This window comes from Pongo abelii, chromosome 21 (genome assembly GCF_028885655.2).
Source record: "Pongo abelii isolate AG06213 chromosome 21, NHGRI_mPonAbe1-v2.0_pri, whole genome shotgun sequence".
NCBI classification, from domain to species: Eukaryota; Metazoa; Chordata; class Mammalia; order Primates; family Hominidae; genus Pongo; species Pongo abelii.
This window is the reverse complement of record NC_072006.2, coordinates 47,908,892-47,979,475: the sequence shown is the minus strand read 5'-3', so window position 1 is coordinate 47,979,475 and position 70,584 is coordinate 47,908,892. Positions and strand designations below refer to the sequence as shown.

The 70,584-nt window shown below is 49.4% G+C and overlaps 3 protein-coding genes across 4 annotated transcripts; 2 read left to right on the top strand and 1 right to left on the bottom strand.

Annotated features, from left to right (window-relative positions):
• Positions 1-8,949: 8,949 nt before the first annotated feature.
• GTSF1L (gametocyte specific factor 1 like) lies at positions 8,950-10,969 on the top strand. The gene has a single exon (XM_054541793.2). The coding sequence runs from the start codon at positions 10,436-10,438 to the stop codon at positions 10,880-10,882; it is 447 nt and encodes a 148-aa protein (XP_054397768.1). The 5' UTR covers positions 8,950-10,435; the 3' UTR covers positions 10,883-10,969.
• Positions 10,970-20,677: 9,708 nt separating this feature from the next.
• MYBL2 (MYB proto-oncogene like 2) lies at positions 20,678-70,155 on the bottom strand. 2 transcript variants are annotated; one of them, XM_024238599.2, is made up of 14 exons: positions 69,900-70,155; positions 63,257-63,350; positions 56,029-56,100; positions 54,999-55,091; positions 50,826-51,046; positions 45,796-45,994; positions 37,943-38,230; positions 34,784-35,197; positions 31,820-31,959; positions 27,108-27,207; positions 25,568-25,681; positions 24,067-24,171; positions 21,829-21,978; positions 20,678-21,209 (listed from the first exon to the last, which is right to left on the bottom strand). In XM_024238599.2, the coding sequence occupies exons 1-14, from the start codon at positions 69,917-69,919 to the stop codon at positions 21,081-21,083; spliced, it is 2,139 nt and encodes a 712-aa protein (XP_024094367.1). In that variant the 5' UTR covers positions 69,920-70,155; the 3' UTR covers positions 20,678-21,080. The 2 variants fall into 2 exon arrangements, with proteins under 2 accessions (XP_024094367.1, XP_024094368.1); XM_024238600.2 differs by having other exon boundaries at positions 45,796-45,958.
• Positions 42,807-45,296, top strand: LOC112130310 (large ribosomal subunit protein eL30-like). Its single transcript, XM_063720690.1, has 2 exons — positions 42,807-42,855; positions 44,930-45,296. Exons 1-2 carry the CDS (start codon positions 42,807-42,809, stop codon positions 45,283-45,285), a joined length of 405 nt encoding a protein of 134 aa, XP_063576760.1. The 3' UTR covers positions 45,286-45,296.
• Positions 70,156-70,584: the final 429 nt, after the last annotated feature.

The following is a 70,584-nucleotide window of genomic DNA, read 5'->3' as shown; positions in this document are numbered from 1 at the left end:
CTTTTAATTGCATGCAGATAAAGGGGCAGTTTATGCAGAAATTTCTAAGGAAAGGGTGGTAACTTTGGGGTCATTGCCTTGAAAAGAGGCCATAACACTGGGTGTTGCCATGGCAACAGTAAACTGACTTAACACACTGGTGGCTGTGTCTGATTGAAAGCTGCTTTCACCCTAGCCCTGTTTTAGCTAGTCCTCAATCTAGACCAGTGTTTGAGCCCCACCTCTGGAGTCAAGTCTCACCTCCTGTCAACCCCAGAAATAGCTTTTAACAAACGACTCTCTTGAGGGTTGGGGTGTAAATGCCCCAGCTCCCCCACCCCTTGGGTGGAGTAGTTCTGAGTTGTGTGTTTTGTATCACTTCCCATAGTTTCCCCTAAAGGTCTCAGATAGCCACTGAAGTAGACAGCTGAATCACGTAGGGGATTTTTCACACTTTGACCTTTTACTAGTTTCCATGTTTTTCTAAATATAATTTTTGCTTGATTTTTCTTGTTACAGAAAAATATGCCCATTAAAACTTTAGAAAATACAAAAAAAGGCTGGGCGCAGTGGCTCACGCCTGTAATCCCAACACTTTGGGAGGCTAAGGGGGTCGGATCACCTGAGGTTGGGAGTTTGAGACCAGCCTGACCAACATGGAGAAACCCCGTCTCTACTAAAAATACAAAAAAGTAGCCAGGTGTGGTGGCATATGCCTGTAATCCCAGCTACTCAGGAGGCTGAGGCAGGAGAATCGCTTGAACCCAGGAGGCAGAGGTTGCAGTGAGCTGAGATCGCGCCATTGCACTCCTGCCTGGGCAACAAGAGTAGAACTCTGTCTCAAAAAAAAAGAAAAAAAGAAAAGAAAAGAAAATACAAAAAATTGTTATAATTTTTGGCTCTTATTAGTTTTAAATATATTTGGTATGTGAGTACATCTATATAAATACTTGGTATGTGAGTACATCTATATAAATACTTGGTATGTGAGTACATCTATAAATGTATCTTCCTTACTCTTTCTCCTACTTAGCCTTACCTGCACTTCCCGAATGAACTACTTATATCCGAAATCTCGTCTTAGAGTCTACTTCTGGAAGAATTCTAGCATAATACCAGTAGGACTCCACAAAACTGGCAAGCTCAAAGCAGCAGGTGGCAGAGAAGCAAATGCCACCAGGTATCACTGAGGACTAAAGCTCAGCGCTAATGTTGCCCCTGCTGAAGAGGCAGGAGGGCTGGCCCATCCCATGGTGCCACAGGCTGTGGCCACATCTCATGCCCTCCTGCGCTGATGCTGGAATGAGGTGTGGGTTGTTCCTGAGGTCCAGCTAACTTTGGGCTGCTAGAACAAAGAGGAAAACCCTTGGGCGCATCAGTAAAGTCACTACACAGCTTCACTCCTCGGTTGGGTCCCTCAGATAACCAAGTCTCCAAGAGCAAAAGGACAGAGAATCCAGCCTGAACTGAGACAGCCTCAGCATCAGACAGAAGCCACACGGACACACTCCACTCCAGCAGAGAAGCAGCTCAGCACTCACAGATGGGCCCAGAGATGAAAAGGAAGAGGTCAACTGGGCACTGTGGCTCAGGCCTGTAATCCCAGCTACTCAAGAGGCTAAGGCAGAAGCCAAGAGTTCAAGACAAGACGGGCAACATAGTGAGACCTTGTCTCTGAAACAAATTTTAAAATCTTAGCCAGGTGTGGTGGCAGGAGGATTGGTTGAGCCCAGGAGTTCCAGGCTACAGTGAGATACAGTTGCACCACTGCACTCCAACCTAGGTGACTAAGCAAGACCCCTGTCTCTAATTTTTTTAAAAAAGGAGGAAGTTGGCCGGGCACGGTGGCTTACGCCTGTAATCCCAGCACTTTGGGAGGCCGAAGCGGGCAGATCACAAGGTCAGGAGTTTGAGACCAGCCTGGCCAACATGGTGAAACCCCATCTCTACTAAAGATACAAAAAATTAGCTGGGCATGGTGGTGCACACCTGTGATCCCAGGTACTCGGGAGGCTGAGGCAGGTGAATCACTTGAACCCGGGAGGCAGAGGTTACAGTGAGCTGAGATCGAGCCATTGCACTCCAGGCTGGGCGACAGGGCAAGACTCTGTCTCAAAAAAAAAGGACAAGGTTGGCCGGGCACGGTGGCTCATGCCTGGAATCCCAGCACTTTGGGAGGCCAAGGCAGGTGGATCACCTGAGGTCAGGATTCGAGACCAGCCTGGACAACATGGTGAAACCCCATCTCTACTAAAAATACAAAAATTAGCTGGGTGTGGTGGTGGGCACCTGTAAACCCAGTTACTCGGGAGGCTGAGGAAGGAGAATCGCTTGAACCCGGGAGGCAGAGGCTGTAGTGAGCCGAGATTGCGCCACTGCACTCTAGCCTTGGTGAGGCAGAGTGAGATTATACCTGAGAAATGAGTACTGATGACCCTTAACAAATAGTTACTCCCCAAGAAATAGGAGAAAACCTTAAAACAGAGTTTCCTCAACTAGTTCCACAGGAAACTAGCTGGTAGAGGCGGCGATAGGTGCTAAGGAGAAAAGGCTGCACCTGGGAGACACTGAGTGAAGCAAAGGTTCACGGCTGGCTTTTCCTTAAGGCCTTCTTGGATCTGTGCTGATGTCCACTGAGATTCCCCAGGAGAAGGTACAGTGTGACAATCCCCAGAGCAGCTTATAGGACTCACATTCCAAGCAATGCCAGCTTGGAAAAACAAGCGTCATTTAATAAATAGGTATAAACAGGGAAGACATTTAATTCAAACATCTGTAAGAAAGTGACCAAAACTGATGACATTTTAGGCCACCAAAAACACCTCACAGGCACTAACAAGCCATCGTTTTCTCAGGCCACATTATCTATCCACCATGCAATAAAAACAGAAATTAAAAACAAAAGGATAGACAACAACAACAAAAAAATGAAATCACTTGGAAATTTATGCCTAAATAACTTGAATCAAAGAAAGGAACAAAACTGCAGTTATGGGCCATTCAGAACATCATGACAATTGGAACTCCACGTAGCGATACTTAGGGAATGAAACCGAAGTACTCCCCATAGCTCCAAATGTTTCTGTTATTCAACAAGGAAGACTGAAGGCAAATGAAGCATCCAACTTAAGGAGCTAGAAAATAAGCAACACGATAAACCCAGGGAGAGAAGCAGAAATACAGATAAAAACTAATGAAATAGAAAACATAAAAATCCACAGAACTGATAAATCAAAGACTCGGTTTCTTGTAAACAGCCGTAGGACACCCAGCCTTGTGGAAGCCCAATAAAGGGAGGGGGCACACGGCTGGGCGCGGTGGCTCACGCCTGTAATCCCAGCACTTTGGGAGGCCGAGACGGGTGGATCATCTGAGGTCAGGACTTTGAAACCAGCCTGGCCGACATGGCAAAACCCCGTCTCTACTAAAAATACAAAAGTCAGCCAGGCGTGGTGGCAGGCGCCTGTAATCCCAGGTACTCAGGAGGCTGAGATGGGAGAATCTCTGGAATCCGGGAAGTGGAGGTTGCAGTGAGCCAAGATCGCACCACTGCACTCCAGCCTGGGTGACAGAGCGAGACTCCGTCTCAAAAGAAACGGTTGGCGGAGGGTGGGGGGTGGTGGCGGAGGGGAGGAGGGAGTAGGAAGCAACTGAGCAAAAGAGAACCCAAAAACACATTAGAGAAGTCAAGGAAATGTAATCAAAGACACAGAGGAGAGGTTTCAGATTAGAAGAGTATTAAATGCATGCAGTGTGCTAGTCAGCTGGGAGAGTTCAGTAGAGAACACATGTGTCTTCCTCAGCTCGGGCTGCCCTAAGGAAATACTACAGACTGGGTGGCTTAAACAACAGAAATTTCTTTCTCACAGTTCTGGAGGCTGCAAGTCCAAGATCAAGGTGCCAGCAGGGAAAGGTAAGGCCTTTCTTCTTGGCTTGCTGATATCAGCCTTTTTTGCTCTGTGCACACCTGGCCTTTCCTCTGTGCAGGAGTAGAGAGAGCTCTAGTGTCTCCTCCTCTTCTCCTAGGGACACCAGTCCTATCAGATCAGGGCCTCATCCTTACAACCTCATTTAAGCTTAATTGCATCCTTCAAGGCCCTGTCTCCAAAATCAGTCACACTGAGGGTTAAGGCTTGTGAAAGGAAAAATAAATCTTGGGACCCCAAAATCACTAAGCTAAAGGGAAAAGTCAAGCTGGGAACTGGTCAGGGCAAATCTGCCTCATTCTATTCAAAGTCTTCCCTCTGCTCACTGAGATAAATGCCTATCTGATTGCTTCCTTTGGAAGGACTAATCCAAAATGCAGAAGAATGCAACTGTTTGTCTTTTATCTGCCTACGACCTGGAAGCCCCCTCCCTACCTTTGTTGTTGTCCCACCTTTGTTTCCAGTTGTCCCGCCTTTCCGGATGGAATTAATGTACATCTTACATATACTGATTGACGTCTCATGTCTCCCTAAAATGTATAAAACCAAGCTGAGCCCCGACCAGCTTGGGCACATGTCGTCAGGACCTCCTGAGGCTGTGTCACGGGGACATCCTTAATTTTGGCAAAAGAAACTTTCTAAATCGACTGAGACTCATCTCAGATATTTGGGGGTCACAGGCTTCAACATATGAATTTGAGAGGGACGCAATTCAATCCACAACAGCATACTTTTCTAGAAAAATGAGAACTGCCAAGAGAAGTAAAAAACCATGGAATCAACTTTAAAACTGACAGAGGACTATTTCCCAAAAGGGTGTGGGTCAGAGAGTTTAGCAGACAAGTTCTCTCAGACTTTCAAAGAATGTTTGTAGGCTGTTTAAACCATCCAGGAAACAAAAAAGAGAATGTGCTCTGATTCAGTTTACAAATCTAGCATAGCTGTGACGTGGAACCCGACAAAGACAACCAAACTTCACCCAGTCGGGCATTTTAACCAGAGCCCAAGCGATTCCTGGCCACATTATAGTTTGAGAAATGCTACATGGTGCTACATTCATTGTCACTACATGAAGAGAGTTTTCTAAATAAGGTCCTTGAGTCAAAGGAGTTGGCAGGTGCCCAGACGGCTGAGACCAGAGGAGCCCTTGGGTAAGGGGTGGCCCACAGAGACGTCCAGTGTGGAGAAGCCCTGGGCCAGAGCCCAAAAGCCCATGGGAGCTACCTGTGCTGTCCACACCTGTCTCCTGGACATGGCAGGGAGATTCAAGGAGCCAGAAATGGAGCGGCCGCCCATACTAACGCCACATACACACAGCTTGAGTTTAGCATGCTTAGGATCTCCTTTAACCTGAAGGAGGTGCCTTGGGCAGAGGGCACAGTGTTGACACTAACGGCTACAGGGTATGAGGAGGCAGTCAGCTTGGTGTACAACCTAACAACTGAACTGTCTGGAGAGGTAGTGAGCTCCCCATCGCTGTCTGACCATCCTCCAGGGATGTTCTGGGGGTCATGCCGGCCCTGGGAGAGAAGCTGGCCTTGATGACGTCAGACTCTCTCCTCGCCTGGAGACTTCAGATTCATGATGACTAATCCTCCGTTGGCAGCATCCCACCCCATAATGATAATTGCTGACTCAGCTAACCAGGACATGCCATTTCTCATTTTCAGAAAACACTGTTTCTGCACGCTCTGTGACCTTCTCCTCTCCACGCCTGTGTTACCATCTGTTGGCAGCATCTCTCAGGATGAAGATCAGCAGGGAGGGGAGTGAGAGGAAAGCAGGTCCAATCTTACTTGCAGCGCTGGTCACACATGCACAGACAGGGTTGAAAAGTTTCTCACAGACAGATGTGTGTACATCCCTAGCTCCTCTTGGTTTGCCATGGTGAGCAACCTCTCAGGTCCCAGGCTCAGAGCAGGTGCCAGGAGGAGGCTGCAGGCTTGAGGACCATTCAAGATGTCCATTAGAAGCACAAACAGCCAGGTGCAGTGGCTCACGCCTGTAATCCCAGCACTTTGGGAGACCGAGGCGGGCAAATCACGAGGTCAGGAGTTCGAGACCAGCCTGGCCAACACGGTGAAACCCCATCTCTACTAAAAATACAAAAAATTAGCTGGGCATAGTGGCAGGCGCCTGTAATCCCAGCTACTCAGGAGGCTGAGACAGGAGAATTGCTTGAACCCGAGAGGCAGAGGTTGCAGTCAGCCAAGATCACACCACTGCACTCCAGCCCTGGCAACAGAGTGAGACTCCATCTCAAAAAAAAAAAAAAGAAGCACAAACAACCCTAGCCTTCCCTCTCCCCATAATGGACTGAATCTCAGCCTGCCACACTAATAGGTGCGTGGCCACAAAGAAACCTGCAACAACAATGTCTTACTCCTTATTAAGTGGATTTCAATGATGGATACAGTGCTTTCATTGCGATCTCCATATGCAGAATTGCAAAGCCTCTCTCAGCCAGGCACATGTAACCTAGGCTTTGTGAAACCCTTGCAAATAATTTTTCAAGGACAATAAACCACAAATGATCAAAGACAACCAGAATTACAGAAGCCTGAAGACTCCAGCCGGGGCCACCTCTGGTCGGGAGCATGAAAAAGACAGTGATTAAAAAGTCACTGTCAGCCGGGCATGGTGGCTCACGCCTTTAATTCCCAGACCTTTGGGAGGCCAAAGTGCGAGGATCACTTGAGCACAGGAGTTCAAGACTAGCCTGAGCAACATAGAGAGACCCTATCTCTACAACAAATAAAAAAATTAGCCGAGTATCATGGTTTGCGCCTGTGAGTCCCAGCAGTCAGGAAGCTGAGGTGGGAGGATCACTTGAGCTCAGGAGTTTGAGATGGAGTGAGCCCAAATCTTGCCACTGCACTCCAGCCTGGGTGACAGAGAGGGACTGTATCCCAAAAAGAAAAAAAGAAGATTGCTATCAGCATCATCGGCAGACACTGCACCAGGCTTGGGGGTGTGGAAGAGCAGATACTGAACTCCCTGTTAACTCCCAGTAAGGACAACACTATAGTTCCTTTTAAAAAATATTATTTTAGGCCGGACGTAGTGGCTCATACCTGTAATCCCCGCACTTTGGGAGGCCGAGGTGGGCAAATCACGAGGTCAGGAGATGGAGACCATCCTGGCTAACACGGTGAAACCCCATCTCTACTAAAAATACAAAAAATTAGCCAGGCGTGGTGGCAGGTGCCTGTAGTCTCAGCTACTCAGGAAGCTGAGGCAGGAGAATGGTGTGAACCCAGGAGGCAGAGCTTGCAGTGAGCGGAGATTGCACCACGGTACTCCAGCCCGGGCGACAGTGCGAGACTCCATCTCAAAAAAAAAAATTATTTTAATATATTTTTTGAGACAGGGTCTCACTCTGCTGCCCAGGCTGGAGTGCAGTAACACAATTTAGGCTCACTGTAGCCTCAACTTCCCAAGCGATCCTCCCACCTCATCCTCCCGAGTAGCTGGAACTACAGGCATGCACCACCACAGCAGGCTAATTTTTGTATTTTTTGTAGAGATGCGGTTTTGCCATGTTGCCCAGGCTGGTCTCGAACTCGTGGGCTCAAGCAATCTGCCCACCTCAGCCTCCCAAAGTGCTGGGATTACAGGAGTGAGCCACTGCACCCCACCATATTTCCTTTAATAGTGGGCTGTGGGCTTGAAGAAAATGGGCTCTGTGTTACATGCATGATATGGAAGGTACAGTTTACCAAGGACACTCAGCAGAGAAAACCAGGTGCTATCCCTAGGGTGAGTGGATTGGGGTATAGGGAACACAACTTCTTGGCCTCACATTCCTCATAGGAGCCAGCTTGGTTTGAGGCACTAGAATTCCACTGGTCTGGGGTAAGAGCCAGATCTCAAGATCTCAAGAAGCCCCAGGAGAGCACTGAGCAAGCCATTGATCCCCCACTCTGAGCTAGGACTTTGGGTTTTCTCCCATGGGGAAGAATATGCTCCGTGTGTGGAGAAAAGAGAAATGAATGCTGATGACGAGAAGGGCAGACTGTGGAAGCCCTCAGGACTCCCCAAAGTTCCTATTCTCCTCCTTCTGGGCATGTGGAAAGACCGTACCTCCTTGCTCTTTGAAGTCAGGTAGGACTTACTTTGAACAATGAAACAGTAGCGGAAGTGATGTTCATCATTTCCTGGTGGAAGCTTGCACATGACTCCCCACATCCCCTTCCTTCTTCTAGAAGGAAGCAAGTGTTGCTATGGAGGCTCCATCAGCCTGGCTCCATTAACCACAAGGAGCAGATCCCCACTACCCCTCCCCAACCCAGAGACCTGCTTTAGACATGAAAGTGACTCATAAGCTTTCGTTATTTTAAGCTACTGAAGTTTTGGCACTGTATGTTATTGCAGCCTAACCATGCCTATCCTGACTGGCACACCCAGAATAAATGGCGTAGTCATGAAAGATGCCTTTTTTTAGAATCCTTTGTCTAATCTTTTGTCTGTACCTGGGTTCCCATTACAATTTCTTACTATGACATCAGTGAGTGTCATGTTGCTAAATTGTCTGCATATCATATGATAGTAACAAGACATCCCACATGTATGACCAGTTGCAATTATGTAACAATGTAGACAAAGCCAATCACTTCAAGCCTCAAAAAAGGCTGACACCATAGCCAGGATGTGGAGAGACAGAAAAAGTGTCATTTACAATGACAAAAAAAAAGAAAAAGAAAAAACCATAAAGCATCATAGATTAAATTTTTTTAACGTGCAAAAAATAGAAAGAAAACTACGAAGCCTACCTGAAAAGACACCATCAATAGAGCTTAGTAAATACCAGGAACCACACACACACACAGCTTCCCCAAGGTCACGTGGCTGGTAAGTGGCAGGAGGTAGAATATGAATACAGTCAGCTTCCTTAACCACCACCAAGAATAGGATGGGTGAGCTTTTTCTATAATGGGCCAGACAGAAAACATTAGAGGTTTCTGGGTCATCTGGATTCTGTTGCAACTACTCAAATCTAGCTCAAAAGCAGCCAATGGACAATATATAAACAAATGGGTGTGGCTGTGCTTCAATAAAACTTTATTTACAAAAGCAGATAGCCACCTGGATTTGAATCATGGGCCCATAGTTTGTTGACACATGATCTAGAATAACAAATCCTTGAAGATAGTCAAGGCTTTCGGGGGGAAAACTAATAACAAGCAGAGACTTGCTCTATCAGATATCAGCACATAAAATAAAGCTACAAAAATTATTTGGAATTGCATTATATTTATGTATTAATTTAGGGTGACTATGTAATTTATATAAGTTAGTTTACAGAGAATATTCATTTATGATTTTGAGTCGTCCTATTCAGGAATATGGTATTTCTCTACTGTCACTCAGATCTTGAGAAACAATTTAACAGGGTGGGGGGTGGGAAGGAGCTCCAGGCCAATTTTTAGAAGAAATCCTACCTAACACCAGACAGGTAAATAGAATGTCAGAGGACCAAAACCACTAACACCCTGAGATATGTGTCAATTGCATCCATTCAGACTTTGGTCCAGTTCCGTGAGGGACAACAGCAGGGTCGACCTAAGATGGGGCGTTTTATAGGAAATGTTTCCCATGTTAAGCTGGAACACCAAAAGGCTTCACCTTCTGGGATATATGGATAGATTTAAACCCTTCCCCCACCCCCAAGGAGACTAGGCTGCTGTGGGCCTCAGCAGAGCAGAAGGGTAAAGAAAGACAGCCCTGAGAATCACATCCAAAAACCAGCCCTGGCCAAGCGCAGGGGCTCACACCTATCATCCTAGCATCTTGGGAGGCTGAGGCGGGTGGATCACCTGAGGTCAGGAGTTCAAGACCAGCCTGGCCAACATGGTGAAACCCGTCTCTACTAAAAATACAAAAAATTAGCCAGGCGTGATGGCGGGCACCTGTAATTCCAGCTACTTGGGAGCCTGTGGCAGGAGAATCACTTGAACCTGGGAGGCGGAGGTTGCAGTGGGCCGAGATCGCACCACTGCACTCCAGCCCGGTGACAGAGCGAGACTCTGTCTCAAAAAAAAACAAAAAACAAAAAACAAGTACATACAGTTGAAAGACTTAAGTCACAACATACATCCAGGAACAATTTTAGATGGCAGCATTCCCCAAAGCCATCCACCCCTCCCAAGCAGTGCACAATAGCCTCTTCCTGATGACTTAGGCTGCCCATTGTGACCACCGGTGACTGCAGCTTGACATCATAGTATATCCCTGAGTCAAGCGGCTGTGGGTTTTTGGCTCTTGCATCTGCTATATATAGTTCTGTCTCGGGTGCCATTTGCTAACTCTGTTCTCTGTGTAGCTGCTTTTGGCAGCTCCTCATCTCTCTTCTAATCCACCACTCATGGTCCTAGAGAACAGACCACAAGTTAAGACCGTCACCTACAGAATCCCAAGGGCCAAAACTGGGCAGAGGACAACTCCATCCTTCTTACAAAAGGGCTTCTCCACAAGAAGCATTTCCGTTAGACTCTGAGCAGTGAGATACCCTGCTTCAAGAAGAATTTCTCATGGAGCCAGAAGCCTTTGAAATTTGCCCTTACGATCCTCACCACCGAATCCCACTCAGCAGATTCCAGTACCACCTGGCATCATGCAGGAGAAAGAACCCCAAGAAAGCCAAAAAGATGGCCACCTGCAAATACAACGCCTGCCACGTGGTCCCCATCAAAAAGCTGGAGGAACATGAGGCTGTTTGTGTCAACAGGAGCGCTGTGGAGGAAGAGGACACCGAGAACCCTCTGAAAGTCAGTCTTCCTAGTTCAGAGCAGAACGATGACACCCAGCAGGTCTCACCTTGCCTTCCCAGCCCCGATATCTGGAATGTCGATGGCGCTAATTGCCAGCATGTGTTTGTCCTTAAGACTTTTTTTCCTCAAAAGCTTGTTTGTGAAAATGACACAAAAGAGTCAGCAAGAAAGACCAGTCCCCAGAAGATCCTCAGACCAGGACAGTAAACTGCCAGCTGAGGAAGGAGCACACGCCTCGTAAATTCATGGGAGAACATGCAATGCGTCAGAATAAAAGACATGCAAAGTAAACTACCCTGGGCTACCTTTTTTTAACCTGGCAGATTGATAAATATCAGAAGGCTTAAAATACTCTGCTGGCAAAGGTAGGGCAAAATGGGCACTTTCATAACATTGGTGAGAATGTCAGTTGGTACAACCTCCACAGAGGGCAATTTGACAATAGCTATAAACATTATCAATGCACACAGGCTTTGATTGAGCAATTCCACTTCCAGGCTTCATTCTGTAAATATAATCACACATGTGGAAAATGAGCTAAGTACTAGCTTATTCATTGCACCATTATTTGCAGCAGCAAAAAAGTTAGAAATTAGCCAGGTGTGTTGAATCACAGCTGTAGCCTGTTAGTCTGGGGGCTGAGGAGAGAGGATCACTTGAGTTCAGCCTGGGCAACATAGTGAGATCTTGTCTTAAGCAACAAAAAAAAAAAGTCAAAAATGACCTAAATATCCATTAAAAGGGCCTGATTAAAAATGTTATACTGCAGCCATACAACAAAATATTATGCCGCCTTGAAAAAAAGTGAGGAAGCTCTTTGTGTGCTGATATAGAAAGGTTGAGACACACTGTTGAGCTCAGAGGTCAGCAAACTTTTTCTGTAAAAGGCCAGATGGTAAATATCTTAGCCTTTGCCAGCCACGCAGTCTGTGTTGCAACTACTCGGCCCTGCCACTGCAACACAAGAGCAGCCACATATAATATGTAAACAAATGAACAGAGGTTCCAATAAAATGACTTACAGCCACAGGTGGCAGGCTGGACTTAATGGTGGGCCATGATTTGCCAACCCCCAGTTTAACTGATAAAAACCAAGTCCAGGCCGGGCCCGGTGGCTCATGCCTGTAATCTCAGCACTTTGGGAGGCGGAGGCAGGCCAGTCACCTGAGGTGTAGAGTTCAAGGCCAGCCTGGCCAACATGGCAAAACCCCATCTCTACTAAAAATACAAAACTTAGCCGGGCATGTGACGGGCACCTGTAATCCCAGCTACTCAGGAGGCTGAGGCAGGAGAATAGCTTGAAAACCCAGTAGGTGGAGGCTGCAGTTAGCCGAGATCACACCATTGCAATCCAGCCTGGGTGACAGAGCGAGCCTTCGTCTCAAAAAAAAAGGAAAAAGAAAAGAAAAAACAAGTTCAGAACAGTCTATACAGTATGCCACCATTTGAGGAGAGTTGCGGGAGAAGACACGAATATGCATGTGCTTGTTTTTGCATAAAATTTCTCTTTAAGGATACTCTAGAATGGAGATCTGCCCACAAAGCCTGAAATGTTTTTTCAACCTGTTGCCTAATAGAAAAATTTGCTTGCCTCTTCACTAGAAACTAATATTGTCTGCCTCCAGGGAAGACAAGAGAGAGCTCTTCTTTACTATTGACTCTTCAGAATCTTTTACATGGGAATATATATGAATATGTTATCTGGTCAAAAATTAAACTATATTTTTTTTAAACAGCAGGTAGAAGACTTAAGTCTTTTGAAAGATTTTCAGGAGGAAATCTTAACTGTTAAGTTTTTTTTGTTTTTTTGTTTGTTGAGACAGAGTCCTCGCTCCGTCGCCCAGGCTGGTGTGCAGTGGCACAATCATAGCTCACTGTGGCCTCAACCTCTTAGGTTCAAGCAATCCTCTCGCCAAAGCCCACCAACTAGCTGGGACCACAGGCGTGCACCACCATAACTGGCTAGTTCCATTTTTTTGTAGAGATAGGGTCTCACTATGTTGCCTAGGCTCACTGCTTTTTTTTTTTTTTTTTTTTTTTTAAAGTAATCATAACTTTGCCACCTGGCTGGCCCCTTCAACTGCTTACACGAAGTATTAAACAAAGACTTCTTGGGGGAAAAAAAAGTTCTGGATGACAGTGATTAATGAAGTGCACGAACTAGAGAAATCACATACAGGAAATAGGGGGAAAAAGTTATGTGGAGAATATATGTTTATAAACCATAGGCCAATAGGACCAGGAAAACTTACTCTTCCTGAAACTCCCTGAATTGGGCCATAAGGGAGTGAGCCTGGTGGAAGCGCTACCCACAGGGGCTCTGTCAAGACAGAGCAAAATAGAGCTGATGTCTGTCACTATGTAGTGGCAGCCTGGAGCATTCTGTTGAGTATTCTGAAGGTATCCTCCAAGCTCCCAAAGGGCAGCTGGCCAACAGGCAGTGGGGAAAGGAAGCCACACCAACCCTGGGCAACAGGCAAGCTTTGCAGGTTCATGCTGAGGGTTCCTGGCAAAGAGAGTGCTGTGGAAAAGCTGTGTCTTGGGGCAGAGGGTGCTCTGGCTGGCAGAGGAAGAAGAGAGAGGAACTATATTCAGGTCAGGTGCCTTGCTGAAATAATTCCATTAAGTCCAGGCCACAACACTGAGGAGCAAGCATTTTTATTTCCAATATACAGATATGAAAAGTGGGTTTCAGAAAAGCTAAATGACAGCCAGGTGTGGTGGCTCACACCTGTAATTCCAGCACTTGAGGAGGCCAAGGTGGGCAGATCACCTAAGGTCAGGAGTTCGAGGCCAACATGGCGAAACCCAGTCTCTACTAAAAATACAAAAAAATTAGCTGGGCATGGTGGTGTGTGCCTGTAATCCCAGCTCCTTGGGAGGCTGAGGCAAGAGAATCACTTGAACCCAGGAGGCGGAGATTGTAGTGAGCCAAGATTGTACCACTGCGCCCCAGCCTGGGCAATAGAGCAGAACTCCGCCTCAAAAAAAAAAAAAAAAAAAAAAACCTAAATAATGTGCCTTGGTTCACAAAGTTAGTGCATGGCAAGTAGCCTAATTGCCTAATTGAATCCATCCCCAGCAATTCCACTCCTAGATATGTATAAACCAGATGTGCACGAGAGTTCACTAAAACATGAGGATGAGATGTGCATAACAGCACTATATATTTTTTTAATTTAAAAGTAAACTTTAATTTTGAAAATGCAAACTTGAAGAGGGCAGACAGATCACACACAAGGCTACCACTTCACACTTGGAGGGTGGCACAGCAGCCGGGCAAAGGTGCTCCTCACTTCCCAGACGGTGTGGCAGCCAGGGAGAGGTGCTTCTTACTTCCCAGACTGTGGGGTGGCCCGGCAGAGGTGCTAACAGCACTATGTGTAATAGTCAGTCTGGAAGCAATCCACACATCCTTTGAGATAATGGGTAAATTGTGGAAGTCACACAATGAAAAACCAATATTGTAAATTTCAAAATTGAGAAGAGTAGACTTTAAATGGTCTCACCACAAAAAAATAAGTATGCGAGGTGAGATATGTTAATTAGCTTGGTTTAATCATTCTACTGTATATGTATAAACACATCAAAACATCACATCATACCCCATAAACATATACAATTATTTGTCAATTAAAATTAAATTGGCCAGGTGTGGTGGCTCATGCCTCTAATTCATCCCAGCCCCACTTTGGGAGGCTGAGGCGGGAGGATCACTTGAGCCCATGAGTTCAAGACCAGCCTAGGCAACATAGTGAGACCATGTCTCTATAAAAACATTATAAAAAAATTAGCCAAGCATGGTGGTGCACCTGCAGGCTCAGTTATTCGGGACGCCTGAGGTGAGAGGATCCCTTGAGCCCAGGATTTCAAGGCTGCAGTGAGACGAAATCACATCACTACACTTCAGCCTAGATGACAGAATAAGACCATGTATAAAATAAAATACAATACAGAAAATAAAATAGAAAATAAAACAAAATGGTCATGAGAATGAACAAATGATAACTACCCAGATCTACTTGGATGAATCTCACATAATGTGAAATTCTGTTGACATAATATTTAATGAAAATAAAAAGGCAAAGCAAAGCTGGTGTTTGATGTCAGGATGGCGGTTACCCTTCGTGGGTGGAGAGGGGGTTTCCAGTGCTGCTCTTGTTCTGTTGTTTGATCTGGGTGCTGGTTATGCGAGTCTGTTCACTTTGTGAAAACATATCCACAGCCACGTGGGATTCATGCACTCTTCTGTATGAATATTGCACTCCAATGGAAAGGTTTTAACTAAACCTCTATCTAACGCTTACGGTTTTTTCTATGGCACCATACTCCTACCCTGAATGACAGGTATTGTCATCGGCCACTGCCATCACGTGGGCTGCAGCAAGGAGGCACCTGTGGCAGGGAAGCGCCGCGGGAGCTGCCCACTCCATGGATCTGGTGCTCCCCGGGGGCCGCTGCAGCTGCCCAAATCTCAGCTGCCGACCCAGGCCTCCAGCTCCACAGAGCAGGCAGGAACCCTGCCCTACTGGGCGGGGCTGCAGCTGCCCAAACTGCAGCTGTGGATCCAAGCCTTCCCGTGCTCTTAGTGGGGCCGGGAGCAGGCAAGATCTGCCTGTCTGGGCGCAGCTGCAGCCACCCGACTGGCGGCTGCAGACCTGGGCCTCCTGCTCCACAAAGTAGGCAGGAGCTGGGGACAAGCAGGATCCCTGCCCCTTCCAAGTTGTCGGGGCGGGAGCTCCCTGGGTGCAGCTGCAGCGGCCCTCCCAGGTGCAGGACCTGGGCATCTGCAGCCTGCATTCTTGGGCAAGGAATGTTCCCCATCCCTGCAGGCTCAGGGGTGTCTGCTCCCGCTGCCTGGACTCTCTCCTCTCCCGGCACCTGCTCCAATCTGGGAGCAGGGTTGGGGCCGCACCCAGGGGCCATGAACGGCAGCGGGAGTCAGATTCCTGGGCAGAAGGGGGTGGGTCCCCAGTAAGGCCCCTCCCTCAGGCCAGGGAGGGCCTGAAGGCTGGGAGCCAGCTGCCAGTCCCGAGGACCGGAGTGGGGACTTGTGGTGCCCCCTCCCTGCTGCCCATGGCCACCCACGGAGCAATCAGCATGCACTTCACCCCCTCTGAGGTCTATAAAAGTCCCGGGCTCAGCCAGAGCAGGAGAGAGGACAGAGGAAGGGATGACCAGCTGCATAGAGGAGATACTGTCTCTGCTGGTAACTGGAGATAATGGGACAAACAGTAGCAGAGAGGAGCAACCTCCTCCAGAGTCTCCTCTCTGCTGAGAGTTAACACTGTAGACCATCTGCCTACAGACAGAAGTTACTCACTGAGGGTCTCCTGTGAACTGTTGTAACACTCAATAAAGCTTCTCTTAATCATGTTCACCTTCCACTTGTCTGGGTACCTCCTGGACACAGGACAAGAACTCGGGTAAAGGTGCCATCAGCCACAGATGTTTCTGGCCAGAAAAGTGACAACCCAAAGATCCCGTAACAGTACGACACAGAGGATGGCATGGAATGGGGCATACTAAAATGCCAGACTTGCTGTCCAGGATTGGGCTCAAGTCCTGACTCAACCACTGTCTACCACCTTCCCTCCCAGCACTCACCTGAAATGTGGGCACTAATTTCTCCTTTGCAGGGTATATTGTGTGTAACAAAGAAATGAGAAACTAACATGTAAAAACATACTAAGTAATAACATACTAACAGCCCATGTTATCTGAGCACCAAGTATGTGCCATGTTCTTCCCAATCCCTTCAACAAGTCTGAAGTTGAAGGATTCTGCCTATTTTACAGCCAAGGAGCCAAAGCTCAGTGCATTAAAGAGACACACAGCTCCCAAGAGCTAAGCTGGGTTTCCACGCAAGTCTGTCTGATCCAAAGTAAGAGCTCTACCCAGGACTGCAGGAGGACCTGGGAGAGTCTGCCAGATGCCACAAGCCACATCTCTCCCCAGTGCCTTCGGCTCTGGGGAACAAGACACAGGTATGGTCACAGTGGCTTTGAACTCCAGAATCCTTCACCCCATTCATTTCCCGCAAAGTTACTGGAACCCTAGGTCTCCTGTTTCTCCCCAACCCTGTTGAGTCCATGGCTCAGTGTTGATTTTCCTCAGTGATACACCAGGGTCTGCTGAGAAAGTGGCTAATTAAGACTCCCAAACTACTCCTGGCCTATCAAAACAGGTTTGTGGCCTGCTCCTGCCCCAGTCCCTGCCTTGCTCTGAGAAGCAGGACACTTTATCATTTATCCTGGACCACCTAAGTACTCACATGTCCCAGTTCCTCATACCAGCATCTGTATCAGTCAGCTTCTGCTGTGTAACAAACCATCCTCAATCTTAGGGCTTAAAGCAATACTGATTTATTATTCTCATGACTCTTTGATCAGATGGGCAGTTCCTCCAGTCTGGGACAGATCAGGTGAGGCTAGATGGTTTAGGGTGGCCTTACTCACATGTCTGGAGTCTCAACCAGAACAGCTAGAATTCTCACCTCCTTCAGCAGATTCTCCCAGAGTCCCACAGGGGCAAAGCCAACCACATGACCCACTCATGGGAACAGCTACAGGGAGCAGTGATCCCTAGGGAGCCATTGCTGGAACAATCTACCACAGCCTCTACATCTGTGAGCCTCTCACCTCCAGGCCATGCTGGCCACCAAATGCCAGACAATCATCTGGATCTTGCCAGAACATTCACCCTCTGCCATTTTTTTTTTTTTCCCAAGAGAGTTTTGCTCTTGTTGCCCAGGCTAGAGTGAGTAAGTGCAATGGTGCAATCTCGGCTCACCACAACCTCCGCCTCCTGGGTTCCAGCGATTCTTCTGCCTCAGCCTCCCAAGTAGCTGGGATTACAGGCATGCGCCACCATGCCCAGCTAATTCTGTATTTTTAGTAGAGACGGGGTTTTTCCATGTTGGTCAGGCTGGTCTCAAACTCCCGATCTCAGATGATCCACCGGCCTCGGCCTCCCTAAGTGCTGGGATATCAGACGTGAGCCACCACGCCCAGCCTCCCTCTGCCATCTTAACTAAGCCTCATCTTTCCCTCCTGCCTGTCCCTCTCCCAGGCTGACCACAGTGCCTCCACTCCTGTACTACCATCCTGAACTCAGGCCCTCTGCCCCTCAGCGCTATCTGGCTAACTCTCTCTTGCTTGTCACACGAGCCTGGGAAACATCAGGCCTGGATCAATCCTCATGACCAAGTTCCCCAAACTCATGATCAAACAGCAGCTGGGCCCCCAGCACCTCCTGAGTGGCAACCAATCTGCCTTCCCATGTGGGCTCTCCCTGTCCCCATGATAGCCAGGAGCTGTGTCAAATCTGACTCCTCCCCACTTTCTCTGAGCAGATGACTGGCCTCACGGTACCCCCTGCTTTACTTCAAAGTTTGTTCCCTCTGGCACATTTTATATCGATTGGTTGGTTTATATCTGTCTGCTTTTTAGAATTTAAGCTCCATGGTCGGGCGCAGTGGCTCACGCCTGTAATTCCAGCACTTTCGAAGGCTGAGGCATGCGGATCACAAGGTCAGGAGATCGAGACTATCCTGGCTAACATGGTGAAACCTTGTCTCTACTGAAAATACAAAAAAAAAAATTAGCCGGGCATGGTGGTGGGTGCCCGTAGTCCCAGCTACTCGGGAGGCTGAGGCAGGAGAATGGTGTGAACCCAGGAAGCGGAGCTTGCAGTGAGCCAAGATCGCACCACTGCACTCCAGCCTGGGCAACAGAGCGAGACTCTGTCTCAAAAAAAAAAAAGAATTTAAGCTCCACGAGAATAAGGTAGTTTTTTGGTTTTTATCTTTTGAAATAGGGTCTTGCTTTGTCACTCAGGCTGGAGTAGAGAGGCACAACCACAGCTCAAGAGATCCTCCCACCTCAGCTTCCTGAGTAGCTGGGACTACAGGCGTGAGCCATCATGCTAAGTTTTTAAAATTTTTTATAGAGATGGGGTTTCACCATGTTGCCCAGGCTGGTCTCAAACTCCTGGGCTCAAGTGATCCTCCCACCTCAGCCTCCTAAAGTACTAAATTACAGGCATAAGCCACCACACCTGGCCTGGTTTCTATCCTTTACTGCTATATCTTCAGCACTACAACTATGCCAGACATGTCAGGGTAGGGTTGGAGGGTCCCTCAATAAGTGTGGTTTTGTTTTTGTTTTTGAGACTGTGTCTCCCTCTTGTTGCCCAGGCTGGAGTGCAATGGCATGATCTCGGCTCACTGCAGCCTCGACCTTGTGGGCTCAGGTGATTCTCCCAACTCAGCCTCTCGAGGAGCTGGGACTAAAGGCACATGCCACCATGCCCAGCTAATTTTTTGTATTTTTTTTTAGTAGACAGAGGGTTTCATGATGCTGCCCAAGCTGATCTCAAACTCCTGGACTCAAGCAATTTGGCCTCTCAGCCTCCCAAAGTGTTGGGATTACAGGCATCAGCCACCATACCCAGCCTAGTAAGTATTTATTTAATGCATGAACCAAAGAACAAGCCCACAGCGCACAGAGCTCAGTGAGGATGGTATGTTAAGCTTGCTGTTACCTGCAGCCACTCTGTTCTTTACAGCCTCCTCCCTCCAGGACAGAAAAGGGCCTCAGGGCAGTTCCTGGGAATGAGCAAGACCTCAGGCAAGAGAGGGCATGGGGTACAAGCCCCTGGAGCCTCACAGGCGTCAGCTCAGAGTGTAGCCAGTCAACGCCCTGCATGTGAATCACCCACTGGTGGTTTGTTAAAAATCCCTTTTTGCAGGCTCCACCCCAGGTACCTGACTCAGAGGGCCCAGGAATTTTCATCATTAGCCTGCAGCGCACTGCACTTGAGTTTGACAAAGTTGTTCCACCGAGTCTTGGTGTGAGCTATAGAAGACAACGTAATGCAGTCTCCATCCTCACCGTGGGGCACAGGTCATCCACCTTGGGTGACCAAGGCCTGTAGGGAGCGGCCAGTGACAGAGCCTGGGGAAGAAGTTGGGGAGGGGACAGGCTCCAGGCCAACAAATCACAAAAGCTCAGGGCATGAGTTAGGTATGGTTCATCCATGGAACCTGCAGGAGCATGCGGCCCAGCCACATGGGCTGCAGAGTGCGGGGTGCAGGGTGGGAAGCACAGAGCCCCCGCCCCTCCTCGGCTTTAGATCAAGAACTGGGACACTGCCAGGACCAAGAATGGCATGCCTGCACGTGAATGGATGGGAGTAGGGGGACCGTAGGTGGGAGCTCAGCAGGGAGAAGGGTGTGTCTGAGGCCAGACACAACTGAACTCTCCACCCTAATTAACTCAGTCCCCATCCCTCTAGAGTTGGCCGCATCTCCTGCCCCACATGAGGACCTGCCCCAAGTCTGCTCAACCTCTGCCCACAGGGATGGCCATGTGCCTGTCCCATGAAGCCCACTGCTGAAAAATCACTTCCTCATTTAGATATTCTCAGACTTGGCACCTTCCCCTCTTCAATCCCCAGGGATTCTTCCCAACCACCTGCCAAACACTGTGCTCTGTAGCCACAACCCTAGGGATTTAGGACCACAAGGGCTGAGGCTCTGGCCCAGCCTGGCCTCCTGCTCAGCCTTGGCCAATGGGGCTAGAGGGTCTGCCCAGCTGCCTTCACCTGTCTTCCTTGCTTACTGGTCTGACCTGGGGGCCAGGCTCAGGTTGAGGCAGAGGCTTGTTAGTGGGCAGGTGAGCCACCCAAGGCAAGGGCCAGGCAAGGCCCTACTGCACCAACCCATCGTCCTCCTCCGCCCCCAGTCTCTGCCCACCCCCACCCAACCCCATGGCTAATAGTACTCAGAGTTTTGCAGAGATGCCCACTGGGTGCAGAGATGAGAGAAATTGCTCTCAGCTCACTGTGCCCCTCTGTGGAAACAGGGTCAAGGGCTCAGGCCTGGGCTGTGCTGATAAGGCTGGCCTCTGAGGATGAGCATTCAGGTCCCTATATCCCAGAAGAGGCCCCTAGGTCACCAGGGAACCATGAGCAGAGCCCAGTAGAGAGGCAGAGTCCAGATCAGCACAAAGAGAGAGGCAATTTTATTCTTCCAAAAAAATGCACCAAGAGAGGGTGAGCACAGGAGCACCCCTGGCCACATCCCCCATTCTAAACAGGGTCTGAGATGAGGCCAGGCCTGACCTGGACTTGGGAGAAGCTGACTGAGCTCCCTGTGGCCTTGGGAAGGGAACCAGGCAGACCTGGGAGTGGAACTTTGTTGTTAGCACCAGGAGCCGCCCACAGCTGGGCTCGGCGACAGGGCAGCGCATGGCCCTGTTGCCTCCACCTGAGAGTCTGGGGAGGGGCTGGTGGCAGAAGGCTCCCTGCAGGAGGTCACCTGAATGACTCTCAGATTCACAGACCCCCTCCGCCCCCACAACCCCTGTAAACATGAGAATGGGCTCGTGACACCCCCAGAACCTCAGGACAAGATGAGGGTCCGAGATGTGTGGCTGGGCTTCAGGCGGCCCAGGAGCTGCCGGGCTTTCTCCTGCATGAAGAGCTGGTCCCTGGTCCCCCCGCAGGCCACCGTCTTCCAGGCACTGGACATCTGGGAGGAGGCAAGAGGGTTACCATCCAGGCAGGGACTATGTGTTCCCAACAGACCCTGGTGATCCTGGCCAGGGCAGGGTGGAGTTATAAGCCTCCCTACCCTAGAAGCCAGAGACTTCTTATTTTCTCTCCACATTCCCTGTGACCCTGGACAAGTCACTTCCTGGCTGTCGGCTTCCTCAACTGTAAGTAGGAAGCTGGACAAGGAGACATGGTCATGCACTGCCTGCCCCGTGCAGCACCAGCCTCGAGGAGAAGCCACAGCCAGGAGGCGGGTGAGAAGGAGCAGTGAGATAGGTCAGCAGCCTGAAGCCAGCCCCTGCCTGAGGACAGACATGTACTAAGCAAACCAAATACAGGGATAATGACTTAGTTACAAGTGAAACCCAGGCCACAAAAGAGAGAATGGCAGAATGGGGGTATCTCTACAGAATGTAGGGTCAGGGAAGGCTTCCCCCTAAGGAAGCAGCATTGAGACTGAGATCAGAAGAGTAAGTTAAGCAAATGCAGCCACGGGAAGTAGCAGGAAGAACACCCAGGCAGAGGAACAGCCTATGCAACGGCCCTGAGCTAAGAAGGCGGGCACTGCAGGACCCCCAGGGATGGCCAGCACTCACAGGGGCAGGTGTCGTGAACTGGCTTCGGGGCTTCTGGGCCACTGCTGCCTTCTCGGGCTTGGCCTGCAAGAAGCCCTGGTTGAGCAGGCTGTTGTCTTCTTTGATACCTGACAGGGTGAGGCTGGAAGAGTTTGAAGGGGCAGTTGTCGGCTGAAACCAAAACCAAGTCAAGGAGTCACCATTTTGCCAGAAGCTGTGAGAGGGAAGAAAAAAACCCGCAATCCCACCCCAGCACCACCACCTGGCTACTGAGACCTGAAAGAGGATACACACTTTTTCAAGCCTCAGTTTCTGCTTTCAGATGGGGAGTTTACATGAGCTTAATCTTACTTTATACTTAAAAGATTAGGCAAAGGGCCAGGAGCGGTGGCTCACGCCTGTAATCCCAGCACTTTGGGAGGCCGAGGTAGGCGGATCACGAGGTCAAGAGATCGAGACCATCCTGGCCAACAGGGTGAAACCCTGTCTCTACTAAAAATACAAAAATTAGCTGGGTGTGGTGGTGGGTGCCTGTAGTCCCAGCTACTTGGGAGGCTGAGGCAGGAGAATGGCGTGAACCTGGGAGGAGGTGGAACTTGCAGTGAGCCGAGATCGCACCACTGCACTCCAGCCTGGGAGACAGAGCGAGACTCCGTCTCAAAAAAAAAATTAAGCAAAGACCTTAATCTTGTTCTAAAGAACTTTCTTACTTAAAAAAAAAAATCAAGTAATCAAGTAAAGAAACATTTGTGTGCGTTTCAGAGCCTGATTCAGTGATGTGTCTGGAGGCACAGTCAGGTACTTGGGGGCACATCAGCCCTGGGATGGGTGCCGTGCAACCCCCAGGCCATAATAACATAATCAATAAATGTGGAGAATTACTGAGCATTATCGAGTAATAACATACTCAATAATGTTGCCTTTGTCACATAAAGCCTCAGGAGGAGCCAAGGCTGTTCCTAGTTTTCCTGGGACCAGAAACATCCACAAGCATCATAAAGACACAGCTTCAACCCCAAGCACAGCAGAGTTGCACAAAGCCCCTCCCACACCTTTCCAGCCTCTCTGCTCTGCTTGGCACTGTTCCCTCCTGACTTAGGCTTGGCACCCCTTTTATAGGCTTTTAACTGGGGCTCAGGGAACCTGAAAGATCACAGAGGGCAGTGATAGTGTCAGAACTCAAACCCAGGCCCACCTGACTCAATCTGTGCTCTTCACTCCCTGCAGTGACGTTTTTTTCTTTGCAGTAACCTGGCTGAAGGTCCCCAGCCTGGCGGGGACCCCTAGCCAGGACAAGGTTTCTCTGCAAGGACCGTGAGGGCAGCAGTCTACTTGGAAGATCAGACAACCCTTAACCTTTGTTCATAATGCCGCCATGCCTCTCACAGCCTCCCCAGTCTGAGCCAGGGCAAGCCAACACACCCCATTGTGAGCAGAGAGGGATCAGCAGCACACCCTAGCTTCTGGGGACCCAGGCTCTGCACAGGCAACAACCCCCTTTCTGAGGTCGCCCTGACTGTAGCACCCAGCACAGCAAGTGCGCTGGCCTGGGGGCTATATAGCACCCATCCCAGGGCTGATGTGTCCAAGTGCCTGGCTATACCTTAAGACACATTACCAGGCCAGACACGGTGACTCACACCTGTAATCCCAGCACTTTGGGAGGCCGAGGCAGAATGAACACCTGAGGTCGGGAGTTCGAGACCAGCCTGACCAACATGGAGAAACCCCGTCTCTACTAAAAATACAAAATTAGCCAGGCATGGTGATGCATGCCTGTAATCCCACTACTTGGGAGGCTGAGGCAGGAGAACCACTTGAACTCAGGAGGCAGAGGTTGCGGTGAGCCGAGATGGCACCATTGCACTTCAGCCTGGGCAACAAGAGCGAAACTCCGATTCAAAAAAAAAAAAAAAGAAAGATAAAGGAAAAAAAAAGACACATCACTGACCCTCTCTGGGAGGGTGCTGGAGACCCAGATGCATGGTTTTAAAACATGTCCTAGTGGCACAACTCTGCCAAACAAAACCTTCTACGAGAGACAAGCAGAGCTGCTGACTGAAGCCAGGAGTGGGTGCCCAGACCCACCCTCCCTGCAGAGCCCAGCGTTCCAGAAGCCCAGTTGGAGGGTCACTACACTAACTCCACCTTCAGGGTCCTCTCCAAAACTCAACAGTTCCAAGGGGCAGAAGCCTTCCAAGGAGAACTCATCCTCCTAGGGGCAGCTCTGGAGTGGGGTGGGGGTGGCTGAAGCCTTACCAAGGATAGAGACTTGGGCAGTGTGGACATCATCAGCTTCACATCCTCATCCACAATGTCAAGAGCCAGAGACTTCCGGACTTTCTTGATGGGGCTCCGCCGCAGCTGGGGGTTGGCAGACAGAAGGGGGTTAGGGTGAGTGTCTGGATTCCCCATGGTCAGCGCCTGGATGGTCATGGCCACGGATGATCACAAAACCAGGCCCTGCTGCAGTGCAGACTTGGAGCAAGGCCCAGCTAGTGGGAATCTGCTGTCAGAAGAATGGGGGGCTGGGAAAGTTAGGCCCCATGGCCCCATTAGACTCTCTACCCAAGGTAGACCCTGTCCTGCCAGGTGCTGCCACAGTGAGCAGGAACACAGCATGAACCTCCACCACAAAGTGACCTGTTCTCACCCCGAATGGACCAGACACAGCCCCTCAAACAGGACCAGCAGAGAATCATCCCAGTAAAACCTAAAATACCACCCACAGGCCAGTAATATGGGAACACAAACCCCTTGGGACAAGCCCCTCTACAATATCTACTACAAGGAATGCCCCATACCTAACCGTGCACCTCACAGAAGCAGGTCCAGGGTCTGCTCCGATACCAAGGAGTGGCTCTGAGAGTCACACCCCCACTCCACCCAACAGTGCGCTCAGCAGGGGCTGCTACAGCTCACAACCATCCCCACCAAGGAGACGCCAGGGAGGGCCCTGGAGGCCAGAGGCCAAGTTCTCTCCACCTGCACATGGGGTGCCAGCTCGGGCAAGTCCCACCCAGGCTGACCGCCCACCTCCCCTCCTTACCTAACACCCTGTACATCCCACCGTTCCCAGCTCTCCCTTGAGGAGAGCAGTCTGGGAAAAAGGAGCACAAGGAGACTCGAAGGGATCGTGCACTGTCATGAAAGCTAACGATGCAGTGGGAGGGAGGCTGGCATAGAATGGAGGCTTGGGACAGTCCCTTCCCTGCCCCCCTGCCCAGGAGTCCCTGCAGACTCCACCTCACCTGAACCCATTCCCCCACCCCCAGCTCATGCAGCCTGACACTCAGCCAGGCACTGCCTGGCCTGGCTGGCTCATCCCGACCACCTCGCCTCCATCCAAAGGATTCCCTTGGAACCTCCCTTTCTGCGGCCCTTGGTACCCTATGAATTCAGTCATGGTGTGTCTGTCTAGCATCTGTCTCTGCCCCCTGAACACTAAGGGGAGATCCAGTCTGGGTCGTAATCACTACTCCATCCACCACATCCAGCCCAGCCCCACTTGAGCAGGGTCTGAAAACAATGCTGGATAAGTAAGTAAATCCTTCAAAGCGGAGCAGGGGAGGGTCCCAGAGACACTGTCCTTATCTTGTCAGTTTCCTCGACAACCACCATGAGAAAAGGGGGTAAAGGGGGCATGCTGCACCACCATTCTCCCCAGCACCTCACTTTCTACAACCTGTCCCCAGACGCCTCCCCCATGCCACCGCTCCAATTCCCCCTGCCCAGGCTCTCCCACCCCCACCCCACTCACCCCAGGCTTCCTCTTCTGCTTCTCAGGCCTGACGTCGTCCTCGATGATGAGTTCGATGCCAGCCTCAGAGCGCAGCACCTCCTTCAAGTCCTCCTCCAGGTGTGGGGTCTGCGGCTGTGGGTAGGCATGGGGAAGTCCACGTGAGGCACCACACTCGGGCTGTATGTGTGTGGGACTGTGGGACCAACCCAGCTGCAACTGGGCTGTCCTGGGTAAGGCAGGAAGGAGGCCTGACGCCAGGATGCAGATCTCACACGCACCATTCACAACCACTAACTGCTGCCTTGCACAAGCAGCTGATGACCTTGATTCCCAGGGGCCTGCCATGGCTGGGAGCAGCCCAGAGACGCACAGTAACCCTCACACAGCCCTGTGCAATAACTGTCATCTTAAGCAGATAGAAACAGAGGCTCAGAGATCAAGAGCCTGGCACACAGTCACACAGCTGCTGAATTAGGACCCCGACAGCTCAAAGCCCAGGCTCACTCAACCCTTTGTTCCACACTAATGGGGGCTCTCAAACCCATTTCCCTTTCTCAGGCCCGGGGGTTCCAAGGACCTCTCCAGCTTCAGGCAACAGAGAACAGGGGAGGGAGAGTGCCACTAAGAGCGAAAGGTGCGAATCACGGCCACTCCTCATAAGTCATCCGAAAAGCCCCCGCAAACTTTAATTACAGCTGCCAAGGTCATGAGATTTGCCCTCACACCTGTTCGGAGAGCACACAGATATTTTAGTACAGAGGAGCCGAATCTCCACTGCAACAGGAAAGGAGCACTAACTAGTGCCTCACCTTGGCTCATGTAGCATGGTCCGTGGAAAGTCTGCTTGACTCAGAATCAGTTCCATGGCAGGCCCAGGGAAGCCTCAGCCCCCAGCCACCTTGGGCTTCATAGGAGGCTCCACGCAGTGGAGAGAAACAGCAGGGGGACCCACTGCAGACCTTGTTCACAGTCCAGTGCCTCCACAACCATGCCTTTCTCTCACCCTCCACTGATTTCTAAAACACCTGTGTGTTTCAGAAAGCCCAAGATGCCAACTCCTTTTTCCATAGAGAAAACACAACCATCCCATCAACTGAGAAGAGTAGGGGAGAAGGGCAGCCTGCACACTGCAGGAAAGACGTCCCCGAGGGGCTTTCCAGTGCTCTGTAGAGAACTGGGAGTTGGTCTGAAGACAGGCCAGAGCAGCAATTTGCCACTTCTCTGAACTAGGCCCAGCGCTTATCTTTGCCTGAAAGTGTTTAAGTTATTTGTATTTCACATCAGTCTCCCCCATCCTGAGGCTGAGTGTCACGGGATACCGCCACGTCTCCAGCACCAGCCGGCGCCTGCTTGCACACTCAGGTACTCAGGAGCGGTCCGAGGAAGTGACAAAGAGCAGCCTCAGCTTCCCCATTTATACTATCAGGATCTCTGCATCTTCTCAGGAGGAAGAATCAAATGAGACCTCAGAGGGAAGGGTCCTCTGGACTGAACATGGTTGGATGAACCGAAGGGATCCCACTGTGCAGAGATCCACGGCAGCGACCACACCACGTACCAGGGGCTTCAGGGGTCCGTACTTCTCCAGGGCGTTCTTGAACGGGGTTGGCGTGTGGGGAGTGTTGTCCATGGAGTACTTCTGATCTGGGGTTACAAACCTGCCAGGGGCCAGAACGGGGGAACTAGTGACAGGATAGGGGCCGACGCCAGGCACTCTGCTGCCCTGGCTCCACCTTCCCCCAGTGCGACCTTTGGCCCCAGCACAGGTTCTCTTCCCAACCCTCTCTCCACCCTGCAGGTCAAAGTCAGGGGCTGGAAACAGAAGGGAGAGGGGAGTCTAAGAGGGGCCAGAGCCCCAGACGGGTGGCAGATAGCCGAGAATGCTGCTCAGTCATGGTCCAGACTTGGGACTTTCCAGAAAACAATGCAGTCCGTGGCCACACTTCAGGAACATTGAGAGGAGCATGGAGCAAGATGGGAACCCAGGAAGATCCCATCCTGCCCAGCTTTCCCTGGAGAGCCTGTGTGAGGATGGTGGCAGCACAATGAGGGAAAGGAGGGGCGAGAGGTGAGGCCAGCATCTTCCCAGGTCTCCCAAGAGTTCACCAAGGTGATGGACACATGGAGGGAACCCTTAAGCAGAGTAGAGAAAAACCCAGGATGGTCTGGTCCAGAAGCAGAACTGTAAGATGTTTGTATCAGATGTAGACCCGCCATGGGTGATTTCCGCCTGCCCTAGAGCAGGGGGGCAGAAAAGGCACCTCACGCCCCAGAGCACCAGGGCTGGTGGTATGGGGCTGGGCCAGGCTGGCTGTGGGCAAATGTCAGCTCTGAAGGAAGATACCAGGTTCCACAAACACGAACCCTTGTGTGCTAGTATGTGACCTTAGTCACCTGGAGATGCCACCATGGCTGACTCTCATGGCATGACCAGGGCACTCAGAGGATGAGAGAAACACCCCAGGTAGCCAGGGACTTGGGTGATGAGGCCAACTCCTAGAAACAGCAGCCTGGGGCCTGGCCGCCTCTACTTCCCGCAGCTGGCCAGCCACTCCATGGGGAGATAAAAAACTAGAACAAATGCAGACCATTCTTTTCTTCCTTCCTCAGGACCTAGAGATTAGGCAGGGATCCACAGTCTCTTCCCAAACCCTTGTTATCCCCCATCTGGGACACACAGAGATCCCCCTCTGTAAAGAAGAGTGAAGACAGATAAGTGCAAATCAAATGTACACATCTTACAGTTCAAACCACAACTCACAGGGGTGAATCTGAGCCACTCAAGCATCTCCATGGGATATGGAGTTTCTGAGGAACATGAGAAAATTCCAGAACCTCTCTAATTCGTGGCATCAACAAGGATTAAGAGCACACACATGGCGAAAGGCAGTGGTTCACGCCTGTAATCCTAACACTCTGGGATTAGTGTTAGGCTGACAGGAGAGGATCACTTGAGGCCAGGAGTTAAAGAACAGCCTGGGTAACACAGACTTTATCTCTACTAAAAATAAAAAAATCAGCCAGCCATGGTGGTGCTTGTAGTCCCAACTACTCCGGAGGCTATGGTAGGAGGACCACTCAAGCCCAGAATCGAGGCTGCAGTGAGCCATGATTGCACCACTGCACTCCAACCTGGGTGACTAAGAGAGACCTTTCTCGGAAAAAAGAAAAAAAAGAGTGTATATACACACATTAGAAAACTCAGGGAGAGGCCGGGCCTGGTGGCTCACCCCTGTAATGCCAGCACTTTAGGAGGCCGAGGCGGAAGGATTGCTTGAGTCCTAGAGTTCAAGACTAGCCTGGGCAACACAGTGAGACCCTGTCTCTCAAAAAAACAAAAAAATTAGCCAGGCATGGTGGTGCACACCTGTGGTCTCAGCTAGTTAGAAGGCTGAGGTGGGAGGATCACTTGAGCCTGGGAGGTAGAAGCTGCAGTGGGCCATGATCACACCACTGTATTCAACCTTGGGGACAGAGCAAGACTGTCTCAAAAAGAAAACTCAGGGAGACAGGGAGGCTAACTTGAAAAGGAAATTCAAAAGATTGCTTGGAGATAAAAAATGCAGATCTGTAAATCAGAGAATTCAGCAAGTTGGAAATCAGAGACAACCAAACTGGTGAATCAGAAAACAATCCCATCATGTTCTCCGAAGATTAAGGAAATGGCTTAAGATGGTGAAGAGGCGTATGAAGACGAAAAAGACAGAGACCAATCCAGCCTATATATGGAGGAATTCCTAAGGTAGGAGAAGGGGCAGACAGGGAAAGAAAAACTAAAGAAATAAACACTTCCTCAGCTCAAGGTTTGATTCTTTAGTCTGATATGAAAGCGAGGGGGGAAAAAATACAGAAATACCACACCACCATACAGCCTGTCAAATTTGAGGGATAACAAGAGACTCTCTACAAACGAATAATAGCTGGATTACAGCTCACTCCTGTAATCCCAGCACTTTGGGAGGCCAAGGCAGGCCATTTGAGTCAGGAGTTCGAGACCAGCCTGGCCAATATAGCGAAACCCCATCTCTACAAAAAAATAGAAAAATTAGCAAAAAATATAAAAATTAGAATTCTTCGCCAGCAGGCCCATACTACATGGTTAAAGGATGGCCTTCAGAAGGAACCAGATGGAAATACGGATCTAAAGAGGAATGAAGAGCACCGGAGATGCTTCTTCCTATAGAAAAAAGGAGTTGGAAGGAGGCAGCAAATGAGGCCACATGGATGAGAAAGAAAGAGAGCAAGAGAAGTATCAATGCCTTTTGTAGTGACAGCATCTCTGTTTAAGGGCTTAGATGCGAAGTCCAAGATTCTGGTTTGAACGGACAATCATTTCTCACGACACCTATCTAAGTTACGCTTTAGATCAACTCTTTAGAGACTGATTTCTTTTTTCTTTCTCTTTTTTTTTTTTTTTTTTTTTAAACTAGAAAGAGAGTCATACTTTGTCACCTACTGGAGTGCAGTAGCCAATCATAGCTCACTGCAGCTTCAAACTCCTGGGCTCAAGCAAGCCTCCCGAGTAGCTGGGACTACAGGCACACACCACCATGCCCAGCTAATTAAAAAAAATTTTTTTGGCCGGAGCAGTGGCTCACACATGTAATCCCAGCACTTTAGGAAGCCGAGGCGGGTGGATCACAAGGTCAGGAGTTTGAGACCAGCCTGACCAACACGGTGAAACCCTGTTTCTACTAAAAATACAAAAATTAGCTGGGTGTGGTGGCGTGTGTCTGTAATCCCAGCTACTCAGGAGGCTGAGGCAGGAGAACTGCTTGAACCCGGGATGCAGAGGTTGCAGTGAGCCGAGATTGTGCCACTGCACTCCAGCCTGGGTGACAAAGCAAGACTCCATCTCAAAAAAAAAAAAAAAGACAAAAAAAAAACTTTTTTTTTTTGTACATACAGGGTCTCCCTATATTGCCCAGACTGGTCTTAAACCCCTAGTCTCAAGTGATCCTCCCACCTCAGCCTCCCAAGTGCTGGGATTACAAGTGTGAGCCACTGAGCCGGACTTTGGAGACTGATTTCTGACTAAGGGATTCACAAATCTTTTCCCGAAATTATGTATCATTATCAGGGCTAAAATTCCTGAGCTGATTTCTGAATCACAAAATAGCGATTTCCTCCTCCAGCAAATGTATCAAGCAGAGGAATAGTTAAGCAACTCTCTCTACCTGGAATTTAGAATCATGATGACCCAAGGAAGTAAACTTATTGTAAAAGCACTTCCATAAAAGCAGACTGGCAAGCAACCTGTCCAGGCTTCCAGACAGAAAACGTCGTGCTCCGTAAGCTCAGAGGACAGGAATGCAGTCTCCACTCTTGATAGAGGGACTGGGCACTTTCGCCCTGCACATAAGGCTGTTCAAACACAACGAATTTGCACCTGAAACCTTAGGAAGGGGAAGAGATTATGTTTTTCAGGCTAATTTGGACTCTCTCCATTCCTGAGACAAAATTATCAAATGAGGGCCAGGTGCAGTAGCTCACACCTGTAATCCCAGCGTTTTGGGAGGCTGTGGCAGGAGGATCACTTTAAGGCCAGTTCAAGACCAGCCCAGATAAAGTAGCAAGACCTCGCCTCTTAAAAAAATTTTAGCCGGGTGTGGTGGCTCACGCCTGTAATCCTAGCACTTTGGGAGGCCGAGGCAGGAGGATCACGAGGTCAGGAGATCGAGACCATCCTGGCTAATATGGTGAAACCCCATCTCTACTAAAAATACAAAAAATTAGCCGAACGTGGTGGCGGGTGCCTGTAGTCCTAGCTACTCAGGAGGCTGAGGCAGGAGAATGGCGTGAACCCGGGAGGTGGAGCTTGCAGTGAGCCAAGATCGTGCCATTGCACTCCAGCCTGGGCAACAGAGCAAGACTCCGTCTCACCAAAAAAAAAAAAAAAAAAAAAAAAAAAAAAAAATATATATATATATATATATATATATATATATATATAAAAAATATATGTATAGCTGAGCATGGTGGCATGCACCTGGAGTCCCAGCTACTCAGGAGGCTGAGGCAGGAGGATCACAAAAAAGGAAACTATCAAATTAAAAAGTACAAATGAGGAAAAGCAAAGGTGGAGCCTGAAACAATATTGATAAAAATGATAAATCGTGGTGGCCAGAAAGGAGAGGGCTTTCTTAAAACAGTTTTCAGTGTTATTCCAAGGGTGCCCCCTCCCCACTGTGCCACCAGTGGTCCTGAGGCCCATGGTCTGGTGTTGCTGAGGGAGAGGACGGCGAAGGTGGGGGGCACTGCAGCACTCACGCAGCATGTTTCTGGTGCAGGGGTGTCTTGTCCCGGTGCAGTGGTGTGGTGACTACCACCTTCTGGCTGCACACTGGGGTGGATGTCAGCGAGGGGCTCTCCAGCTCCAATGTGTCCTGTTTGTTCCAGAAGTTCAGAAACTGCCAAAGAGAGAGGGAACAAGACAAAACGATGACCTGCATGTGTATCCCTGAGACCTCAGGGGGTCATGGGGAGAGATCCTTGAGCCCCTCCCCCAAAACGTCTGCTCTGATACTGAGGTCTCCTCTTGACCCATCAGACATCAGAGAACAAGGACTAGGACAGATCCATGCCAGGAGCCCACCAAGCAGGTTCACACAGGCCTCTGGGCTTCCGTCGCCCTAATCCTAGCTTTTGCCATCTCTACTCGAGTGCTGACGACGCAGTTAAGGCACAGGAAGCCAACTGTGGGAGAGTGGCTCCTTCTCAGAAGAAATAAAACTAGCTCTGAACTGACCTGTGAAGGCAAAAGGCATGTGACAGTTGTAGTGATGCTGGTGGCGGTGGGGTTATCATTTAGAGGGCACCTTCTCTTGCCATTGCTAAGTACTTCACACAAATAATTGCAATCAGTTACCACAAATCCTGAGACATAGGCACTATTACTATCCCCCTTTTACAGATAAGAAAACCAATGCTTAGAGAGGTTTTGAGTCTTGCACTGAGTGCTAGAAGTGAGACTCAAATCTAGATCTAAGCCAACATCCATTCTTTGAAGCACCCCCGTCTCTTCCCTCCTTGCCCTGAAGGTGCTATAATAGAGAGCCATCTGCAATCCTCAGGGTCACCACCCTAAATGGGGTCTCTGGAGTAGGGCGGCCACCACGCTCCATCATCCTGAGCTTCCCAAATAGTAGATGAGGGACCTGCTGCCTTCCTTCTCCAGCCAGCAGCCCTCACTTGCAGCATGTTACAGGCTGACCTGTGTCTCCCTCAAATTTACATCCTGAAGTCCCAACTCTCAGCACCTCAGAATGGGACTGTATTAATACCTGGAGATAGGGCCTTTAAAGTGGTTAGTTAGGCCAGGCGCGGTGGCTCACGCCTGTAATCCCTGCACTTTGGGAGGCTGAGGCAGGTGGATCACCTGAAGTCAGGCATTTGAGACCAGCCTGGCCAACATGGTGAAACCCCATCTCTACTAAAAATACAAAAATTAGCTGGGCATGGTGGTGGGCGCCTGTAATCCCAGCTACTCGAGAGTCTGAAGCAGACTTGCTTGAACCCAGGAGGCGTACATTGCAGTGAGCCGAGATTGCGCTACTGCACTCTCGACAACAGAACAAGACTCCGTCTCAAAAAATAAATAAATAAATACAGTGGTAAGTTACAGCCTGGCCAACATGGTGAAACCCCATGGTGGCGGGCACCTGTAATCCCAGCTACTTGGGAGGCTGAGGTGGGAGAATTGTTTGAACCTGGGAGGTGGAGGCTGCAGTGAGCTGAGATCACACCACAGCACTCCAGCCTGAGCAACAGAGCAAGACTACATCTCAAAAAAATGAAATAAAAAATAAAGTGGTAAGTTGAAATAAAGTCATTAGAGGCTGGGCGCGGTGGCTCATGCCTGTAATCCCAGCACTTTGGGACGCCGAGGCAGGTGGATCACTTGAGGACAGGAGTTCAAGACGAGTCTGGCCAACCTGGTGAAACCCTGTCTCTACTAAGGGTTTGGTGGCTCATGCCTATAATCTCAGCTACTCAGGAGCCTGAGGCAGGAAAATTGCTTGAACCTGGAAGGCGGAGATTGCAGTGAGCTGTGATCGTGCCACTGCACTCCAGCCTCCAGCCTGGGCAACAGAGCAAGACTCTGTCTCAAAAAATAAAAAAATAAAGTCATTAGAGTGGGACCTAATCCAATAGCTGGTATCCTTATAACATTATAAAATAAGAGGTTTTACAAGAAAAAACAATAGATTAGGACACAGGTGACCACGTGAAGACACAGGAGCCACAGCATCTACAAGCCAAGGAGAGAGGCCTCAGAAGAAACCAACGCTGATAAATTTCTTGTTGAATCCACCGAGTCTGTGGTACTCTGTTAAGCAGCTGGAGCAAACTGACACAGGGTCTCTCTCAAAATGCCACTAGCCATCCTGACCTGTGATGACAGGGTCGCCTCCTGCACCAGGCCACCTCAGGCCTCACTCTCTCCCACAGCCTCACAGGAAGAACAGACCTAATGACAGCCAAAGCCCTAAGTTATACCTAGGCCCACCAAGGCCCTGCGCCACTCCCCACCACTCCGCACATCCACTCTGCCCTTCTTTTTCTGTGCCTTTGGTCAAGGTGCTCAAGGAGATCCAGCCCAGATACCTCTCTGCAGGAAGGCCAGGTGCCCCCCACGACCTCTATCTCGGAGAGACCCTGGCACCCATCCCGGTTCCCGAGGCTCTGTGTGTTACTAACAGAGCACCCAGGGGCAACACCCAGAAGAGTGAGTTCTCAGTGACTTCGCAATTGCCATCACATGGTACTTCCCACACTCTATTCTGGTTAATTCATTACAAGCCCATCCCCAGCACTGGCTATCCCAGGTCTTCCCAGGACCAGGCAGGGCCAGCCAGTGCTGGGGACAACCCATCATCTTCATCTTTGCTCCCCAGTGCTGGCAAGTCTGCTATGAAATAGGTTCCATACATGTACTGAACAAACACGACAGTTCTCTTCCTCTCCTTCATTACCCAGTTACCAGCATCCTCCTCCTCCTCCTGGCAGTCTTCCTGGACTTGCCCAAACTAGATACACATATGCAACACCACAAGCCTTCTCTTTCATCCTGATTATCACATTTTCTGGGCCTTTTTTAGTTAACTGGTCTTCCTACCAGAGCATAAGCTACATGAGGGCAGAGCCAGGTCTGGTTTTGCTCACCCTTGCCCCAGCACTGAACACTAGGTGTCTGTACCGACCCAATAAGCAGCCAGAGTGGGGTCCACGCACCTGGGAGGGCGAGAAGGGCAGGGTCTTAACAGGTGTGCTCTTGGGCGTGAGGCTGTTACAGGAATCCAGGAAGGACAGACTGGTGCTATTCTCAGTGACAGGGGACAGAGCCACACGCCTCTTCCTCTGCCGCTTGAGCACCGAGGGTGGCGTGCCAATGCCAGAGCCCCCGACTTCAGTGCTGGGGGAAATGGGGATCAGCTCGCCCCGGCTGCTCCGGCTCAGGTCTGAGATGGTGTGGCCATCCAGGCGGTACTCGGTCACGCTGGGCACCGGGGCAGCAGGCTGGCGGGGTGGCAGGACCTGCTGCTGATGTGATGCTTGCAGCTGCACTAGGCTGTTGTTGATACTGTCCTCTGCAGATGGTTCCTCAGGGAGGTCAAATTTACTCAGGTCACACCAAGCATCGGGGTCCTGTCCAGGGAAGGAGGTTAGGAATTGCAATTACTATGCTCTTAATACAAGAGGACTCATTCATTAAGGGAAATATTTAAGTGTCAAGTATGATCCCACAGCCCAGGACCAATCATTAATATTTCATGCATTTCCTCAAAGTTTTCTATGACTATACATCTATATTTTCAGATTCTTTTTTTCTTTAAAGAGACAGGGTTTTACTCTGTTGCCTACGCTGGAGTACAGTAGCACAATCACAGCTCACTGCAGGCTTGAACTCCTGGGTTCAAGTGATCCTCCCGCCTCAGCCTCCTGAGTAGCTGGGACTACAGACATGTACCACCATTCTCGGCTAATTTTTTATTTATTTATTTTTTGAGACAGAGACTTGCTCTGTCGCCCAGGCTGTAGTGCAGTGGCGCAATCTCGGCTCACTGCAACCTCCGCCTTCCGGGTTCAAGCAATTCTCCTGCCTCAGCCTCCTGAGTAGCTGGGACTACAGGCGTGTGCCACCATGTCCATATTGGCCAGGCTGGTCTCGAACTCCCGACCTCAGGTGATCTGACCGCCTTGGCCTCCCAAAGTGCTGGGATGACAGGTGTGAGCCACTGCACCCGGCTTCAGCTAATTTTTTAAAACATTTTTTATAGACTGTGTTTCACTATGTTACCCAGGCTGGTCTCAAATTCCTGGGCTCATGTGATCCTCTCACCTCAGCCTCCCAAAGTGCTGGGATTACAGGCATGAACCACAGTACCCAGCCTGCAGATATTTTTATAGAACGAAATATAGAGCAGTGAATGGGATGTCACTTATCATTGATGCCTCCTTGGGGCAGCTCACAAAAGTTGTTTCCAATCCCCACAATTCTGCTAGGGAAGCATTACTTTCCCTTTCATACCAAGGAAGCTGAATTAAGGGGATTCGGTCTTCCCAAAGTTACTCAGCTTCTAGAACAAGCCCGTGAGTCACTACAGGTTTTCCCTCCTTTACCCAATAAATCACAACACAAACCAAAAAGCTTCTGGACAGAGGCTTCCACTTTGATCTCTGGTTTCCGGCCTCTGAGTGGACCCAGACACTAAAGCCGAGTTCTGGTTCCCTGGGGTAGCTCACTGGTTCCTTAAGGGTGGAGGCCAGCTGGGGGCAGGACCGACCTCAGGCCCACACCCCAACTCAGGAAGCACCCAGCACTGACAGTGTCTGGTAGACCAGAAGTACATCCTACAACGACCACTGAAGTGGACGGAGCAGAGGAGGGAAGACGGGATTTCCACACATGCAGTAACTCCCCCAACAAGTGCTGAAGGTCATCGTGGAAAGAGCCTGAGCTCTGAGCCGGACAGCAGGGTCTAACTCCTGTTCCTGGAGGTCACCGGCTGTGTGAACCTGGCCAAGTCTCCTAACCTCTCTGAGCGTGAGGTGCTCTCACTGTTGATGAGTCCACTACCCACCTCACAGGCTGTTAAAGACCAACTAAGAGCCTACACATTAGGTAGCAAGTGATGGGCCTGGCACGCGGCAAGCACTCCAATGTTAGGTACTGTAATTACTCATTAAGCACTGGCTCCGGCAATCAGTGGGTGCTCAATACAAGCGAGCTGTGCCTGCCAAGCAAAAGAAAACAGAACGGTCTGGGGTCAAGGGAGGTGATGCTGCGGTACACACAGTGTGCCAGGCATACAGGGGCCAACTCTCATCTCAACACTCCCCTCAGGGCTGGGGGGAGGGATGGGGCCCAGTGCTTGCTTCAGAGCTGTGCTGAGAATCTAAGAACGTGCTAGTGCCTCTGACACTCCCTGGAGGTGGGGGCACCACAGACAGACCCTGCAGCTGGGTCCAGTCCCAGCCACTGGGGTCAAGAGGTGAGACTTAGAGTAAAAGAGGCCTGAGTAGATGGCCCCCCAACCCTTCATCAGGTAGTAGCAGGAGCATAGCATGGCAGTCAAGACCACCAAGTATACTTGCTGTGCAAACTTGGGTACGCTACTTGACCTCTCTGAGCCTCAGTCTCACCTACAAAACAGAAATGACACACCTCACAGGATACCACACAGACTGTATGTTAAGCTCAGACCCTGGCAGTTAGATGTTCTAGGATGGGAGACACCTGGGTAGGAAGGCGAACACGGACCCCCATACTGAACTCCCCACCCTAGTGACCAGGCCTCTGGTCTTTCACCTCCCAAAACCCGCTCTACACAGCAGGCCTGGCCGATGCAGCCAGGAGCTGGGGTGTCACACCAAGAAGCCCTCCTCAAAGGACACAACCCCACAGCCAACACAGTAACCACAACACGGGCTCAACGGCTGCCCCACCCTGAGTAACCAGAACCCACTCACTACTCCAAGACCAGCACCAAGCCTTGGCATTTCCTGGGCTCCTCTTCAGGGAGACCCAACCATATGTGATGCCACAAATACCACAATGTCCTGTGCTATCACCTGCCAGTCAACCTTTAAATTTAGGACTCAGTGCAGTGCCACCTCCTCTGGGCAGCCTTCCCACCCCGCCCTGTGCCATACATAGAGGTCAGATGCCACCACAAACTCCTGCTGCACACACCGGGAGCTCCCCAAGGATAGAGACTGCATGGTGACAACCCTGGTGTCCCCAGCCCTTGGGTCAGGGCTGGGCACTCAGCATCAAGTCAGTAACTGTTAGCAGGGCGATGGAATGAGCAAAAGGATGTGGGCCCGTGAGAGAAGCACTTCCTGCTGGGGGTGTTCTGTGCCCACTGTGAAGTGTTGTGACCAACATACCGACTCGATCAAGTCCAGGGCTTCAGAGAGGCTAGAACCCACAGCAGGGATGAGGAGGTTAGCTGCCTCCACCACCCATTTGTAAGGCAGGCTCGTTTCCGGCGGGGAGCCTTCCTGGTCCTCACGCTTCGGGAATTCCTCCAAGGGCTCTGGTGTTCGCACTGCGTCCAGATCTGTAGGTATGGGCTCCTGCTCCTTTGATGTGGTGGCTGCTGCAGGTTCCTCCTCACTGCTTTCCTCCTCCTTTATGGTAGGAGGGACAGAGGGCCAGTTGGTCAGAAGACTTCCCTGTAAGACACAAGAGTACACCATTTGGATTTTGCTGAGATATAGACTATATAGTAGTTTCCAGCTAAAGCACACAACCTAAATCTAGAAGGAAACTGTGATGAACCCAAATAGAGAAACATTCTACAAAATAATTAGCCATACCATATACTTCAAAAATGTCAACATCATGAGACTAAGAAAGGCTGACTAAAGGGATAGGACAACTAAATGCAATGTCTGCTCCTAGACTGCATCATGGGCAGGGAAAAATGGAATATAAACTATAGATAAAGATCCTGAATTAGGCTTAAATTCCCTGGATTGAATATAACTTTATTGTGGTTATGTAAGCAAATGGCCTTATTCTTAGGAATCTATGCTATATAACTAACTCTCAAATGGCTCAGATGAAAGAAGTAATACACAGAGGTTGGGTGCAGAGGCGCACGCCTGTAATCCCAGCACTTTGGGAGGCCAAGGCCGGTGGATCACCTGAGGTCAAGAGTTCGAGATCAGCCTGGCCAACATGGTGAAACCCTGTCTCTACTAAAAACAAAACAAAAAAAAATTAGCCAGGTGTGGTGGCGGGCACCTGTAATCCTAGCTCCTCAGGAGGCTGAGGCAGAATTGCTTGAACCTGGGAGGTGGAGGTTGCAGTGAGCTGAGATCGTGCCATTGCACTCCAGCCTAGGTAACACGAGCAAAACTCCGTCTCAAAAAAAATTAAAAAATTTTTAATGCTTAATAAACATTAAAAAATTAAAAGACCAGTACGGTGGCTTATGCCTGTAACCCTAGCACTTTGGGAGGCTGAGGCAAGTAGGTCCCATGAGTTCATGAATTCAAGGTTGCAATGGGCTATGATCACACCACTGCACTCCAGCCTGGGCAACACAGCAAGACTCTAATTAAAAAAAGGGCGGCGAGGGGGAAGGGGGCTGGATGTGGTAGCTCACACCTGTAATCCCAGAACTCTGAAAAGCTCAGTCAAGAGGACCCCTTGAGTTCATGAGTTCAAGGTTGCAGTGAGCTATGATCACGCCACTGCGCTACAGTCTGGGGTACAGAGCAAGACCCTGTCTCATTTAAAAAAAAAAAAAAAAAAATCACGCCTGTAATCCCAGCACATTGGGAGGCCAAGGCGGGCGGATCACAACGTCAGAAGATCAAGACCATCCTTGCTAACACAGTGAAACCCCATCTCTACTAAAAACACAAAAAATTAGCCAGGCATGGTGGCAGGCGCCTGTAGTCCCAGCTACTTGGGAGGCTGAGGCAGGAGAATGGTGTGAACCCGGCAGACGGAGCGTGCAGTGAGCCGAGATCGCGCCACTACACTCCAGCCTAGACTACAGAACGAGACTCTGTCTCAAAAAAAAACAAAAGGCCGGGCGTGGTGGCTCACACCTGTAATCCCAACACTTTGGGAGGCCAAGGTAGACAGATTCCTTGAGCCCAGGAGTTCGAGACCCGCCTGGGCAAGATAGGGAAACCCCATCTCTATAAAATAAACGAACAAACAAAAAGTGAATTTTACTTATGTAAATTATACCTTTATAAAATAAGAAAAAAGCTACCAAACTGGGAAAAAATAGTTACTACATGATGGAGTAACATCCTTAATATACAAATAAAACGTACAAACCAATAACAAGACCAAAAAAAAGAAAAAGACAACCAAGCCAAATAACAAATTAAGGGATAATTTGTTACTCACCCTCATTAATAGTAAAAGAAATGAAAACCAAAACAATGAATCAAAACATCACATTGTACACCATAAATATATTCAATATTTTTGTTGTTGTTGTTGTTTTTTTTTTTTTTTGAGACGGAGTCTTGCTCTGTCACCCAGGCTGAAATGCAGTGGCGCGATCTCAGCTCACTGCAAGCTCCACTTCCCGGGTTCAAGTGATTCTCATGCCTCAGCCTCCTGAGCAGCTGGGACTGCAAGCGTGCACCACCACACCCGGTTAATTTTTTATATTTTTAGTAGAGATGAGGTTTCACCATATTGGCCAGGCTGGCCTCAAACTCCTAGCCTCAAGTGATCTGCCCACTTCAGCCTCCCAAAGTGCTGGGAATACAGGCATGAGTCACCGCCCCTGGTCAATATATGCAATTTATTTGTCAATTATATCTTAATAAAGCTGAAAAAAAAAAAAATCAACTCCAAAGTAATTCAATCAAAATAAGAACATGATAATGCATTTGTTGCTCATTAAAACTGGCAAAGATTTTTTTTTATATAACCATAGCCGGTATTGACAATAAGGCTGGAAACAAGCAGTCCCATATACTGCTGATAGCAGGATTAAACAGTACAATCCCTTTGGCAGCAATTCAGCAATGCTTATGAAAACTTCAAATGTCCACACTATTTTACCCAGCCATTCCACATCTATAAAATCAACCGTCCGGACGCAGCGGCTCACGCCTGTAATCCCAGCACTTTGGGAGGCCGAGGCGGGCAGATCACGAGGTCAAGAGATCGAGACCATCCTGGCCAACATGGTGAAACCCCATCTCTACTAAAAATACAAAAATTAGCTGGGCATGGTGGTGCATGCCTGTAATCCCAGCTACTTGGGAGGCTGAGGCAGGAGAATCACTTGAACCTGGGAGGTGGAGGTTGCAGTGAGCCGAGATCGCGCCACTGCACTCCAGCCTGGCGACAGAGCGAGACTCTGTCTAAAAACAAAAAATCAACCACATAGTTCAGCAAATGTACAAAGAAACTGAACAATGATGTTCATTATAGCATTGATGGAAATAATAACAGATGTTCAACAATATAACGGTTAAATAAGATACGGCAAATTCAGGAATGTTGGAGATCTGAATACACGTAACAACATGGAAAGAGATATTAAATAGAAAAAGAAAGTTGTAAAACAGTAAGACATCATCTAATTTTAGGCCCGGCGTGGTGGCTCACGCCTGTAATCCCAGTATTTTGGGAGGCCAAGGCGGGCGGATCACCTGAGGTCAGGAGTTTGAGAACAGCCTGACCAACATGGAGAAACCCCAATTAGCCAGGCATGGTGGCACATGCTTGTAATCCCAGCTACTCGGCAGGCTGAGGCAGGAGAATCGCTTGAACCTGGGAGGCGGAGGTTGTGGTGAGCCAAGATCATACCATTGCACTCCAGCCTGGGCAACAAGAGCAAAACTCCGTCTCAAAGGAAAAAAAAAGGTTGAGATGAGTGGGCTCAGCCTTCTGCATTGCCCAATTCTATAAAGTTGTTAAGTTTTTGCAGTGATCACGCATTACTTCTGAAGCAGAGGAACCAATTTTATAATAGCAAGCACTGACCAGTGAGTGGAGGAAGTTGGGAGTGGTCCCATATATGAATTAACAGGCAAAATTCTTCTGGCAGCAATCTAACAAATGTTAAGAGGTTTTTTTCTTTTCTTTTTAAGACAGAGTCTTGCTGTCACTCAGGCTGGAGTGCAGCAGTGTGAACTTGGCTCACTGCAACCTCCGCCACGCCAGTTCAAGTGGATTCTCAATTATCGTGCCTCAGCCTCCTGAGTAGCTGGGATTACAAGCCTGTGTCACCATGCCCACCTCAGTCTCCCAAAGTGCTGAGATTACAGGTGTAAGCCACTACACCTGGCCTGTTTGCTTTTTCAAAGACAGAGTCTCACTCTGTTGAAATCCTGGGCTCAAGTGAACTTCCTGCCCCAGGCTCCAAAGTAGCTGGAACTACAGGTGTGTGCCACCGCACCAGCTTTTTTTTTTTGTAAAGACAGAGTCTCCCTATGTTGCCCAGGCTGGTCACGAACTCCTGGCCTCAAGGAATCCTCCCACCTTGGCCTCACACAGTGCTGGGATTACAGGAATGAGCCACCACACTCAGCCAAAAGGGTTCCCCCCACCACCAAATATATTTGTCCATCTCTAGGAACTTCTCAAGAAATAACTGCATAAAGAAGCAGTGATTTGGCCACAAGGGTGACTATTAGAGTTTTATCTCTAATAACAAAAAACCAGTAATATCCTTATCTTCATCAGTAAGAAACTAGTTAAATAAATAGCACACCAGAAAGACAACACTGGAGAGAAATGGATAAGGCTGAAATCAACACAGGCCAGGCACGGTGGCTCATGCCTGCAATGCCAGCACTTTGAGAGGCTGAGGCAGGTGGATCACCTCAGGTCAGGAGTTCGAGACCAGCCTGGCCAACATGGCGAAACCCCATCTCTACTAAAAATACAAAAATTTGCCAGGCATGGTGGCAAATGCCTATAATCCCACTTCCCAGCTACTCAGGAGGCTGAGGCAGGAGAATCACTTGAACTCGGGAGGCGGAGGTTGCAGCGAGCAGACATGGCACCACTGCACTCCAGCCTGGGCAAGAGCAAGACTCTGTCTCAAAGAAAAAACAAAAAACAAAAAAAAACCTGACCTCCTGTGCTCAGGGTTATGGTCTGGGGCTTGGTCCCAGCCCAGCACAGCCAGCACTCCAGACACTCAAAGTGTCAGGGAACAAAAGCCAAGTCAATAATTGGCTTTCAGCACAGTAGAGTTTTTAAGAGACTAGAGATCTGTTCACTCTGTCCTATGCTGAAAGTCTTCTGAGTCGGCTGATGCCCACTGTTTCTCTTTGTGGAACGGAGACCTTTTCTTCAATCAGAAGTAAAAGATCAAAAGCATACTACTTAGATGTACAAGAAATTGTCAGAAGTAGACTCCTCTGGTTAAGAGATGCACATGGAGTTGAAACTAGAAAAAGAAGTCGTTTTACTTTTCATTTTATACCTTTCTCTACCATTTGAAAGTTACCCCATAAGTGCATTCATATTGGGAAACCGAGAGATATTCTCTAAAATTGAAAAATCAAGAAATAGAGGCAAAAACATAATATATCACTCTAGCAGGGCACTGTGGAAGAATTGTAGCTGTCAACAAGTTATCTCTACTCAGTAAGAAGAGGGAAAAAGATTTTTTAAAATTATTAAATAGTTCATACCATGACAGAAAAGATTAGAAAATAACAAAGGACAATTGTTACCTACCACACATCCGGCATCATCAAATCTTAATGTTTTGTCATGCTTGCTTCAAATTTTTATTTATTTATTTATTTTATTTCTTTGTGACAGAGTCTCACTCTGTCACCCAGGCTGGAGTGCAGTGGCATGATCTCGGCTCACTGCAAGCTCCGCCTCCCGGGTTCACGCCATTCTCCTGCCTCAGCCTCCCGGGTAGCTGGGACTACAGGCGCCCGCCACCACACCCAGCTAATTTTTTATACTTTTAGTAGAGACAGGGTTTCACCGTGTTAGCCAGGATGGTCTCAATCTCCTGACCTCGTGATCCACCCGCCTCGGCCTCCCAAAATGCTGGGATTAGAGGCATGAGCCATGGTGCCTGGCCTTCAAATTTTTTTATTTATAAATAAAAGCTGGAGTGCAGTGGCAGGATCTCAACTCACTGCAACTTCCACCTCCCAGGCTCAAATAATCCTCCCACCTCAGCCTCCCAAGGAGCTGGGACTACAGGTGCACAAAATCACACACAGCTAACTTTTTTTACTTTTTATAGCAATGGGGTTTCACCATGTTGCCCAAGCTCATCTTAAACTCCTGGGCTCAAAAGATCCATATGCCTTGGCCTCCCAAAGTGCTGGGATTACAGATGTTAGCCACCACGCCCTGCCCAAATTTTTATTTTGAAAAATAACCTTTAGAGATATAGTTAAAAAATATAAATAAAAACTTTGCTCTGGTGTATAGGACAATGGATGTTAACATAAGTATATACTGATTTCATTTTTAAAACTGCAAATGTAGCTGGGGCATGGTGGCTCACGTCTGTAATGCCAGCACTTTGGGAGGCTCAGGTAGGTGGATCATTTGAGGTCAAGAGTTTGAGACCAGTTTGACCAACATGGTGAGACCCCATCTCTAAGAATACAAAAATTAGCCAGGCATGGTGGTGTGCACCTGTAATCCCAGCTACTCGGGATGTTGAGCTAGCAGAATCGCTTTAACCTGGGAGGCAGAGGTTGCAGTGAGCTATCACATCACTGCACTCCAGCCTGAGCGACAGAGTGAGACTCCATCTCGAAAAATTAAATAAATAAAAACTGCAAATGCAATGCCAGACATGGTGGCTCACATCTGTAATCCCAACACTTTGGGAGGCCAAGGAAGGTGGATCTCTTCAGGCTAGGAGTTCAAAACCAGCCTGGCCAATGTGGTGAAACCCTATCTCTACTAAAAATACAAAAATTAGGCGTGGTGGTGCATGTAATCTCAGCTACTCAGGTTGCTGAGGCATGAGATAGCTTGATCCCAGGAGGCAGAGGTTGCAGTGAGCCAAGATCACACCCTACACTCCAGCCTAGGAATCAGAGCAAGACTCTGTCTCAAAAAAAAAACAGCCTGCAAATGTAATACTATAGGATTTTAATTGTTAATTTCTAGAAAAGTCAAAATTATAGAGACAGAAAACAACAGTGCAAGGAGCTAAGGACTGAAAAAAGGCTAAGAAAAGGAGCACAAGGGAATTCTGGGGTGATGGGACTGTTCTATACCTTGACTGTGGCAGTGGTTACATGGCTGTATGCTTTGTCATAACTCAAAACTGTGTAAATTACAACTCAATACATTTTTTAATTTTTTTTAATTAAAAAGATAGAGATGCCTTTCTCGCTCCCCGGCCATCTTAGCGGCTGCTCTTGGTTGGGGGCCATCCCGCACCTAAGGCAGGAAGACGGTGGCCGCAAAGAAGATGAAAAAGTCGCTGGACTCGATCAACTCTAGGCTCCAACTCGTTATGAAAAGTGGGAAGTACGTCCTGGGGTACAAGCAAACTCTGAAGATGATCAGACAAGGCAAAGCGAAATTAGTCATTCTTGCTAACAACTGCCCAGCTTTGAGGAAATCTGAAATAGAGTACTATGCAATGTTGGCTAAAATTGGTGTCCATCACTACAGTGGCAATAATATTGAACTGGGCACAGCATGTGGAAAATACTACAGAGTGTGCACACTGGCTATCATTGATCCAGGTGACTCTGACATCATTAGAAGCATGCCAGAACAGACTGGTGAAAAGTAAACCATGCAAAATCTTCCTTTAATATAATTTGCTTGTTTTAACAAAAAAAAAAGATAGAGACACGGTTTCACCATGTTGCCTGAACTGGCCTCCAACTCCTGGGCTCAAGCAATCTGCCTGCCTCAGCCTCTCAACTTGCTGGGATTACAGGTGTGAGCCGATGCACCCAGCCACCTCTGATTTTTTTTTTTAAATTGCAAACATGCTTTCAGTTTTAAAAAATTAAAATGAGCAACAGGTAAGAAGGCGGCCACCAGCAAGGAGAGATAGAGGCTGAGGATCTCCTTAACTAATTCACAATTTTATATAACCAGCTTGCTCTGCTATCCTTCATCTGCAGGCAGACAAGTGCCAGTTATGTGCAGAAGCGTCACAAGGCCCCAGAAGCACATGGCCCACTTTTAGACTCTGTGGCAGAAACTGACCAATAGCTGTGGACAAGGTGTTCAATGAGATGGTGTCAGATGAATGTGAAATCAAACCAAGCCAAAGGCTGAGCAGCTGTCTCACCTGGCCTTCCGTGGGCTGGGCATTCTGGAGGCCGTCCTTGTCCTCGAGCTCCAGCAGCAAGTACACAGGGGGCTTGCAGTCTTTGGACTCACTCAGGAAGCCTCCTGTGTCCACCTTCCTTTTGATGGTAGAGTTCCAGTGATTCTTCACAGCATTGTCTGTCCTGCAGGGGGCAGCAGGGGGCCTTTGAACCCCAGCTCTGTGGGTGGGGTGCCACCAGACACATCACTAACCTCCCTAAGCCAAGTTCCTGCTCCTATAAATGAATCTTCCACTAGATGAACTCTAAGGTCTCTTTCTGTTCCAAGGAGTTCGAGACCAGCCTGACCAACACAGAGAAACCCTGTCTCTACTAAAAATACAAAATTAGCCGGGCATGGTGGTACATGCCTGTAATCCCAGCTACTTGGGAGGCTGAAGCAGGAGAATCACTTGAACCCAGGAGGTGGAGGTTGTGCTTAGCCAAGATCATGCCATTGCACTCCAGCCTGGTAACAAAAGTAAAACTCCATCTCAAAAAAAAAAAAAAAAAAAAATTATAAGACCAGGAACAGTGGCTCACGCCTGTAATCCTGGCACTTTGGGAGGTGCTGGGCATGATGCCAGGCACCTGTATTCCCAGCTATTTGGGAGCCTGAGGCATGAGAATCACTTAAACCTGGGAGGTGGAGGTTGCGATGAGCCGAGATCACGCCACCGCACTACTGCCTGGGCAACAGAGTGAGACTCCATCTCAAAAATAAATAAAAAATAAATAAAAATTAAAAAAAATTAAAACTTTTTAAAAAATTGTAAAACTGAAGATATGTGCTTGGAACTCTCACCCCCTTCCCTGCCCACTTCGAATGTATAGAAGCCATAAGCAACACTGTCTGCTCATTTCCACTGAGTCTCACGCTGACCTCAAATGCAAGGCCTGTTCACCTCCCACAGACTGATAAGTGGCCAGAGGGCAGAAGACCCACAACTGTTCACCTCCCTGAGCCTGGGTTTCTTTATCTGGAAGGTCAGAAGACTATGTCATACTCCATCACTCACTGAAGATTCAGGGAGGAGACACATCTACAGTAGAACAGTAGCATAAAGCACAGAGTAGATTAGCAGAGAAACATGTAGTAATAAAGGCATAGAGTAATACAGGAGGATGGGATAGTACCACAAAAGTGTATAGAAGTATAGTGGTGAGAAGCAAGCGGCAGGTCAGGTGTGGTGGCTCAGGCCTGTAATCCCAGCACTTTGGGAGGCTGAGGCAGGTGGATCACCTGAGGTCAGGAGTTCAAGACCAGCCTGGCCAACATGGTGAAACCCCATCTCTACTAAAAATACAAAGGTACTGTGCTGACACACGGTAGACACCATCTTCTTTGGAGCGCCAAGCAGAATGCTCTTCCCTTGAAAAGTGAAGAGAGTAACAGCTTAACTGAGCACCCAGTCTAAGAGGATATCCTCAGATCATTTGCACTTTAAGCCCTCAGGGACACAATGCTCACTGGGCAAAGGTGTAGGGTAAGGGGTGCTCCTGGTGCTCTGACCAGATCCTCTGTCCCTACAGCAAATCCAATCCCCCAGCTGCCGGGCATGCTGCCGACGGCTTCTACTATGACTTTATCTGCATAACAGCCCTTGGAAGCAGATCACCTGAGGTCAGGAGTTCAAGACCAGCCTGGCCAACATGGTGAAACCCCGTCTCTACCAAAAATACAAAAATTAGCCAGGCGTGGTAGTGCATACCTGTAATCCCAGCTACTCAGGAGGCTGAGGCAGGAGAATCGCTTGAACCCGGGAGGCGGAGGTTGCAGTGAGCTGAGATCACGCCACTGCACTCCAGCCTGGGCGACAGAGCAAGACTCCGTCTCAAAAAAAAAAAAAAAGACAACAAAAAACAGCCTTGGAAGGCACAACCAAAGATGCCCCAGGAGTTCCCCAACCCATGTACACATGCGCCCTCCTCACACGTACATATCTCACATGTATACATGTGAACACATATACCCCCTGGCCTTATAGCAGGCCAAAGCTGGATATTCCAAGACCCCATCCCTTGTTTGGCCCTTTCCCTACTTTTCTCCACTCCTTCCCTCACAGGTGAGAACCTTTCCAAGAGATCCCATGTACCTGAAACTCTGAGTCACAGGTTCCACTTCCAGGGAACCTGACCCAAAACACCTCCCCAGCCCTCCCACTCCCCAAGACCAGAGTCTGGGGTGCCCCAAGCTATAGTGAGACTCATTCTTTTGCTCGCATATAAAAAGCACCCACTGTGTGCCAGGCATTATTGTAGGCACTGGGGATCCTTCGGTAAATAAGACAGGTGGCTGCCATTGACAGTTAAATCTAGCAGGGGAGATGAATGTTATCTCCAGCTACAATTGGGGTACACACTACTCTGCAGACAGGTGTGGGCACAACACAGAGGTCACCAGGGACCAACCACAGTCTGGGAGAACAGAGAAAACTTCTCTGAAGAAATAGCACCCCCACTGAGAACTGAAGGATGAGAACACATTAGCTACACAATAGGCACAAGCGGGAGTGCACTGCAGGCTGACAGAGTAACACTAGGAGCTCTGAGAAGAGCTCAGGGTTCCAGGGACTGAAAGGAGGCAAAGCAGCTAACACCAAGTGAGCACAAGTGACAGTGGATCAAGGTGAGGCTGGTGGCACCTGTGAGCCAAACAGGCCATGTGGGGAAAGAAGCCAGAGTTTCCAGCCCAAGTGTCAGGGGAAGCCCCAGAAAGATGACACATTCAGGTTTGAGCTTTGAAAAGGGATCATTTCAGACTTTGGGGAAAACATACCATCTGGCATTTTCTCTCCCTGCCAGGACCACACTGCCATGACAAAAAAAGGGATTCAAAATAAAGCAAGGCAAAAATTCACAAGGACAAAGAGAAACAGGTAGAAGACAGCCACTAGTAAGAGATTTTTTACAAGTTTTCATAAGATGGAAAACAGGGGAACAATATCCAGCTTAGGGCCAGGTGCGGTGGCTCACACCTGTAATCTCAGCACTTCGGGAGGCCCAAGGCAGGCAGATCACCTGAGGTCCGGAGTTCAAGACTAGCCTGGCCAAGATAGCAAAATCCCATCTCTACTAAAAATATAAAAATTAGTCAGGTGTGGTGGCGGGCTCCTGTAATCCCAGCTACTCAGGAGGCTGAGGCAGGAGAATCACTTGAACCCAGGAGGCAGAGGTTGCAGTGAGCCGAGATCATGCCACTACACTCCAGCCGGGGCGATAAGAGCGAAATTCGGTCTTATAAAAGATATAATATTGACAGAGAAGTAAGCTATTGAAACCACAAAATAAGAATAGGGTGCCAGGCCAGGTGTGGTGGCTCATGCCTGTAATCCCAGCACTTTGGGACCAGCCTGGGCAACACAGGGAGACCCTGCCCCTACAAAAAATTTTAAAACTAGCTGGGTATGCTGGCCTGCACTTGTAGTCCCAGGTCCTTGGAAGACCGAGGCAGAAGGATTGCTTGAGCTCAGGAGGGTGAGGCTGCAATGAGCCATGATTATGCCCCTGCACTCCAGCTTCGGTGACAGAGTGAGAACTCTGTTTCAAAGAGTCTGGGCATAGTGGCTCATGCCTGTAATCCCAACACTTTGGGAGGCTGAAGTGGGCAGGAGGTCAAGAGTTCGAGACCAGCCTGGCCAACATGGTGAAATTCCGTCTCTACTAAAAATACAAAAATTAGCCAGGCATGGTGGCACACACCTGTAGTCCCAGCTACTTGGGAGGCTGAACCAGGAGAATCGTTTCAACCTGAGAGGCAGAGGTTGCAGTGAGTGAGCCCGGATCACGCCACTGCACTCCAGCCTGGGTGACAGAGTGAGACTCTGGTCTCCCAAAAAAAAAAAAAAAAGAGTGCCAGAAAAGGGAGGAGCCCTTACAAAGTAAAATTTTTAGGGAAAATAATTTCAAAAAAAGAGAAGTCTCCCAGAAAATGAAGCAAAAGAGATGAAAAATAGGAGAAAAGATCATGGAATGCTTTCAGTATTTAGGAAAAAAAAAAATATATATATATATATATATATATATATATATATTTTTTTTTTTTTTTTTTTTTTTTTTTTTTTTTTTTTTTGGAGACAGTCTTGCTCTGTCGCCCAGGCCGGAGTGCAGTGATGTGATCTCGGCTCACTGCAACCTCTGCCTCCCGGGTTCAAGCAATTCTCCTGCCTCAGCCTCCCAAGTAGCTGGGATTACAGGCTCACCACCACATCCAGCTAATTTTTTGTATTTTTAGTAGAGACGAGGCTTCACTGTGTTGGCCAGGCTGGTCTCGAACTCCTGACCTCAAGTGATCCACCCACCTCAGCCACCCAACATGCTAGGATTACAGGCATAAGCCACCATGCCCGTCCATAAACATTATTATTTTAATAACTGTCATACATTATTGGCGCAATAGGGATGTATGGGGAGTGGGAAAGCCTAAGAAAGCTAATCTCCCGTAGCAGAGGATCAATATGTAAAATGGCACATCACTTAAAGAGATAAAGAACTCAAAAAGATGAGTCTGTTTTAGTAGAGTGATTTAACAGAGTGGTGACAAAGACTGATGTTTTTCATTATAAACCTTTTAAGAAAAAGAAAAACAAAAAACACCTTTTAGCAGATTATAGTACTACCTGATTTTTTATCATTTTCTTCTTAAAGAAAGCCCATCTATCCCACATCTCAAGCCTATTCTGTGTTAGAAGAAACTGAAGTCAAAGAGAAGAGGCTAACCAAGAAGACACAGTGAGCTGGGAACAGGATTGAGAACTAGACTCCAGGGTTCCCGACTTCTTGCTGAGGCCTCCCTTATCACCATCTGTTCTTTTAAGCTGACAGAAGACACGGCCTTCCCTGGGGAACCACCCTTCCTCCTGACTATGCATGCCTCTGGGAGCCCTGGAGCCGAGGCTGGGTGTTACAGAACAAGAGCACAGGACCACAATACCCACCTAGGAACCCTCCTCCATCAGAAACACAGGGCTGGCCTCCCGGGAACCTGCCCCAACCCAAGAAGACAGCTTACCTCCCTGGCAACATCTTGGCGATCTCGGCCCAGCGGTTGCCCAGCACCTTGTGGGCCTCGCAGATGATGCGGTCCTCCTCCTCGGTCCAGCAAGACTTCTTCACCTCAGGGTTGAGGTGGTTGTGCCAGCGTTCACGGCACTGCTTCCCCAGCCGGCCCTTCAGGTGCTTGGCAATCAGTGTCCACTGCTTTGTGCCGTACTTCTTAACCAGCTCGATGACCTTAGAGAAAAGCCTCTGGGTAGCCAGTTGCACCGGCCCCTCCCTCGCCCCCACCATGGCCCTTCACATCCACCTGAGCCTTGCCATGGCCCTGAGTGGTGCCACCCACCACATCCCCTCAGGCAACACTGAGCAGGCTGCAGGGGATGCCACCCAGGATGACTTTGTGTAGCCCACAGGGCCTACCTGAGGATCTGACCACATCCCTCTCATTTATTGCCTGGAATAAATCTAGGCCAAGAATGCCAGAGACTCTTTCTAGAGTAGAGATCAAATGGGGGTAAACAAAGGCGCCAGAGTCCTGCTTCCCTCTCCAGGGCTCAACCCAATAAGCTAAGTAGAAAAGAGCAGAGGGATGAGGAGGAACAACACACAGGGAGTCCATACTAAAGGTGGGAAATAGACTTTCCCACACCAGCCATGCCCCAGGCTGGCGCAAGACCCTCCAGCACTTCCATGGGAATTGGGAGGGCACAGGCTGAGCCACAGTAGCAGGCATGGCGGGCTGACCTAGCCAGACCTGAGTCCCCACCTGCCCTCAGTCAGGCTTCCTAGCTCAGGACACAAATCACAACATACACAGCCACAAGAGCCAGGCCAGGCCCCACCTACACAACAGACACACACGTTCTCATGTGCACACAGGCCACAAGAAACTGGGAAGAGTGGATGCTACTTTTGGCAAAGATTTTGGTGAAGAAATATTTGACTTCATTTCTGTATGGTTTAAATTTTTATAGCAACCACATATCACTTTGATTTTTTTTTTTAAAGATTTTATGTTTTTACTCTTTATTTTATTTTTTATTTATTTTTTTTTTGAGATGAAGTTTCGCTCTTGTTGCCCAGGCTGGAGTGCAATGGCACGATCTTGGCTCACCACAACCTCCGCCTTCTGGGTTCAAGCGATTCTCCTGCCTCAGCCTCCCAAGTAGCTGAGATTACAGGCATGCACCACCACGCCCAGCTAATTTTGTATTTTTAGTAGAGACGGGGTTTCTCCATGTTGATAAGGCTGGTCTTGAACTCCTGACCTGAGGTGATCCGCCCGACTTGGCCTCCCAAAGTGCTAGGATTATAGGCGTGAGCCACCGCCTTTTTTTTTTTGAGACAGTGTCTCACTCTGTCACCCAGGCTGGGGTGCAGTGGGGCGATCTCAGCTCACTGCAACCTCCGCCTCCTGGGTTCAAGCAATTCTCCCGCCTCAGCCTCCCGAGTAGCTGGGATTACAGGCACACCACGACACCTGGCTAATTTTGGATTTTTTGGTAGACAGGGTTTCACCATGTTGGCCAGGCTGTTCTCAAACTCCTGGCCACACCCAGCCAAAAAAGTATTTTCAAACTAAATTTTATTTTATTCTTAAGAGACAAGGTCTCAGGCCGGGCCCAGTGGCTCACGCCTGTAATCCCAGCACTTTGGGAGGTTGAGGCGGGTGGATCACCTGAGGTCAGGAGTTCTAGACCAGCCTGACCAACATGGCAAAACCCCGTCTCTACTAAAAATGCAAAAATCAGCCAGGCGTGGTGGCGTGCACCTGTAATCTCAGCTGCTCGGGAGGCTGAGGCAGGAGAATCGCTTGTCCCTGGGAGGAGGAGGTTGCAGTGAGCTGAGATCATGCCACTGCACTCCAGCCTGGGCAACAAGAGCAAAACTCCGTCTCAAAAATAAATAAATAAATAAATTTTATTTCATTCTTTTTTTTTTTTCGAGACAGTTTCGCTCTTGCTGCCCAGGCTGGAGTACAATGGCGCCATCTCGGCTCACTGCAACCTCCACCTCCCCAGTTCAGGTGATCCTCCTGCCTCAGCCTCCCAAGTAGGTGGGATTACAGGTATGGGTTACCACACCCGGCTCATTTTTGCATTTTTAGTAGAGACGGGGTTTCGCCATGTTGGTCAGGCTGATCTCAAACTCCTGACATCAGGTGATCCACCCACCCCGGGCTCCCAAAATGCTGGGATTACAGGTGTGAGCCACTACGCCCAGGCGTTTTGTTTTTTGTTTTTTTTTTTTAAGAGACAGGGTCTCACTCTGTCACCCAGGCTGGAGTGCAGTGGTGTGATCGTAGCTCACTGCAGCCTTGAACTCCTGGACTTAAGCAATCCTCCCAACTCAGCCTCCCAACTACAGGCACCCCACCACCACGCCGAGTTAATTAAAAATTAATTTTAAGGTGAAGTGCCAGCCATGGCTCATGACTGTAATCCCAGAACTTTGGGAGGCCAAGGCGAGAAGATAGCTTGAGCCCTGTAGTTCAAGACCACCCTGGAAAACATAGGAAGACCCCATCTCTACAAAAAAAAAAGGCCGGGCGCAGTGGCTCATGCTTGTAATCCCAGCACTTTGGGAGGCCGAGGTGGGTAGATCACAAGGTCAGGAGTTCAAGACCAGTCAGGCCAAAGTGGTGAAACCCCGTCTCTACTAAAAATACAAAATTTAGCCGGGCGTGGTGGCGGGCGCCTGTAATCCCAGCTCCTCGGGAGGCTGAGGCAGAGAATTGCTTGAACCCAGGAGGCGAAGGTTGCAGTAAGCCAAGATCGCACCATTGTACTCCAGCCTGGGCGACAGAGCAAGACTCAGTCTCAAAAAAATAAAAAAGGAAAAAAAAGAACAGGAATGGTGGCCTCATACCTACAATCCCAGCACTTTGAGAGGCTGACGTGGGAGGACCATTTGAGCCCAGAAGTTCAACCAGCCTGGGCAGCACAGCGAGACACTCTCACTACAGAAATTTTTCAAAAAGATTAGCCAGACATGGTGGCACATGTAGTACCAGCTACTTTAGAAGCTGAGGTGGGAGGATTGCTTGGGCCTGGCAGGTCGAGGCTGCAATGAGCTGTGATTGTGTCACTGTACTCCAGCCTGGGTGACAGAGCGAACCCCCGCCTCAATCAATCAATCAAAAAAATTAGCCAATGCTCTCCAGCCAGCGCAACAGAGTAAGACCCGTCTCAAAAAAAAATTAATTTAAAAATGCCTACTTCCAGGCCAGGCACAGTGGCTCACGCCTGCAATTCCAGCACTTTGGGAGGCTGAGGCGGGTGGATCACGAGGTCAGGAGTTCAAGACCAGCCTGACCAACATGGTGAAACCCCATCTCTACAAAAAATACAAAAAAATTAGCTGGGCGTGGTGGCGCATGCCTGTAATCCCAGCTATCAGGAGGCTGAGACGGGAGAATCGCTTGAACCCAGGAGGCGGAGGATGCAGTGAGCTGAGATCACGCCACTGCACTCCAGCCTGAGTGACAACACGAGACTCCGTCTCAAAAAAAAAAAAAAAAAAGCCTAGTTCCCTTCATCTCCCTCTTTCCCATGAGCCATGCCTGCCTCGGTGGAATGGCATCCTCTGGGCTGGTATCAAGGAGAAGAGATGAGGGAACTCCCAAGGTAGCCCCGGGCAGTCATGGCACGTACTGCCTCTTCTAGGTTGGGAACATCCCCAGCCTCTCTGAGCCTTGCTCTCTCCATCTGTAAAATGGGACTAACAATTTCTGCCCACCTCACAGGACTGCTATGGCGATCAAAAGAAGGCATCTGTGCCCTGTGAAGGTCACAGGGTGCAATTGTCATTAAATCAGGGATAGCAGCAGCTGCCATTTGCTGAGAGCAAATGTACAGGACCCGCAAGCCCCCTACAAGCATCACCTGCTTAACTCTCATGACAACGCTGCACTGCTGCTGCTCCCCTCCATGGATGGTACAAGAGAAGCCGAGTAATCAGCCCAATAGCCCTCAGACCATGAGTGGGGAAGCCTGGAGACACTCTGAAACTTGGAATCTCAGGGCTGGAGCCAGGGCAGCATAAGAGTGTCCAGACTGGCTGGTAGACAACTCACACCCAATGCTCAGCTTGACACCCCCAACCCCAACACAAGGCAATCTCACAGTCCCCAGGTACACTGGTGAGTGAAGGCACACTGTGTGCAAGGCACAGTCCCAGCAGTTACCTTTTGGTCTTCCTCTTTGGTCCATGGCCCCTTGACAAGGTCTGGATTCAAAACTCTCAGCCACCTGTACTGGCATTGCTGGTCAGTGCGGTTCTGGGAAAAGAACAGAAGAACAAACCAATCTGTGAGAACTTCTGGGACCTCGGGCTGGGAGCCTGGTTAAGTACTAGGCTCAGCGGCCTATGGCCTGGGACTAGGCACACCTTGGGTAGGTGCGTCCTGTTCCATGCAGCCACCACACACTGCACACCCACATGCCGGAACATGGGCGTTTCCCTTTGCTACAAGGGAGGGCAAACTCGGGCCCCTGTGGGAAGCTACCCCCTACCAACCGAACACGAGGGGCCACCATCACAAGTCTTTAATTCCTTGTATGTCAGGGACCCCTGCTTTTTTCTAGGAGAGCATTTTTATGCCCTGAAGAATTCAGATTACACAGAAGACGGGGAGATGAGGAAATGGGGCAGGAAGGGATTTGGTGACGTGCTTTCTGAGCAGCCCAGGCAGTAAGACTTATGGCAGCTCCTGCCACACCCGCTCCCTCCCAGACACCTGTGGGTCAGGGGTGGGAGGGCCTGAGAAGGAGGTCCTGAGGGGAACCCCCTCACCATCAGGAGGCTCTAAATACTCGAATGTGGTAGCACCTGCCAGCCCTGCATGGGCCTCACCATGAAGCCTGCTGAAAGCATCACTTCCCCTCAGTTTCAGTCTCACTGTTGAGAAACCGAACACCTGTTCACTCCTGACTTACAGGAAGAAATGCAAATATGCACCACATGCTGCAAATGTCTCAGAGCCTGAGGACCAGCAGGCATGCTGAGGAGCTGGGAGATGTTTACAGCAGTGTACCCTGAATGCCACTTTGGGAAGAGAGATCATACAAAGGTCCATTTGCCCTGTTTTATTTGGTTTCATTTTCAGGGGCTTAGTAAGGAACTCCCTTTTCTCCTCCTTGGCAAAGTCTGTCCCAGGCACACTGTTCTCCCAGAGCCCTTCCCCCGAGGGAGGGCCACAGGGGGACTGTACTCACAGGGAAGTGGCTGGCCAGGAACTTCCAGTCCTGCTGTCCAAACTGCCTCACCAGGGCCCTCAGCTGCTCGTCCTGCCAACACCAGAAAGACAGGGGCTCAGCACACATACGTGCAGAAAACCTCAGGGCTGCCCGTGACAGAGCCCAATCTAAAAGGAACAGCCTCGTCAATCCATTCCGTCATGAAGTGAATACGTACAAGGTGCCAGGCGCTACAGCTGCAGCAGCCGGCAGCAAAAGAGCTGCCCCTGATCTCATGGGAGGGAGCCAGCTGCCAATGAAAGGCTCACAGGAACAAAAGTAAAGCCATCCGCTGCTGGGAGATATGGAGAGGTACGTGGTGACTGCCTAGTCAGGGACACTAAAGGACAGGTTCCAAGGAAATGCAGAATAGCTAAAATGGAGGAAGCAAAACAGATCCAAGATGATTTTGGAGGGAACCAGAGGGGCCAGACCATCCGCAGCATCAGTTCAACCATCTATCATGCAAAGCCACTGATGTGTTTGAACAGTGGGTGGTCACAGTCAAACATGCTTTTTATAAAGTTCTCTTTGCCTGCTACAGGGTGGAAAAGGGGCTGGAAGGGAGCAAAGTGGACATAAGGAGGTCATCACTGAACTCAGGCCAGAGCTGACAGTGATTCAGCACTAGAAGCAGGAGGCCTGGGCAAAAACAAGAGTAGTTAGAAGACAGGCTAGTATCTATCAAAACAGCCTCCCGAAATGAACTACCAATTCAAGCGATAACATGAATCTCAGTGTCACTATGATGTGTGAAAGAAGCCAGACACAAGAGGGTACACACTGTATGATTCCATGCATGTGAAATGCTAGAAAATGTAAACTAAGCTATAGGGACAAAAAGTGGTTGTCTGAGGCCAGTGGTGGAAAGGGATGAACAGCAAAGGCGGGCAAGGAACGTCTTGGGGACAATGGAAATGTTCTATAGCCCGGCTGTGCTGGTGGTTCTACTGAATTGTACTATAAATGGTTGTAGTTAATTATATATAAAGTTTTCCTCAGTCAAATCGATTAATATATAAAGGAAATGTCAAGCCAGGCGCGGTGGCTCACACCTGTAATCCCAGCACTTTGGGAGGCCGTGGCGGGCGGATCACGAGGTCAGGGGGTTGGCCAATATGGCGAAACCCCGTCTCTATTAAAAATACAAAAATTAGCCAGGTGTGGTGGCGGGTGCCTGTAATCCCAGCTACTCAGGAGGACGAGGCAGAAGAATTGCTTGAACCCAGGAGGTGGAGGTTGCAGTGAGCCGAGATTGTGCCATTGCACTCCAGCCTGGGCAACAGAGCATGAGTGAGACTCCATCTCAAACAAAAGAAAAAAGAAAGAAAATGTCATGCATATAAACAATGGATATTACTCAGTCGGGGGAATTCTGACATGCTACAGAATGGATGAAAGCTGAGGACACTATGTTAGTCAAATAGCCAGACAGGGCAAATACTCAGGATTCCACTCACAGGAAGCATCTAAAATAGTCAAAATCAGGCAGGGAGCAGTGGCTCACGCCTTTAATCCCAACACGTTGGGAGGCCAAGGCAGGTGGATCACCTGAGGTCAGGAGTTTGAGACCAGCCTGGCCAACATGGTGAAAGTTCATCTCTACTAATACAAAAATTAGCCCGGCGTGGTGGCAGGCGCCTGTGATCCCAGCTACTCGGGAGGCTGCAGCAGAAGATTCACTTGAACCCGGGAAGTGGAGGTTGCAGCGAGCCAAGATCATGCCATTGCACTGCAGCCTGGGCAACAGAGCAAGACTCTGTCTTGAAAAAATAAAATAAATAAATAAAATAGTCAAAATCACAGAAACAGAGTAGAAAGATAGCTGCCAAGGGCTGGAGGGTGGGAGGAGGGTGAATTCATGTTTAATTAGTTTCAGTTTTCCGTCCTATTTTTTTTTTTGAGACAGGGTCTCTCTTGGTCACCCAAGCTAGAGTGCCGTGGTGCAAACACAGCCCACTGCATCCTCAACCTCATGGGCTCAAGTGATCCTTCTACCTCAGCCTCCCAAGTAGGTGGGACCACAGACACACGACACCATGCCTGGCTAATTTTTGTTTTTTTGTTGTAGAGGCAGGATCTCACATGTTCTTCAGGCTGGTCTAGACTGCCTCAAGCAATCTCCTGCCTCAGCCTCCCAAAGTGCTGGGATTACAGGCCTGAGCCACCGTGACCCACCAAGTTGGTGGGAATTTTTGGTTTGTTTTTAATGACAGGGTCTTGCTATGTTTTCCCAGCTGGTCTAGGACTCTTGCACTCAGGCAATCCTCCTGCTTCGGCCTCCCACAGTGCTCGGTTTACAGGCATAAACCACCGCACTCAGACTTGTTTCCAATTTCAAAGATGAAAAAGTTTTAGAGATCTTTTGCAAAACAATCTGAAAATAATTAACACCACTGAACTACAAAGTTAAAGATGGTTAAGGGGTAGATTTAAGGGGGAGGAAAAGGGGATAAATTTAAAGTGAGGTGGTTGTGTCACACATACAAATTTATATGTGTATATATGTATATATGCTCCTAGACAGAAAAATTGGTCACAATGTGGCCCACGACAGGTATCAAAGCCCTCAACTACAGCTTGGCCAGAACCAGCACAGGCTGGGCAAAGTCACTGTAAATTCTCTGGGTGAGCCAGCCCAGGACACTCTTCCCTACCTATACCATGCCCCCTCCCTGCCCTGGCCAGGCTCTCACCTGCTTCCTTCTGTGTTCCCCAGTCCATCTCCGGCACCACTACCCTCCCTGACAACTGACCTGGATAGTATCGTTTCCAAACTTACACTTTTCCCACCCACCCTGGGACTCCCCTACGTGGTCAGCTCCATCCCCGCACTGTCCTCTCCACAGCCACCTCTTGCTTGCCTGGCACAGCGCCCTCTCCCACTCCCTCAGCACTGGTCTCTCAGCCCCAGCCCGTGCTCTATATCTTTTTTTTTTTTTTTTTTTGAGACGGAGTTTTGCTCTTGTTGTCCAGGCTGGAGTGCAATGGTGCGATCTCAGCTCACTGCAACTTCCGCCTCCTGGGTTCAAGTGATTCTCCTGCCTCAGCCTCCCAAATTGCTGGGATTACAGGTGCCCACAACCACACCCAGCTAATTTTTTGTATTTTTAGTAGAGACAGGGTTCAGCCATGTTGGCCAGGCTGGTCTCAAACTCCTAACCCCAGGTGATCCACCCGCCTCAGCCTCCCAAAGTGCTGGGATTACAGGCGTGAGCCACCGCGCCAGGCCACCCATCTTTTATCGATCCCCCACACAGCAGATGAGCTCCCCTGAAGCCCGGCTACATTCACATCACTCCCTGCATTAAAAACCTTCCATCTTTGTCCAGTTCAGACTTAGAAAAAACAAACCAAAAACCAAGCTAACCTGGCTCTGCACTGAGAGCCGAACAATCCTACAGCTTCTAAGCCCAACACTCAAGGCCCTCGAGTAATCAGCCCCAATGTGTCCTTTCATCTCCGTCAACCATTTCTCCCCTTCAAGGACCCTTCCCTCCAACCAAACTGGCCTCCTGTACTGGCTTTTCTCCACCTACAGCCCCTTTCCTGATCTGACTTACCCACCTTTTTGCACACTGTAGGTCTTCCCTCACTGCTAAATTTCCAAATCCTCATCCTTAGCTCAAAGGTCACTTTCTCCACGTAAGTTTCCTTAACCTCTTCGGGCAGCAGTAATCTCTCCTACTAAAGGTACTCGCCATCCACTCATCCTACAATTATCAGGTGCCCAGAGCTACAACAGTGAGCACCAACAGACACCAATCCTACCGGTGCCGCGGATGACCACAGCACATTCCAGGGACCCGCACACGGTCTTATCTCTCCATCCCAGAGAGAAAGCTGCTCCGGGGTAGGAACTTGGTCTTGTTTATTCTTCTAAGCCCACAAGAGCCAAATATAGTCCCTGGTCCACAATAGGATGAGCAGAAAAGGTTTGCTTAGCACGCATCTGGAAAAACGTCTTTCATGATTTAAAAGGGTTTTACCACTCACACAGCAAGTTTTAGAAAAAACAAAACAAGCTAGTCATGGTGGCTCCTGCCTGTAATCCCAACACTTTGGGAGGCCAAGGCAGGAAGATTGCTTGAGCCCAGGAGACCAGCCTGGGCAACATAGCAAGACCCTCTTCTCTATTTAAAAACAAAAAGCAAAAGCAATACAAATAATACAAAACAAACAAACAAAAAAAACCCAATCCTAAAATTAAAGACATCTATGATGTTAACTACGGGTTGAAAACAAAACAAAACAAAAAACACCGAAGAACTGAAGACACTAAGAAAAATTGAGGTAAAATAAAAGGCCAGTAGAAGTCTAAAATGGTACAATCAATTAAGAAAAAGGCAGTTTCTGTAAAACTAAACATACACCTACCCCATGACCCTACCTAACTATCTTCCCAAAAGAAAAGAAAACATGTATTTGCAAAAAGACTTATGCAAGAATCTTCATGGTAGCACTATACACAATAGCCAAAAACTGGAAACAGTCCAAACATCCATCAACAGGTGAAACGCTGTGCGGTATACCCATACAAAGGACTACTATCCAGTGATAGAAAAGGACAAGTTACTGAATCACCCAACACAATGCTGAGCAAAAGCCAGATGCAAAGAATGCAACCGTACGATTTCATTTATAGAAGATTCAAGAAGAGGCAAAACATATTATCCTAAGCAAACACAGGAACAGAAAACCAAATACCACATATTCTCATCTATAAGTAAGAGCCAAACACTGAATACACATGGACACGAAGAAGGGAACAAGGAGACCAGGGCCTACTTGAGGGTGGAGGGTGGGAGGAGGGTGGAGGGTGGGAGGAGGGTGAGGATCAAAAAACTACCTACTGGGGCTGGGTGCAATGGCTCAGGCCTGTAATCCAGCACTTCAGGAGGCTGAAGTGGGAAGATCACCTGAGGTCAGGAGTTCAAGACCAGCCTGGTGAACATTTTAGAGACAAGTAGAAACCTTGTCTCTACTAAAAATACAAAAATTTGCCAGGCGTGGTGGCATGTGCCTGTACTCCCAGCTACTTGAGAGGCTGAGGTAAGAGAATCGCTTGAACCCAGGAGGCAGAGGTTGCAGTGAGCTGAGATCGCACCACTGCACTCCAGCCTGGGCAACAGAAAGAGACTGTCTTTAAAAAAAAAAAAAAAAAAAAAAAAAAAAAAAAAAAACTACCTATTGGGTACCATGCTTATTACCTAGGTAACAAAATCACCTGTACATCAAACTCCCATGACATGCAATTTACCTATATAATAAACCTGCACATACACCCCTGAACCTAAAGTTAAAAACACACACACACACACCAAAAAGAAACAGGCAAAACAAATCAATCAGCAACTGCCTGGAGCTGGGGAAGCCTGACCACAAAGGGCCACAAGAGGACTTCTTGGGATAATCAGGGTGGTACTTAGATTGGTATTTGCATTTGTCAAAGGTGATCAAACTGGCTAGCCGTAGTGGCTCACGCCTGTAATCCCAGCACTTTGGGAGGCCAAGGTGGGTGGACTGCTTGAGGTCAGGAGTTCAAGACTAGCCTGGCCAACATGGTGAAACCCCATCTCTACAAAAATACAAGAATTAGCTGGGCAGGATGGCCGGTGCCTGTAATCCTAGCTACTCAGGAGGCTCAGGCAGGAGAATCGCTTGAACCCAGGAGGCAGAGGTTGCAGTGAGTGGAGATCACGCCACTGCACTCCAGCCTGGGAGACAGAGACTCCATCTCAAAAAGAAAAAAAAAAAAAAGAAAAAAAACTGATCAAACTGTTCACCATAAAAAGGGCAACATTTGGCCAGGCACAGTGGCTCATACCTATAATCCTAGCACTTTGGAAGGCTGAGGTGGGAGAACTGCCTGAGCCTAGAAGTTTGAGACCAGCCTGGGCAACATGGCGAGACCCTGTCTCTACAAAAAATACAAAAATTAGCCAGGCATGGTGGCACATGCCTGTGGTGCCAGCTACTCAGGAGGCTGAGTGGGGAGGATTGCTTGAACCCAGAAAGTTGAGGCTACAGTGAGCCACACTAGTACAGCACTCCAGCCTGGATGACAAGAGCAAAAACCCTGTCTCAAAAAGGGGAAAAAAAAGGGCAGTGGATTGCATATAATTACATACAAATTATATTTCAATCACATTTATTAGAAAATAAAAAGATGGAGCTAGAAGGAAACCAATTCAGGGCTTGATGTCAGAAGGTTCAATACAGTTAATTTTTTTAGAAAAAGAAAGTGGGAGTTGGCAGGGTGTGGGGACTCATGCCTGTAATCCCAGCACTTTGGGAGGCCGAGGTAGGCAGATCACCTGAGGTCAGGAGTTCGAGATTAGCCTGGCCAACATGGTGAAACTCCGTCTCTACTAAAAATACAAAAATTAAGACCGGGCATGGTGGCTCACGCCTGTAATCCCAGCACTTTGGGAGGCCGAGGTGGGCAGATCACGAGGTCAGGAGTTCGAGACCAGCCTGGCCAGCATGGTGAAACCCTGTATCTACTAAAAATACAAAAAAAAAAAAAATTAGCTGGGCATGGTGGTGCATGCCTGTAATCCCAGCTACTCAGGAGGCTGAGGCAGGAGAATTGCTTGAACCCGGGAGGCAGAGATTGCAGTGAGCCAAGATCATGCCACTACACTCCAGCCTGTGTGACAGAGCAAGACTGTCTCAAAAAAAAAAAAAAAATTAGCTGGATGTGGTGGCTCACGCCTGTAATCACACCTTCTCGGAAGGCTGAAGCAGGAGAATCACTTGAACCCAGGAGGCGGAGGTTGCAGTGAGCTGAGATTATGCCATTGCCCTCTAGCCTGGGTGACAAGAGCGAAACTCCATCTCAAAAAAAAAAAAAAAAGAAAGAAAGAAAGAAAGGGGGAGTTACAGACTTGGCCGAACCTCCTAGCAGTCAAAAGACAAAAAGCACAATCAATGTCCACAACATAGAACATGCCAGGTGCTCAGGAGACACACTGGGCCCCGAGGTCTGGGACATACATCCCCTTCCCACCCGCTGAGTCCTCAGAATTGAGAGTCCCCCACAACGTTCTGAGAAGAGACATGAGGACAATCAGAGGACCCATCCCTTCCTTCACCGGCTCCTCCTCTTCATCCCATCTGATGAGACATCAGGTAGACACTCCAGGCTCAGTTCCTCTGGACAGTCCCCAGCTGCCATCGACCCTCTCTTCCCCATGGCACTCACCTCCTCATGAGTCCATTTGACCTTGCACTTGCTATCCCTCTGCTCTGGCACATCTGAATCTGTGTCCTGGTAGTGCAGCTCATCCAGATCCTCGCTATGGGGAAAGCAGGCCAAGGGTCAAGGATGGTGTGTCCATATGTTTTACATAATGGAGAGTGTATAGGCAGCGGGGAGCCCACCCTAGGGAAAGGTGTGGGGGAGCGAGGCTCTTACTTTTTCTTCTTTTTAAGACATAGGCACTTCTGCTTCACTTATTTTTATTGAGACAGGGTCTCACTCTGTCACTGGGCTGGAATTCAGTGTGGCATGATCATAGCTCACTGCAGCCTTGAACTCCTGGACTCAAATGATCCTCCCGCCCCAGCCTCCTAAGTAGCTGGGACTACAGGGGTATGCTACCACGCCTGGCTAACTTTTGTATTTTTTGTAGAGACGAGGTCTCACCATATTGCCCAGGGTGGTTTTGAACTCCTGGGCTCAAGGAGTCCTCCCACCACGGCCTCCCAAAGTGCTGGGACTATATGCATGAGCCACCACACCTGACCTCACCTCTTTTTAAATTTTTTAATGAAATAGGGTAAAGAGCTACTTTCTTCTTTTTCTTCTTTTTTATTTTCAGGAACACCCTAGTGATTTCAAAAGCTGTAAGAAAAAGAGGCCAGGTACAGTGGCTCAAACCTGTAATCCCAGCACTTTGGGAGGCCGAGGTGGGTGGATTGCTTGAGGTCAGGAGTTCAAGACCAGCCTGATCAAACACGGTGAAACCCCATCTCTACTAAAAATACAAATATTAGCTGGGTGCGGTGGCGCATGCCTGTAATCCCAGCTACTCAGGAGGCTGAGGCAGGAGAATTGCTTGAACCTGGGAGATGAAGGTTGCAATGAGCTGAGATCATGTCACTGCACTCCACCCTGGGTGACAAAGCAAGACTATCTCAAAAAAAGAAAAGAAAGGAAAAAGAAAGTTAAGATTTCACCAAGAATATTATGTTCAAAATCAGACTATCGCTTTTTCCTTTCAGTAACAAACCTGCATGGATATTTTAAGGAATAAAGTTGATGAAGTAAGTTATCAGGCACTAGGATTTTAAGAGATAATTAGTTATTTGGAAAAAAAATTCTAAATATATTATCTATGTCCGTTTGTTGTTTTTCTTCTTTTAGGGACAGAGTCTGGCTCTGTCATCCAGACTGGAATGTAGTGGCATAATCATAGCTCACTGCAGCCTCCAACTCTTAGGCTCAAGCAATCCTCCTACCTTAGCCTCCCAAGTACCTGGAACAAATAGCATATGACACCATGCCTGGCTATTTTGTATTTTTTTGTAGAAATATCTCACTATGTTGCCTAGGTTCATCTGGAACTCCCGGCCTTAAGCAATCCTCCCACCTTGGCCTCCCGAAGTGCTGGGATTCCAGGCCTGAGCCACTGTGACTGGCCAAGTTGTTTCTTCGTGTGTGGATTTTTTTTTTTTTTTTTTTTGTAATGACAGGGTCTCAGTACGTTGCCCAGACTGGTCTTGAACTCCTGGGCTCAAGGGATCCTCCTGCCTCAGCCTTCCAAAGTAACTCGGATTACAGGTGTGCACCACCGTGTCTCGCTTATGTCCATTTTTGCAAATCCCTTTTTAATCCTTGCCTACACACAGGCATAATTAATGGAGAGAAAAATCAGTGTACAATTACCTACACACAGGCATAATTAATGGAGAGAAAAATCAGTGTACAGTATCTTTTTTTTTTTTTTTTTTGAGACGGAGTTTCACTCTGTCACCCAGGCTAGAGTGAAGTGGTGACATCTCAGCTCACTGCAACCTCTGCCCCTCAGGTTCAGGTGATTCTCCTGCCTCAGCCTCCTGAGTAGCTGGGATTACAGGCGCCTGCCACCACACCCGGCTAATTTTTTTTGTATTTTTAGCAGATACAGGGTTTCACCATCTTGGCCAGGCTGGTCTTGAACTCCTGACCTCGTGATCCACCCGCCTTGGCCTCCAAAAGTGCTGGGATTACAGGCGTGAGCCACCGCGCCTGGCCCAGTGTACAATATCTTCTAACGTGGCTATAGGGAAAAAAAAAACAGTACGAGCTGCTTTGAATTCTGATTGTTTTTACTCTACCAGGCAATCTTCCAAGTTGCTCCAAAAAATCCTTGTATTTATCCAGTTTAATAGTTACAAAAATGGAAATCGGGCCAGGTGTGGTGGCTCACACCTGTAATCCCAGCACTTTGGGGCCAAGGCAGGTGGATCACCTGAGGTCGGGAGTTTGAGACTAGCCTGACCAACATGGAGAAACCCCGTCTCTACTAAAATACAAAATTAGCCAGGCGTGATGGCGCATGCCTGTAATCCCAGCTACTCAGGAGGCTGAGGCAGGGGAATCACTTGAACCTGGGAGGCGGAGGTTGGGGTGAGCCGAGATCAAGCCATTGCACTCTAGCCTGGGCAACAAGAGCGAAACTCCGTCTCACAAAAAAAAAAAAAAAAAATGGAAATCAGCCGGGCGCGCGGTGACTTCACACCTGTAATCCCAGCACTTTCGGAGGCCGAGGTGGGTGGATCACAAGGTCAGGAGTTCGAGACCAGCCTGGTCAACATGGTGAAATGATGTCTCTACTAAAAATACAAAAAAATTAGCTGGGTGTGGTGGCATGCACCTGTAATCCCAGCTACTCGAGAGGCTGAGGCAGAAGAACTGCTTGAACCCAGGAGGCGGAGGTTGCAGTGAGCGGAGATCAGAGATCGTGCCACTGCACTCCAGCCTGGACAACAGACGAGACTCCACCTCAAAAAAAAAAAAAAAAAAAAAACCCACAAAAATTAGCTGGGCATGGTGGCATGTACCTGTAGTCCTAGCTACTCGGGAAGCTGAGGCAGGAAAATTGCTTGAACCCAGGAGGCAGAGGTTGCAGTGAGTCAAGATCGTGCCACTGCACTGCAACCTGGGCAACAGAGGGAGACTCCGTCTCAAAAAAAAAAGTGGAAATCATAGGATCCACCTCCAGAGATGTCAGGTGCTTGAGGAAGGTTAGTAATCTTTCCCCAACTCCACCCGACAGGACCTGCATCAGGTCACGTTGGTCAGGTAAGTTGCTAGGTCAGACATTTGTAAACTGGAAAAAGCTTACAGGTTTCCAAACAAGGCAAGTCTAGGTCTTGTGACCAAATGAAAGAAGGCTTACTGTGCTATCCACATTACCTTCTCCTTGTTCTCCAGAGCTCACCGTTGCTTCCTAGAGTCACTCCTATACTTCCACAGCACATGGGAAACCTTCCTGTCTCGGGCCCTTACACTGCAACTGCCTGTCTCCTCTACATCATTTACAAAGGTCAGCTCCACCTTGGCATCCCAGGGTTTACCACCAAAAGGGCTTAAGAAATGTTTGCCCAGGGACTGACTGAATACACAAATAAATGAAAAAATGTGCAAAGCTGCTGCCTATTAGTCAATAAGAAATACTAATTAAATTTTTTAGGCCAGGCAAGACCCAATTTCAAAAGAAAAAAATTTTCAGAAATAGGAAAGGAGGGACGGTGTCTACAGTCAGCAATACAGAAGGATCTGGAATTCATTCCTGACCTAGTTCATGGGTCCTCCACCACTGCAAAATAGAAGGCAAAAATCCAGAAGATACTAATAACAGAATGAAGCTGGCTTTAAAATCAACTGCCCCCAAACAGCTCGTGACAGAAACCATCTTTGCTTCTCCAGCATCCAGCACAAAGACGGCCTGGCTTCTAACAGAAGGTCAGCAAATATTCTTTCAAGGATGAAATGACGTCTGCATGGACACTCCCTGGTGCTCCAATGCCGTTTTTTTATTTTTATTTTTATTTTTTTTTAGATAGAGTCTCGCTTTGTCACCCAGGCTGGAGTGCAATGGCATGATCTCGACTCACAGCAACCTCCGCCTCCTGGGTTCAAGTGAATTCTCCTGCCTCAGCCTCCCGAGTAGCTGCAATTACAGGCGTCTACCACCACGCCCGGCTAATTTTTGTATTCTTGGTAGAGACGAGGGGTTTCACCATGTTGGTCAAGCTGGTCTTGAACTCTTGGCCTCCCAAAGTGCTGGGATTACAGGCATGAGCTACCACACCCAGCCTCCAATGCTGTTTGATAGGGTCAGCATCTCAGACAGCTGGGGCATTTCTGTGAGATGATATACTTTACCATATGTGCTGGCCATCAACTTCACCCACATTCTCATTATCCCCCTTAACAGATGCGGAAATTGAGGCTCAGAGGGGTGAGGCCACCTGCCAAGTTCATAGAGCCAGGCTCTGAACCTTCCTAACTCCAGACACCTGCAAGTCCTCACATCCTAATCCCGGCTGAAAAAGCAGAGGCCAGTTAGTGGTGGCAACCACATTTTGGTCCAACATACCCTACATTTTGCCCTTCAACGTGCTGGGCTCTGCTCCAGGACAGGGGTGAGTCAGAGACAAAGCGAGAAGTGGGGCACTAGGGCAGAGGAGAATTACAGCAAGTGGCCAGGAAATGGGCTGAGGGCTGTGGAGCTGCCATCCTTCACATGGGAGGGGTTCCTCCACTGAGCCCCTCATGGGAGAAGTAGCCTAGGACCTGGGGGTGGTCTAGGGGCAGTCACTCCTGGAATAACTCTTCCTGAACAAAAAACCAGGATGGGGCCAGGCAAGGTGGCTCACACCTGTAATCCCAGCACTTTGGGAGGCCAAGGGGGGAGAATCCCTGGAAGCCAGGAGTTCGAGACCAGCCTGGGTAACATAGTGAGGTGAGACACGACGCGAGGCCACTCCTGCCCTCTTCCATCTCTACACAAAATAAAACAGGCCAGACGCGGTGGCTCACGCCTGTAATCCTAGCACTCTGTGAGGCCAAGGCGGGCGGATTGCCTGAGCAACACGGTGAAACCCGTCTATACTAAAAATCCAAAAAATTAGCCAGGCGTGGCAGTGTGCGCCCATAGTCCCAGGTACTTGGGAGGCTGAGACAGAATTCCTTGAACCCGGGAGGCAGAGGCTGCAGTGAGCCGAGATTGTGCCACTGCACTCCAGCCTGGGCGACACAGAGTGGCTCTGTCTCCTAAATAATTAAATAAATTAGCCAGTTGTGGCAGCGCGTGCCCATAGTCCCAGCTACTCAGCCTGCAGTCCCAGCTGGCTGAGGTGGGAAGATCACTTGAACCTGGGAGGTTGAGGCTACAGTGAGCTATGACTGCACCACAGCACTTCGGCCTGGACTGCAGAGGGAGACCCTGCCTCAAAAAAAAAAAAAAAAAAAAACAAACCAGGGCAGGGTCTGACAGGTGCCTGAACAGAAAACTCTTCCTGGACATTGGCGCTGTCCTGGGAAAGTGGGGCCTGAGAAACACAGTCCCTGTGCTCAGATCCCTATCCTCAGCCTGAAAGGGCAAAAATCTAGAGGGATGGAAGGCTTCATCTTTAGATGAGGCTATCTTCTAAAGAGGGACCGAAGGTTGGCCGGGCAAGGTGGCTCACGCCTGTAATCCCAGCACTATGGGAGGCCGAGACGGGCGGAACACAAGGTCAGGAGATCGAGACCATCCTGGCTAACATGGTGAAACCCTGTCTCTACTAAACATACAAAAAATTAGCCCGGCGTGGTGACACGCGCCTGAAGTCCCAGCTACTGGGGAGGCTGAGGCAGGAGAATCGCTTGAACATGGGAGGCGGAGGTTGCAGTGAGCCAAGATCGCGCCACTGCACTCCAGCCTGGGTGACAGAGCGAGACTCCTTCTCAAAAAAAAAAAAAAAAGAGGGACCGAAGGTTATCTGAGCTGCAACGATCCAGGCAGGGAAGAGGTCAGGACCCCACTGTCCTGTCTCCCAGGCAGGCTGAAAAGCTTGGAGCTCAGGCCCCAGGCGCACAGGTGTAAGACAGAGATCTGGAGCCACAGACGTGGCTCCGGGATCGGCTCTGCCACTTAAGTCTCTGGGGAAATAAGTAAAATGGAGACCGCAGTTCCTGCCTTTGCCCCAGGGACTCTGTCTCCCCCGAACCTTCAACACCAGCTGCCCAAAACTCCTCGTGGGAACAGGAAGAGAGGTCTCAAACCGAACCAATCTGGGGCGCGGAACCCAGGTGGGAGAGACAAAAGAGCCCCCAACTCAGCACCCTTCTCAGTCCAGGGGAGAGGGCTTGGGGGACTCTGTGCTCCCCGGAATGTTAAGGAGCAAAGCCCACCCACCAAGTTGACCCAAAACTAGGCTGGAACAAGTGCCTCCCAGGTTCGGTCTCCCACTAGCTGGGACTTGAAGACCACCACTCGCTCCCAGGGGTCGCCTCCCTCACCGGCGAAGGCCCTGCCAGCTGACACCGGCCGGCCCACCCCATCCCGCAATTAGGCGGGAGACAAAATGACATCATGCAGGGCTTGGCCCGGGTCCCAGGAGACCCGCCCGTCCCAGCTCCGAGGCCCAGCAGGCCCGGGGAGCCGCGAGGGACGCCCAAGAGCCCCCCAGCTTTACGCGCGCCCCTGCCTCAGAGGGCCCAGGACGCAACATTTCCGCGGAAACACTCCGCCCCCAACACACACACACACCCCAGCTTGGTGGGAGCCTGGGGAGGGTCGGGGGGAGCTGGGTGGGGGGGCGGTGACTTAAAGGGAGGGGGGAAGGGCCCAAGCCCGCCCGGCTCGTCTCACCAGCGCGTCCGCCGAGACATCCCCCCGGCCCGGACCGCGCCGCGCTCGCCCGCCTGCCGGCAGAGCCCGGAGCGGGAGCCGGGCCGGGGTCAGGACCCGGGCTGCTCCGGCCGCTCCGGGCCCCGGGCCGCGCTCGAAGGCGTCAGCGTGTCAGCAGGTCCCGCGCTCCCCGCTCGCAGGAACTGCAGTCGCCGCCGGCGCGGGTTGAAGCACTTTTCTATCTCCCGCCAAGCGCGTCGGCGCCGCCCGGTCCTGGCGCGCGAGCGCCGGGGGAGGGGCCTGCGGGAGGGGCGGGGCCTGCGGGGAGGGGCGGGGCCTGCGGGGCGGCACCTGCCCAGACCCTTCAGGGCCGGCTGCAGGACAGGGGTGGCAGCCGCGACTTCGGAGTTGTGGAGCAGGCCAGGATGTGACCGAGCCCTGGCTCAGGTGTCAGTCCGGGGCGGCCCAGGAGTATCACACATAGCGAAGACCGAGGAAGGGGAGCGAGGCGCGAGCATGGGAGAGCCAGCCAGGGAAAGCGCCAGGGCGGAATCCCCCACGCTAGTCCAAGCCACTCCTGCGTCCTTAGAGCCCCACCCTAAAGCGGACCCTCACCCTACCTGTGCCTCTCCCTGCTTCCTCTCCTGCCTCCGAGAGACCCTCCTTAACAGACTTTATTTTTTGTTGTTCATTTTCTTAGAGGCAG

What these genes read in the sequence shown, in the direction of transcription:
- GTSF1L (XM_054541793.2), top strand. Translation starts at nt 10,436, where the DNA reads ATGGAGCCAGAAGCCTTTGAAATTTGCCCTTACGATCCTCACCACCGA.
- LOC112130310 (XM_063720690.1), top strand. Translation starts at nt 42,807, where the DNA reads ATGCCCACTGTTTCTCTTTGTGGAACGGAGACCTTTTCTTCAATCAGA. An exon ending in GACCTTTTCTTCAATCAGAA is followed by an intron (nt 42,856 to 44,929) that starts GTAAAAGATCAA and finishes CCCGCACCTAAG; the next exon opens with GCAGGAAGACGGTGGCCGCA.
- MYBL2 (XM_024238599.2), bottom strand. Translation starts at nt 69,919, where the DNA reads ATGTCTCGGCGGACGCGCTG. An exon ending in ATGTCTCGGCGGACGCGCTG is followed by an intron (nt 63,351 to 69,899) that starts GTGAGACGAGCC and finishes CTTTCCCCATAG; the next exon opens with CGAGGATCTGGATGAGCTGC. An exon ending in CTGCACCAGAAACATGCTGC is followed by an intron (nt 27,208 to 31,819) that starts GTGAGTGCTGCA and finishes GGCCCCTGGCAG; the next exon opens with GTTTGTAACCCCAGATCAGA.